The following is a 72089-nucleotide window of genomic DNA, read 5'->3' on the forward strand; positions in this document are numbered from 1 at the left end:
TAGGCCACGTTTAGGAGCTTAACTGTATGTGCAATGGGGATCCACGAAGATTCCTAAGCAGAGAGTGGCCTGGCCAGGCTACGCTTGGAAGAGCTCCTTAGGTAGCACCCAGCAAGTCCTGGGGCTTGGAGACTGGAGGCAGGCAGGGGGCCCCAGCACCAGTCTAAGGTGGAAATTACCAGGCCTGTAGAGAGAGCCGTTATTTGCTGAGTGTCCCGTCTGTGTCTGGGGAAAGTGCTTGGCACTCGCCGCCAATTCTCACAATAACCCTATGAAGGAGTTACCTTCTTTTTACCGATTGAAGAGACAGACTCAGAGAGGTTAGTTAGCTTGTCTAAGGTCACACAGCTCCTAAATGGCCAAGTTACGATTTCAATTTGAACTCCTGTCAAGGAGCCAGATGTTAAAACCTGTGCTTTTAACCACAGAAGAGGGAGCAGAATTAAGAGCTATTTTAGAAATAAATGGGTGGAATTTGGCAACCAATTAAAAGGGAGGAGGGTTGAGGTAGAAGCATGAGGTCTCTGCTTGATTGATGAGGCGTGGGCTAGAATACAGGAGGTGCAGGTTGGGGGAACCTAGCGCTTCCCAACTCGGGGCAGCAGCACAGCCTGGGGGCATTTGGAAATGTGCAGGGGTGAGAGTTGTCTTAGTGGTTCCAGTGACTGGGTGGAACCAAACATCCTTCCGGCCATGAGACTGTCCTACTCAGCAGAGAACGGTCTTATCCCAAATGCCAAAAGTGCCCTTCCAAGAAATACAAAAGACAATCTCAAAGCACATCTACCTCCCAGACCAGAGAGATGTGGAAATGAGAGACTGAACTTCAGAAAAGCAATGACACCAGAATGCATAAGATTGGACGACACTTAGGAGAACTCACAATGAGAGAATATTCTGGAAAACCTGCAAAGTCAGTGTCGAAGTGTGGTCTCTGGAGCACCCCAGCATCACCTGGAATCCGGTTAGATTTAAAAAACTGGGATCTACCTAGACTGGCACCCCCGGGGTGGGGGCACCAACTGGGGTATCCTTGGGGTGATGGTCGTGCAGCCAAGTGTGAGAACCGTGGTGGAAGGGCTGGGCAGAAGGTGGGGGAAGCAGAGGAAGAGCCGAGAAGGAATGAGAGTTCCTGGGGGAAGAAATGGTCAGCAGTGACAGATGCTATGGAGTCAAGCAGAGCAGCCACGACACGGGACTGAACAGGATGCTTTCCACGACTCTGCCAAGAATAGTTCAAGTGGATGGGCAGAAAGGGGCAGCAGCTTGGGTCTCAGCAGGCTGAGGACTGTTCGGAGTTAAAAATAAAGAATGGGGAGTAAAAGGAAGAGAAGGGATCAGTAGTGACTTGAGAGGGACACAGGGTCAAGGAAGAGTTTTTAAGGATGAAACAGAATTATATTTTTATGCCTCAAATATAAAGGGGAAAAATAAATAGGAAAGAAACGTATAGGAGTGCCAGAGTTCTGAGAAGCACTGAGAAGCAGGCACTAGACAGTAAGATCTGAGCGGTGCTGAATGAGGAGGGGCAGGAAAATACTGCTTAGAACAGGGCACACCCTTCCAGAAATGGGAAGAACGGAGGCATCAAAGTTAGAGACATTGAGGAAACAAGGTCATTTAGCACTTGGCATGGTGCCTGGTGCCCAGGAGGCCCCCAGGACTGACAAGGCCTATTGCTTCAAGTTCCATCCCAGTTTGCCCATTCAATAGCCCTGTGACCTTGGGCAAAGTAACAGACCTGTCCAAGTGTGTGTCTCCTGTCCATGAAAGAAGAGGCCAGATCTCACGTGGGGAACAAAGGGGCAGGAGTTAGGAAAAGACCTTGAAAAATGAGGAAACTTAGAGCAATTCCTGTGATGCACGAGAGGCCGTTGACCAGCGACCAGTAAAAAGAGCATGTATAAAACACAGTAGGAGGGTGCATGACCAGAAATGTAAGAGCATAGTGGTGTCAAACTACAAAGTGATGTCCCAGCTCTGACCAGAGGCAGCTTCTGTACGTGTCCAACAATAAACAGCTCCCCCACCCAGGAGCTGCTGTGATGGTTAATTTTAGTGTCAATCTGACAGGGCCAGGGGGTGCCCAGGGTTGGTCAAACACTATTCTGGCTGTTTCTGCATGAGATTAGCCTTTCAGTCGGTGCACTTGAATAAAGCAGATTGCTCTCCCTGGTGTGGGTGGGTCTCACCCAATCAGTTGAAGGCCTGAATGGAACAAAAGGCTGACCTGCCCCAAGTCAGACAGAATTCTCCTGCCTCATGGCCTTCCAACTAGGACAGCAGCTCTGGTTCTACAGCACTTCGGGCCTTTGGACTCAAACTGGGATGTGGACCCTATAGATTCTGTACTTTCCAGCTTCCATAATCCTGTGGACCAATGCATTATAATAAATCCCTTTTGTATATGCACAAACACAGTTGACCCTTGAACAACACAGATTTGGACTGTATGGCTCTACTTACACAGATTTTTTTTATAGTACAGTATTATAAATGTATTTTCCTTATAATTTTCTTAGTAACCTTTCCCCTAGCTTACTTTACTCTAAGGAATATAATATATAATCCACATAACATTAAAAAATGTGTTAATCAACTGTTTATATTATCAGCAGGCTTCTGATCAACAGTAGACTACTAACTTTTGGAGGAGTTGAAAGTTATATGCAGAGGGCATATAAGATATGCAGTTAAGCCTCCGACTCCTGGTTTTGGCTCAGGTCATGATCTCAGGGTTGAGAGATCGAGCCCTGCATCTGGCTCTGCACTCCCTGTGGAGTCTGTTTATCCCTCTCCCTCTGCTCCTCCCTGCCCTGCCCCCATCTGTCACTCGCAAATGAATTATTAAAAAAAAAAAAAAGTCATACACAGATTTCCAACTGTGCAGGGCAGGGGGTCGGTGGCTCCAACCCCCACATTTTTCAAAGATCACCTGTATGTCACATTGGTTCTGTTTCTCTGGAGATCCTGACGAATACACCGCCTAATGCATGATCTTATCATTCACTCCCTCGGCTTATGAAAGGACATGAAATGGCTGCATAGCGACATGAAGTTCCAGGCAACTCAGCTTTCTTTTCAACGGCAATCCTTGTAGGAGGAAGAAGCAGGGTCATGGGAAAGGGGTGTTCTGAACTGAAGAGTGAAGACAGAAGAAAGAATAAGCAGAGGAAGTACCAAGGTAGGACAGTCTACTCAACGTTGCTGTTGCCCTACAATTTTAATGTGGGGTTTTAATGAGTTTTTGGAAGCTGATTAAACCAGGATGATGCCGTGCACCGTAGCACAGCTGGAGAGTTCGCTTTCCCAGGCAGTAGGAACTGTAGCTGTGTGTCTGGGTGGCAAGATAAGAGCGTTCCAAATCATTTATTTTAGAAAAGAAATTCTCACTCAGGGGCAAGCAGCCAACTAAGTTCTGGAAAGCTCGGACTATGGAAAATTTGACACTTCCTTTCAGCGTAAGTACCTCCGACACAGGCCCCATTCCAGAACCAACACGCACACTTCCCAAGCGGTCCACTCCCAGTGCTCCCATCTCTCCAGAGATGCACCAGTTCCCCTGAAGAATGTGGGGGATCCGCTGTAGCCAAATGAATGCCTTGAATGACCGAAGAGGCAGAGGAAAGACAGAAGTTAGCGAGGTGGCAAATCACCTGAGAGATTTTCACTTCCCACGTTAAGTCAGTGGACGGAGATCACAGCCTCTGGTCTCTGAGTCTGAAGCCAACAAAAAAACAACTTTTCTGAGGCACCTGGGTGGCTCAGTCTGTTAAGCATCGGACTCTGGGTTTCTGCTGGGGTGGAGATCTGAGGGTCCTGAGACAGAGCCCCACATGGAACTCCGTGCTCAGCGTGAAGCCTCCCCCTGATAGTCTCTCCCTCACCATCCCCCTGCTCGCGCTCTCTCTAAAAGAAATGAATAAAATCTTAAAAAAAAAAAAAAAAGACAATGTTCCCCTCGAAGGAGTATGGAAGCAAGAAAATCAGGCACATTGGGAAAATCAGTTAGAATCCAGAGCAACCCTTCCATCCCCAAAAGCTCTGCGGTCATGTTGGCTCTCAGCGGAGGACGACTCTGCTACCTGTTACCAGGTGCCCAGTTAGCCAGTTATGTATCAAAGATGATTTAAAATGCCAACTTATTTTATAAACATGCAATGACCGTGATTCTGAAGACATCAGGGAAGTTGCAAAAAAAAAAAAAATCAGTAATAAGTTTATAAATTGTTAGGTCCTGGTATCTTCGCGGACATTCGCAGGAGAGTATTAAGTATGTTTACGAAACACTCTTAAGAGAGTGACAAAGGGCGCCTGGGTGGCTCAGTGGGTTAAAGCCTCTGCCTTTGGCTCAGGTCATGATCTCAAGGTCCTGGGATCGAGCAACATGTCAGGCTCCTTGCTCAGCCAGGAGCCTGCTTCTCCCTCTCTCAGCCTGCCTCTCTGCCTACTTGTGATCTCTCTCTCACTGTCAAATAAAATCTATCTTAAAAAAAAAAAAAAGAGTGACAAGGTGAAGAGCTTTTGGAGGCGGCGTCGGGCACCTCTCTGGTGTGGCGAACACCCCCACAGCCTCCCCCCCCCACCCAGGATGAACCAGCACCTGCTACGAACGTGCCAAACACAACGGGAGAAGCTGTGGTTACAAACACATGATTAACTCTGCTGCTGGCGTGATCCTTGAGAAACGTAGATTAGACCTTACAATGGGTTCCCTTGTAGAAGAACAAAGTCCCAGTTCTCCACCACACTTGTACGCCCCACTCCACCTGCATGCGTTGCCCTTTCGACACCCCCTCGCTTGGGAAGCTTCTGCCGCGATGACCGGCCATGTCGACTCTCTTAGCTAGTTCTCTCGTGGGGCCCTTTGCATCTGCTGTTTCTTCAGCCAGGGATGCTCTCCCCCTGTTCTGGCCGGCAGGCATCTCTCCCCCACCGTCTGCCACAGCTCTCCTGACCCCCTCCCCACCCAGGTCACTATACCTCCCACACTGAGAGGTGGACGGGTCCACTGGCACCAGCCACCAGCAGGTGAGCTCCCCTCCCTGCTCATTCCTGCTCCCGCTCCTGCTCCCGCAACTGGTACTGAGCAACAAGAGTGGGCCAGGGGAATGAGGACTGTACCCTCAGGAACTCACAGTGCCCGAACTTATCAGTAACTGGCTGTTGAAGGAAGGAATGAAGGAAGGAAGGATTCTTTTATCTAAGCAAGTCGTCGGGGACACGTACGCTAAACCAGGCCAGTGAATGGACCTTTTCCTCGGAGACGACTGGGAAGGCAGGCTGCGTGCTGACACGGTGACCGGTGACATCAGAGTTCCCTGAAACAGCTGTGTACCCGCCCTGGAAACAGAGGAGGGCTCTGGCGGCTGTGCAGCCTCGTCTCACTGGGATAAAGAGTGGAGCGAAGGAAAGCACAAAAGATAAACAGAGATTAACCGAAAAGGAGACCATAAAACCTCCCCATGAATAGTGAGACCACGGAAAGGAATAAAATCCTAAAACACCAAAGGGAATTCAAGTTAATTTTAAAAACTCCGTTGACATAAACATATGAGCCAAAAATTGAGAAAATTTGTTGAAAATCTGAGTTTGTGCTTCGTAGGCTTTTTGAAAAATAATACATAGATCATAATTTATTCTTAATTGTACAATTCAGTGACTTTTGGTATATCTACAGGGTTGTCCAATCATCACCATTATCTAATCCCAGAACATGTTTATTCCCCTAAAAAGAGACCCTGCATCCATTAGCAGCTGCTCTAAATTCCTTCCCTCTCTGCTCCCCACCAACCACTCATCTGTTTTGTGTATCTTTGGATTTGCCTAATCCTATCATCTCATGTAATGGGAATCAAACACTATGTAACCTTCTCTCTGGCTTCTTTCACTCAGCACAATGTCCTCAAGGTTCAGCCATGTTGTGGCATGGATCAGGACTTCATTCCTTTTCATGGCTGAGTAATATTCCCTTGTAGGGACATACCATCTTTTGTTTACCCATTTATTCATCATAGGTGGATGGCCACTTGGGTCTCCACTTTTCAGTTATTATAAATAATTCTGCTACACACTTTCATGCACAAGCTTTTGTGTGAATCTATGTTTTCAGTTCTTTTGGGGAAACACACACACACACACACACACACACACACACCCCTTGGAATCTGCCCATCATAGCTATTATCCTGGTGGGTTCTTAATGAAGGAACTTGCCTTCTAAATAGATATAGTTAAAGGGAAACTAATTTCAATTCACATAAGCTAGAGAAACCAAGAAACAAAAGAGAACCAAAAATCAAGTAGTATAAAAAATACTACTAACAAAAGTGGCCATTAGCATGTTGAACCCCCTCTTCGAGGCATGTATCTTGTCAAAAACTCTAAACACACCATGAGGTTGAACCCTCACCCCTCTCCTGTAAATGAAGAAATGGAGTCAGACCCAGGTTGGGAGGCTGCCTAGATCACAGTCAGACCCGGCCCAGCAGACAGGGCCTGCTCCAAGGGGCCAGAAGAGAAAGGCAGACCCTTAGAGCATTCATAACAATTACCCATGGTCTAAATTTCCCCATCAAAGAAACTGCAGACAAAATTAAAACCAAACATTGAACAATATCCTTTCAGAAAACACATAGAGAGGCTAAATTAAAAAGAAGGGAACAATCCAGTTTGGACAAAGGGACTTTCTTCTGCGGGTAAATGAGGAGGAGCTCTTCAGGCTTTGTGAGCAGTGACCTGACAGGCCTCTGGCAGCGGTGCGAGGTGATAGGAAGGTTAGTAAAGAGAGGACAAGGCCAGTTAGGAGGCTCTCCAAACAAGCTGGGAGAGAAAGGCCTGGGAAGGGGAGACAGGAGAGGCGCTCCAGAAGGCCTAAGTGCCTGGTCGCAATGAGACAATGTGGGAGAGACAATGACCACAGAGTAGAGGGAGAGCCCAGGGCTCGGGGTGGGCTGGCTTTTTGACCACAGCCCCACCTCCTTGGGCCAGCGGTCCCGCAGAGCGCTGCCACCGAGGCAAGATCCAGGCCAACACACCACCAATGAAAACAACCCGCAGACAGGTGCTATCCTTTCACATACAACTCTCCCCTTTCCAAGGTTCCCTGTAAATTGTCACTCTTCTTGCTAGAGAAGTTTCTAGCAAGAGCATCTAGCTTGAACCGCTTCACTAGTCTATGAACTTCTTAAATTCCTAAGGGAGTCAACAGAGACCAAACAGATGTCGTTCAAGAACGTGTGCTGAGCATCTCCTTAAAGTCTCCCTACAGAGCCTGGCAAGCGAATGCCGTGCACACAATGCTCAGTGAGCACTGACTGACGGGAGAGATTACATCCCCTTCAGAACCACACAGCTGTGTTTCCAATTCTGCTGATGCAATATTTCCCATCAGAAACAGCTTTTGGTCTTTCAATATTGCAACCAGTTTACCCTCATGCACACAAAGGCACAAAGTGTATGTAGTCGTCTCTTGTGACTGAAGTGAAAGCTGTCTGTGTAGCAATCTGAGCCCCATCAACAGTGACTCAGAAAGCAATCCCGTCCTCGTGTCTCAGGCTGGCAGGGAAATCAAATCTGGCAGTCAGGGTGAACAGAAGCCAGGCTGGCTCTTCCAGTTACAGGAACACAAAAAGCCAAAGGACATGGGGCATATTGGAAACTCAAAGGCAAGACAGCTCACGATTCAAACATGACCAGCTAGGCCTGTGCTGGCCGGTGCAGTAGCCACTGGCCACAGGTAGCTATTTGCATTAATTAAAGATTAAGAATGCACTTCCTCGATCACAGCAGCCACATTTCAAGTGGACTATGGCCCCATGAGACAGAAGCTACCACAGTGGGTGGCAAAGATACAGAATGTCTATCATCGTGGAAAATTGTTTTGGACAGTGCTGAACCAGGCCAACTGTATGGTTGTATTCGGGGTGGAGGGGCTTGTAAATAAAGTCTATTCTTCACTCGCTGATATTGCAGGTTGACTTTCTGGACAGCTATCCTCAGGGATGTTTTCAGACATCTGATTTCAGAGGTCAGTAATTACAGTACTTTTTCTCATTTCCCGCTTCTCACTGCGCCTTTTAACTGCTCAGCATCACACCCCCGGTAACTCAAACTATGCCTGATTCATAGTATGTGCTCAATTTGCTGAATAAATGAACACAGGTGCACAAAAATGGACAGACATATCGAGATAGCCTTACATTTTTCATTTTGTCTTTGGGGAAGATTGTCACTGGCTGGCACCAGTGTTTGTGTTCTAAACACTGCTTCTACACACACAGACACTCACACAGGCTGGATTAAGTTACAATGAATATAAGTTATCCAAAACTTTCTGAGAACTTTATATTAGTAACATTAATTTGTAACAAAATATCCCAAATCAGAGTACTATCTAGTGTTTGTGGGCTTCTCTAAATTGATTGTATGTTTCAGAACCAACCACGAGGGGGCGTGGGGAGGTTAAACTACCTGTTTGCTTCTAAATGGCACGAGGGCGCCCTCTTGTGGCGAAATGTAGTACCCGCGTAAACACAATTCCTTTTTAAAGAAACAAGTAAATTCAGGCTTCTATCAATTCATTAAAACCTGTACAGACCTGTAACTACTCTGAGAATCAGCTCAAATAGGCACCTTGTTAAATATAAAATCTGACAAGTTGTATTGGTGAAAAAGATAATTAAGAATGATCTGTCACAGAACTATCCAGAGAGGTCATCCACATACAACAACGAAAACCCCAAAATACATCAAAGCTGCTCTTTGGATCTGATATTCTGGAGAGATTCTGTTCATCCTCTGGCTTAAAAAAAGATGATTTGCGAGTTCAAATCTATACAGTTTTCCCCTTTTTGGTCTAATATCAACAATAATCTTTGCTGCACCAACTTTTTTCACTTTTGACTTAATACCCTTTTGTTTCTTCATGCAAACCATTCAAAAATCTGTTCTGGTTGTTCTTTTCCACTTTTATAAGCAAAATAAATCACACCCAAACTGGGTTTTCAAAAAAGTATAGGAATGTGATTTTGGTCACTTTAGTTTTTGCAAATTCCAATTTGATATTCTACGGCCTTGCAAGGGTAGAGGACATCAACGCTGATCAGTTTCTGCTGAGACAGAACTTTCTGGTTCTGCTAATAATGTAGAATGCTTCTTTTGGTGGCAGAGCTGGAGAAGCTGATTTATTCATAATGATCCTACTGAATGCTGTGTGAATGAGAAATCACTATTTGAACGAGACCTCAAGATGCTCCCAAATCCTAAGCCAATGACCCTGTATCTGGGGGTTCAGGGGAAGAGTCTTTCAAAGGCTGTCTCATTTAACTGGCTCATCACCAGCATCTGAGTCTCCTGGGTGTTAAAAATGTAGGTTATTCCTTCGATCTACACAGGACTTACAAACCACATCCCTGTGGAGCTGGGCAACGAATCTGCATTTTTATTAAATTCCCCAAGGAAGAACCACTGTAGACCTAATCAATTTCAATTTTAAACTGTCAGAAAATCTGTGTTTACTCACAAACTTCGTTTTAAATTTTCTTCTTGCATTATCTTAACCATTCCTGGTGTGAAGGATGTTGTCCTGCTTCTCCTGTTTCACTTTCTTCTCCAACTAAACCATTGCTATTGCTACTGCTCATCACTTCCACCGTTTTACCTTGTTCCCTTTTTCTCCCACAAGTCATGGGCCCAGATCCAAAACTAGTCTAAAGGTGAATCTGCTGGTAAATAATAGTCCTGGTGGGCAAAAAAACCCAGAATTACATTCATATAGTAATCTAAAGCTATCCAGGTTAGAAAAATAAAGACCCTAAATAAGTTTACATTTCTGAAATGGGTAAACTGCAGATTACAGACAACTAAAGTAAGGAAGTTTTCAATGCACTTCCTTTAGAACATAATACTGTTACAGACCTAGGATAAACCATCTTTCACTGATGTTAATAGAAAAAAAGAACCACTTTTTTTTTTCTAGAGAATAGCAAGGTTCTCATTATTAGCTATTCTATATTTGTATATGTGGTTTTTAACCTAATTAATAATGATAATGACACTCTGATTTTTTTTTTTTTTAAGATTATCTTAGAGAAAAAGAGAAAGAACAGGGGTGGGTGGCAGGAAAGGGCAGAGGGAGAGGGAGAGAATGTCTTAAGCAGACTTCATGCTGAGCTTGGAGCCCAATATGGGGCTTGATCTCATGACCTCAAGGATCATGACCTGAATGGAAACCAAGAGTCAGAGATTCATCTGACTGCACTACCCAAGCACCCTATTACTCTAAGGGAAAAAAAGGAAAGAAAGGAAGGAAGGAAGGAGGAAGGGAAAGAGGAACGAGGAGAGAGAGGGAAGAGGCAAGAAGAGACAAGAACTAAGAGGAGAGGGCAGAGGAGAGGAGAGAGAAGGCAGAGGAGAGGAAAGAGAGGAGGGGAATGATGGAAAGGAAAGGCAGAAGGAGCTGAGAATAAAAATAAATTAAAAAAATAAACATCTAGATCATTTATATTTTATTTCTAACATTTGGACTATTTAAATTTCAAGTGAAAGCAAAGAAAAGTTCATGTCTGCAGAGTATCTGTGATGCACAAAGTATTACTTGAAAGGTATTACTTGATATATGCTCGTTTGCAAAGCTACATGGGGGATGCCTGGGTGGTTCAGTGGGTTAAGCCTCTGCCTTCAGGTCAGGTCATGATCCCAGAGTCCTGGGATCGAGCCCCGAATCGGGCTCTCTGCTCAGCAGGGAGTCTGCTTCCTCCTCTCTCTCTGCCTGTCTCTCTGCCTCTCTGCCTACTTGTGATCTGTCAAATAAATTTTTTAAAAAAAGAAAAGCTACATGGGAGTCTTCCTCCCAGACCACACAGTGTCTGCCCAAGAGCAATTTCAGGAGGCAGGAAAATGCTCCAGGTTGAGGTTGAGGAACTCAGGCTCCTGAAATTAGTAGGCAACAGCTAGGCACATCATCACCCATCACCGACAAGAACGTCTGTGCTCCTACGTTCCCGCCAAATACCAGCACAATTTAATATCTCATGAACCACATCTAATGACTTTTCTTTTTCTACATCACAGTCTTTCTTGGACCAAGTTGAAGGAAAGTGTTTGGCTCACTCATACAGGACCCCATAGAGGGCAGGAGGCACGATATGGACAAAAGACCCCAGCAGTCAGAAACCTTGGGTTTGAAAGCTTACTTTAACCGAAAATCTGTGAGATCTAAGAAAAATTCATTGAAGTCATTTGCCCCTAAGCCTCCACTAGTAGAACAGGGACCACCAGTCCCCCCAGTACAAACATGGGGAAGGGATGAGGCAACAGGTTCTGAGAACACTGGCAGAATGGTCTCGAACAGACGCCCAATAAATGTCTAATGAATCTCAAAGTGACCTGAGCCCCATCCTAGAGGAGAACCAGCAGACTCTGAACAAAGCAAGAGGAGTCGGAAAAGTCCCTTTCCAGGAATGGCAGCTCCCATCAACAATTTATATAAAAAATCCAACATGAATTGAAGCTCAGAGATACTCCAACTGCTTTAACATTATGCTACATACACAAAGTCTACTCTACACACACATTACTTCCTTCTAACCTTCTAACTCCACAATGTCATGAATCTTGATGGTGAAAAGAAGCTGGAGGCACTCATCTAGGATCCTGAGTACATGCCTCAAGCACTCACCGGGCACCATTTCAAAGCACTACACATGCAGGGGGGGATCTCTTTCGCTCAGAGCAGCAGCCCTGTTGGGCGGGCATTCTAGTTACCCCATTCTATGAAGGAGGGCTGGAGCGTGGAGATCACAGGGCTCGTCAGCAGCAGAATTGGGCTTGGGCTCCACAAGAGCTGGACGGCTACATCTCAGCCACTCTGCGTCCCTGAGATACTACAGCGAAAGTCCCGACACACACTGAGATTTTAAACTTGAAGGAACCCTACCTACCCGCATTGGATCAATGTTACCATCCAGGTAAAACCCGGAAACTACCACGCAGCCCATCAGCTTGCTCGTCAATGCCAAAACACAGCCTCCAGCCCAGATTATGTCCACTGTCCGGAGACGAAGATGCAAAATATACTTGCAAAAAAAGACAGAAGACTAGAATTTTCTGACACCAAAACCAAAAATCTTCAGCTACGTCTTACCCGAAGGAAAACTGAAAATAAAATCTGCATCCTCAAAATGTCTTAAATTTAGAATTCTGACAGGGAACTTGGCAGTATGTGTCAAAACTTTAAATATGCATACCCTATGACCTATGAAGCCCGCTTCGAGGGTCCCTATACAGAAATACTAACATATTTCCATACTGAAGATACCTGCAGGAGGAGGTTTACTACAGCAGTGTTTGTCAAGAGCAAAAACAAAAAATAACGTGAATATCCAGCCAGTCAGCTATCTCATGGCGGAAATACACGACGGAAAACCATGCAGCCCGGGGGGGGGGGGGGGGGGGGGGGGGGGCCTCTAGACAGACTGCCATCTAGCGATTCTGGACATACTAGCAAGCAAAACAGCAAGTGATAGAATATATGCAGTCTGATCCTACATTTATTTAAAAATAAACTAGGTTTGCACGTGTGTGATATATACATAGAAAAAGGCCTGGAAGAATACATCAACTCCCTTGAGAAGAAATCGGGGGGGGGGGGGGCGGGTGCACAGGAAGGATCATCACTCATTTTTTACCTTCTAGAAGTCTGAATATATTTGAAGTTAATTTCTTTTGAAATAACAACATAAATTTGTGAAGTAAAAAGGATTTGGGAAGCTAATTTCTAGAAGGAACAGAATAGTTCAGAAATGCCCTTAAAACAGAAACTCCCTTCTCCCATCCACAGGCCTGGGAGTGCATAGGAAGGGGATCACGGTCACAAAACCTCCTGGAAAAGCTCCTTCAGTCGTCCAGTTCAGAGATCTTTATAGCAAACAATGCCTCCTTTCAGACGACGTCATAAATGACATATAGGTCCAAACGAAGGCTTGTCTAGTTAAAAAATCCTAGGAAGGAAACATGTAAAATCAGGACTTACACAGAACAAATGACTGAAGCCGCACGGTTTCACTACATTTTATTCGAAGTCGGCCCTACTTCCTAATTATTCAAGGGATCTCAAAATCTAGTGTCCAGATGTAAATATCCATCATGTATTGAAAAATAATCTTTACATTTGTGCTGTGACCCAAAACTGGCACACTGACATCCTACGCGAGGCAGACACGAACAGTCGGTCCCCAGTACAGAACAGAAGTCTGGAAGCGGCCCAACAAGTGCGCTCTGCTCTCCTTTATTACCGCTCAACCCAGACTGTTATCTTGCGAAGTTACACACGCCACAATACACCTTTGCACAGGTAATTTTATTCTCTCCTGTGGGTGTCAACAGTGCTCACAGATTGGAATTTGAAACATTCAGAAAGCACATACCTGAATATCGTCACATTTTGTTACATCATGATTCAGTAACTATTAAACAGTTATGTCTACTAAATACAGTGAACAAAATGGTACAAACATTTACCATTCCCTTGTAAACAAGGCTTTTGTGCACAACAGTAACAAATGGAATTAATGCATACCACAATATCAATGAAGAAAGACCTTCTCTTTAAATAAACTATTCTGTTTATAAATAAACTCTGATTTTTTTTTTTTAGTACACATTTACAGACCTGATCAATAAAAAGAAGTAAGACATTTAAAAAGAAAATATTGAGAGATGGACCACTATGAAGAACTCACTAGGAAAAGTGGTCAGGAGCAAGCAAAGGACAATAGGGAGTTAAAAGTACTGTCATACTGCAGCCTAGTTCTGTTAGATTACACCAACACAAGGACAGGATTGTCTGGGAAGGAGCTCATTTTTACTTGAATTCCAGCAAGTTGCAATCAATCTTGTAGTACACATAGGGGTAGTATTCCTGTTGACTCAGGTTTAAGCCTGGAATATCCATAGGAGCCTACAGAAAAACAGGGAAGTTATCTAGATGAGTACTCACAGAAATCAAAAAGAAGAAATTAAGTATTACCATTTACCTTCTTATTGAACACCTACGCTGGCGCTAGGTGTAGATGTTTATGCTAATTTAATCCAAGTTAGGCATTATTACTTCTATTTTGCCAGTGAGGGAACACAGTGGGTAGTAAAGCCAGATTTAAGCCCTCACGGACTCCAAACCCTGTATGTGTTTAACCATGACCCTTTTTTATGCGTAATGTATAAAACTACTTTTTAAATCTCAGGCGTGGGGTCTTCAGTCTACAGGGCACGTGGCTTCTTAAAATGTTGAGCAGAAGAAAACCAAGTACGATTTTAATGGTATCACTTACTATTTATGAATGTTTTAAGGATATACTGGTGGGAGGGGTGCCTGGGTGACTCAGTCGACTGGGTGTCTGCCTTTGGCTTGGTTGTGATCTTGGGGTCCTTACATTGAGTCCCGAGTTGGCTCCCTGATCAGTGGGAAGTCTCCTTTCCTCTGCCTGTCTCCTCCACTCATGCTCTCCTCCCCCCCAAATAAATAAAATCTTAAATGAAAAAAGAATATACTGATAGGAAATTGTGTATCAGATAGTGAACCTCATGTATTTTCTTGACAATTAAATGAAAATGCAGAAAGTAATTTACTGCATTTTCTTCTATCAAGAAAAACTGTTGTTTCATGGGTTCTAACTAATGCAAATGTAAGGTACCACCATCCTAAAAAGGAAAAAAATCAAGATTATTTGAAATAAAAACCCACTACAGTTTTAAACATCAGCAAGAGTTTGCTTATACTGTTTGAACACACACTTTGCTTACACCGACTATTTGAGATAAGATATAAACATACCAGTCTAGAAAAATGGTAGCGCCCTTTAAAATAACTCCTATACTGACTTTGCTACTTGTCCTAAATACAACTGAATTAACTATTTATTATCTTCTTCTCTGCAATTTATTAACTTTGGTAAACAAGTAGGATAGTATCACAGCTTGCTTCTTTACTTCTGCAGCTATAAACATCTGATCTATAGCAAGACAATGACCAGTGTAGAAGAAGCAAAAACACTGCTCTGTTACAAAACAGGGTAAACAATGTAACTTACCTGCTGTGTTTATCTAACAAATTAACTGAGGACCTCAATGTAATTAAAAAAAATAGATTAAATAAATAATATTTACTATCCCTTTTCCATTTATCTCCTTCCAATAATTTTTTCTGAAATTCATTCCGTTCCTACTCCTCCCAGGCACCTAAATTAGTGCTTACATCAATAATGGCCGCTGCACTGCTGTCTAGATGTTTGTACAGTTCGTGTAATACTTCTCTTAGTTTCTTCACTGTTTTCTTATTGGGCTGAAGGAGCATTGCTTGGAAGTTCACTGGCAAGCCATACCTTTTCAGGAAGCAAATGTTCAATATGTAACACAAGTAAACATATGAAGAGATTTTCTTTTCAAAGCAAATACTCTCATAGTCTTCTTTAATCAGTTAATAAAGAGAGGGTACCTCATTTTAAGGACAAGTTCAACTAACATACAAAGAAACTCTGATCTTCTCTGGTCCTCACTATCCTCTAGAAATCTTACCTTAAAATGAGAGCCCACTGCCTATTAGGATTTACTTTTAATTACTCTTCAATTTTTAATCTATGAATACCCTCGGCAATAATACGTACGCTTAGGAGACACCTTCATGATAAGGAAACAATACAATTACATCTTGAAAAGTCAATGAAATTTACAAATAGCAAGCACAGCTACAGATAAGTACTTTGAACTACTTTTAATATGAGCAAAATGTACAGAGGATCACAAGATGATTGAGATTTTTAAGTATCTCAAAATAATAAACTATTTTAGGTTAATATGAAACAGCGATTTCATATAAATCGTCAGTACACTGTGTACCAAACTACATGTAAAGTATGTGAAAGATCTTCTTTCAAACAAGTATTAGCTAAATACTTGAATCTACTTTTAACTTTACACCAGCAACGAACCAGGGAGTACAGCTGTATGGATCGCTTTTTCCAAACCTGGCATCAAGGACAAGACTAATATGAAGGTAGGATACTGACAATCTCTCTCTCATGGTTGTCCCTCTGGTTTCTCTGCTTCAATTTCCTATTACTGGACTGTAATGTTGTAACAAAGAGGCCTCATGTAAAGGGATCCATAAACCCTTCATTGCCAAGTTTCTTGATCAACTTTCTTTACCTTAAAACAGACTCAACAAAAACCCTCAATGCTTTCACATGAATCCACGCAATAAACGCCTCACTGAAATTTACTTTCAGCCACCGTACAAGTGGTCCCTATAAAAAGGAAAAAAAAAAAATCACCACAAATTTGGTCTTGAAAATGGCAATTAGAAATAAATCAATCAAATATTTTTAAAGGAGTGACTATCCAGTAAGAATTTATAGGAGAATTAAATCGCATAGTAATTTACTTTAAAAATGTTTCATTTCTCTCATTATCTTGGACACTTCATCTTAAATAAGATTAAAAGGTTAGCCACTATGCTAGAACCTCAGTAGACACCAAAATTCATGGAACCTATTTCACTACACAGAAAAAAGCATATATTTTAATGAAAGCAGTTTAAACTGATATACAATATAGATATGCCCTAGATTTGAAAACCAAAATATAAAAAACATAGTATGTAATGCATGTCAGACATTTAAAATAGAATTCAACTTATAAACAACTTCTCAGGAACAGGATAAACAGTAACGTATTAAGTCATTTAATACATATCTCTAGATCTTAATTTTTTTGATATAATATCAGGCGTGTTGATCTAGATCCCTTAAACCTCTTCACATTCTGAATTTTTAATGATTCTATTACGTAGGATAACTTCTCTATGAACCTAAAATATTCGGTATGATTTCTAGTACTAAATAAAAACACTCTTTTAAACAGATTTTAAAATAACTTAATACTGCCTTTCAGTACATAACAGATATATATGATCAGTTCAGCTGAATTACTTAGAGAACATCATTAGGTTCATTTGACGTACCAACCAATTAATTTAAGCAAAAAGCACAAGACAATGTGAAAATCTTTGGTTAAAGTATCTGTTCTTGGACCTTCTTAACAAGTTGGTTTTACTGGGCATTACTTGGTTAGGATTAGTTTTCTCCCAAAGGAGATGTTATGGTTTATAAGTACTTAGGGATAATTTTAAACGGGATTTGCTGTTCTCTTGCATTACAAGAGAAATAAATTTTCACTCATCACCCGTTTCATGCAAGCTTCTAGTCTTCACAGTAATCCAGAACTCAAAGATGACAAGGAAGCCCTTGTCACTTTTCCACCCCGCTTCCCAATTTTGCCTCAAACATACGAACTCTCCAGTGATTTAAAAAGAAATTGCTTCAGTATAATATTGCAGCATTAAAAAAATTTGCCTCAAGAAAATGAAAATTCTTCCTGAAAGAACTATTATTACTTAGTTAAAATAATACCTCACTACATTGCATTTAAAATTAATTCTTGATACAGATTTGAATGGAGTAATTAACTTTAAGGCATGGATTTTCAAGATCTAAGTTTGCTTAGAGAAAATTCATTTTGGTTAACAGGAAAAGTAACTAAAATCAAATGTCTTAAAGTAAAATCAGTTTTCTCTTTTAAATAAAAAGGAAAAAGCAATACTGTCTTTTCTTCTGCTTAACACTGATAATACTAAATATTAAGAACACATACAAACTGCTTTTTCTTGTCGGTAGAAAGCCTGTTCATTTCTTCTTTATCTGCTTTCATCTCCTCTTCATTATACTGGAAGTCACGAACGATGAATCTGAATTTGGAGTGGGGGAGAAACAAAATTGTCCACACTGTGTATATAGGAGATCCAACAAATTAAAAAACAAAAAATAATATAATCTTACTTGTTCTCCCTGGCTTTGTGTCTGAAGTCATCAACCGCCTTCCTGAACAAGGTGACATTACAGAGATAACTGTCTTGGTCCTCGGAGAGAACACTATGGGGAAAAAACCCAAAAAAGTCCATTTAAAGCTTTATACTGATTGCTCTCTTTCACCCGAGAGCAGAATTCACAAACAGGAGGAGGAGGAAGAACGGTAGGGTGTGGCAGCCCTTCCCAAACCACCTCCAGGCCAACCACCTGGACTGCCTTGGACACTGCGGGCGCCCCCTGTATACGATGTGTTACTTTACAATGCCTTAACAGCCCTATGCCATCTACCTCTTCCTAACCCAACGAAATCCAACATTTAATCAAGTAAAATGTCCAAACTCTAAAAACCATGCTTTCCCATCTATCAGTGCCAGGCCGGCTGAGGCAAAATCAGTAACTACTTTATTCCAGAGGCTCCCTGCTTCCTCGCTAATAAGCACCTTCTTCTCTTCTGGAAACCAAATTCTCTTTACCACTCTCCAGCCCAGCCCTGGCCAGCCCACGAAGGCATGGCTCACCCTCTCTGCACTGCCAACACCTCCTATCTCGGATCGTTCCTTCCCCGCTGCCCCCAATATCCTAACTCAAAAACAGACAAAGGCAATGGTCTAAATATCCTTTGACAAAACACTTTTCTGCACCTCAGGGCTTCCTCCTAGGCTCTAGAAGAATCCCAGCAAGGTGAGAACTTCTATCCAGTCATGGGTCTCATGGACATCACTGGAAAGACCTTCCCAGACATAACTGTAGGGAAATTTTAACTGTCATATAAATTCCTCTGGGGGAAAAGCCGTTTGGAAAGGCAAACCGTACTGTTCGTGCATACGAGGACTCTCGCTTGGCTCTCAAAGTTACCTACAGCTACTCATGCATAGAATCCCACAGGCAGGGCCGACAAAGCCATACACTGAACTGTTCAACAGTGATGAGGTTGGGGCAGAAGCATCGCTTAATTTTGTATGGAGGGGTCTCTTTTCCCTTCTATTTTCCAAATATTAGGGTTTTTGTTTGTTTAGTTTTTATTTACAATGTGGTACGTCTGAAATCCCCCAAAATAATATTTTACAAACCTGAGTGCTTGTGGAATTCAAAGGTACTTTACTAAATATGAGGGAGAAAAAAAAAAAAAGCAAGTTTAGTTTTTCCAAGAAGACTAAGAACTGCCTAGTTAGCAGTCAATTCAGGTAAATTCAGGAGGCAATGACAATACTTAATGGCAGAATGGCTGTAAAAACTGAGGCCACCTGGCTTGGTAATCTCTCCAGCAGCAGGACCGGCAGATGCCTCTGGGAGGACTGACCACTATCATCGCTGACTCAGAGAGAAACTCAGCTACTCTGGATCTGGAACATTAAAATTTCCTTTTCAAAGAGGTGCCCTCTTGGGGCACCTGTTTGGCTCAGTTAGGTGTCCAACTCCTGATTTTGGCTCAGGTCACAATCTCAGAATTGCCGAAAACAAGCCCCCTACTGGACTCTGAGCTGGGAGTGGAGCCTGCTTAAGAGTCTCTGGGTCCCTTCTCTCTTTTCCTCTGCCACTTCCCCTTTCCCTCTCTTTAAAAAAAAAAAAAAAAAAGGTGTCCTCTCTGGCTGACTCTGTCAATAAAGCTAGAGTGTGTGACTCTGGATCTTGAGTTCAAGCCGCACACTGGGTGTGGAGAGTATTTAAACATAAATTATTTTAAAAACTTAAGAATTAGGGCGCGTGGGTGGCTCAAGTTAGTTAAGCGTCTGCTTTCAGCTCATGTCATGACCCTGGGATCCTGGAATCGAGTCAGGCGTCAGGCTCCCTGCTCAGTAGGGAGTCTGCTTCTCCCTCTGCCTCTGCCTCTGCCTGCTGCTCCCCTGCTAGTGCTCTCTCTCACTCACTCTCAAATTAAAATCTTTAAAAAAAACACACACACACAACTTAAAATTTAATAAATAAATAAAAGGTGCTCTCTCAAAACTGTTACCCTGAGTTCTTGCTCCCGGTGCCTATCAAATCCAAGGCAAGGCAGCTACCAAGCAGACAGAACTCAGTAACAAATCTTTAATGATCTTCAGGTCTCCCAGGCTTACCTCTGTAAAATGCACACTGTGATCCAACAAATCCAAATCCAATCGGACAGGTGAGTGCAGATCCCTAGCAATACTCCGCCACTACCACAGTTATCTTCTAAATTCACACAGTACTTTGCCGTTTTAAAGACCATTTGAAAAGCATTTGATGTCTGACACAGCTCTGTGACAATGAGGAGCGTGTCTATCATGTAGAGACCTGGGTCACAGCAAAGTTGTTTGGCTTATTCAAAATCCTTATGGTGAAGAAGCCAAGATTAAAAATTCAGTCTTAGGACTAAATCCTGCTGTGCTACCTTATTAAGAAAAAATAAATGAAACCATTTGCTTTTCCTTCCTAGAAAAGATATTCCTTAAAACATTATAAAAAACAAACCATGAGTCCTTGGTATAATGGACTTTCAATCATTTAACATGTACTGAGCCTCTATAAATGGGACCGGCTCTTGTTACGTATTGGGAATAAAGCTAAGACAACTTGGTTCATGGACGTCAAAGCGTGGGTCTAATCCAGGAAACAGAAATAAGTAATACAATACAGAACTGCAAATGTTACAACAGAAGATATATGTGACATATTAGGGCAAAAAGGTAACTGATACCATCTCAGGAGAGATCAAAGAGTTTCACAAAAGCAGTGATGCCAACCGGAAGTGTGAAAGACAGGCAAAGGAGAAAACATGCCAGTAGTGTCCCACATGCAAATGCACACGGATGTGGAAGAACGCGGCGCATTTGTGGCTCTGGCAGAAATAGCCACAGCTGACCAGAGTACAGGGATGGGCGGATGCGCACGCTTGTGTGCCAGTAACAGACTGGGACACCACGAAAGTGAAAATGGCAGCAATGCAGGAGACTGATGAGAGGGAAGAGAAGAGCGGAGATAGAGGAGACCAGCTAATGGCAATTCCGACAGTCCAGGCAGGAGATGGAGAAGCAGCAGCTGTAGCTAGAGGCGGGTGGGGGGAGTTAAAGTCAGTTGAACCATAAGAGGTTGTTGGTATCTGACCATTTTTGACCTACAAAACATCAATTTTGTATGAGTCAACCAAATGCTACTGAAGGTAGAAATAACACAGCTGTTAGACTGGGTCGTGGGAGGGCAGGTGGGGAGGGAGAGGTACAAGTCCAAAATGACTGACTACCACGGTCTGGTTTGGTAACTAGGGACATGTTGCTGCCACACACTACAAGGGAAGGGGCGACCGAGGCTGAGATTCGGGGGGATAATGTCCTATTCATAGTTACCTGTGGCGCAGACATGTACAGTGCCCAGGAGGAACCCAGGTGTGGGGGTCTGAAACTATGGGGTTAGCCAGGCTCCGAATGGAGACTTCAGAGTCCCAAAGCTGCAGGCAGCGGCCAGAGCCCCGGGTGTGGCTGAAGAGGTGCTGACAGAAGAACAGGCTGTCCCACTAAGACAGAAGAGTCCACGTCTAGACTTGCCAATACTCGGCTACCATTCTCTCGAGCTCACTCGGGCAATTCAGGCATAGAAGCCCGCAGGCTGCATTACAGATTAATTCAGGGAGGGAATGTGCAGGAGGTCACAGGGGCAGAGACGATGGTGCAGGCAAGACAACAGCTAAAGTGACCACTCAAGAGTCCAGGCTCAGCGAGAGAGGAAGCATGGCTGGAGGAAATCAACAATGTCAGAGCAAAGGGATAGGGACTAGAGCTGTGGACAAGGTCAAAGAGCAGGTTCTGGAACAGTAGTAAAGATGGAAAGAGGTCTCAGGTCATGATCCCTGGGTCCTGGGACTGAGTCCCACATATCGGGCTCCTTGCTCAGCGGGAAGCCTGCTTCTCCCTCTGCCTGCTGTTTCCCCTGCTTGTGCTCTCTCTCTCGCTGACAAATAAATAAATCAAATCTTTTAAAAAAATAACAAATAAATAAACAATGACAACAAAAAACTCAAGTGGAGGTGATGAGGTGATGACTTGTGAGCTGCAGGGATTGGGGAGATGAGAAGCCAGAAGCTGGAGGCATTTCAAATCAAGCCAAAACCAGCATGACCTTAAGTGACATTATGAAATCAAGGCACAGAAACAAAATGAAAGCCAGAAGGAGAGGAAAGAATTAAGAGAGTGCCATCTTTTCATCTTGGACTGTGCTTGGAAGGGAGCTTAGTTTAACTTAACCCAGGCTGCACCAGTCCTACTAGGTTCAAATAAATGACCCAAAAATGAACCGCTTCCTTCAGTTCTGCTGTTTCACAGTAGGAGCACCATCCTCACGCAGGTATAACCATGCCTGAAGGAAACGGCCATATCTTCCAGACATTTCACGGCATTTTCAGTCACCCATGTAGGTAGCCATGCTTCTGGAGCTCAGCACTCTGCCCGCTGCTTCAGACTTCTTAGCTTGGTCCTAAAACTTAGAACTGCCATCTTCTCTGTCCCTTAATTACTCTTTCTATGTCACTGCCAAGGCATCTCTCCTGCCTTTCTTCATAAAAGTTATCTTTGCAATCCCTGCTCTGAAACACAGGGAAAACTTTCCTCTGCACAATGGCAAGTATGGGTTTTCCTAGGCTTTTGTAGCTGGGTTCCTCTAGCTCCCTCACCAGAAACCTCTGGGGAGTACCAATGCGTCTGTGGTACTGTTTCCAATAAATAACACAGAAAAGGCCAAAGTTAACTAGTGATCGGACCTGGTCAGACTACCTTCACAAGGAAAAGCAGACAGAAAGGAAAATGGTAATCCTGAGTACAGTAAAAAACACCTGTCTCTGAACAGTTTTTCCGACAAGAAGCAGAACTGCAGCCCAGCCTCCACTTCGTTGGCCATAGCTGCGCACAGCACTGACACAGCCCTGTGCTTCTCCATACAACAATGCTGGGAGTTCAAAAGTGTCCCATGATTTGAAGACTTAAGTAGAATATTTTACAAATAGCTGGATTCTAAGCATTTTTTAAGTGAAATTATCTCCTTCAGATTTGAAGACCGTATTTTTCAATCCATTATTCTACTTCACAATTCCACTTTCATCTTCACTGCTCCCAAGAGTAAGGACTCCAGGGCCAAAAAGCAACAAGTATTACTACTTACAAGTGACTTAAAAATGAAGCACTTTGAACAATTACTAGCATACAGAAGCAACTCAAAATTGTTAGTTATTATGATAAGCTAAAAATCCAGCATCAAGTCTTAGAAATACTTCCTGAACAGTGGACAAAATTCCAAATTAACCCACCCCAGCCTGTCTGGCCCACATGAGGGAACCAGCCTGTCACAGTGCTAGGGGAGCTGCTGCTGTGCTCCTGGACTAAATTTAAACCGCTAAACTTCCATGTCGGTGGTTCCAAGTGTCTTTCGAATGGAGACGCAAGCGAAACAGAGGTTCTCACAGACGGGTGGTCAGGGAGCACTTATTCTTCATTTAGAAGACAGGTGTTGTCTATACTGAACTTTTACTCGTTGGGATTTCTTTCCTTTAAGCTACTAGAGTAATGTTCCAGAGATGCAAATCTCTGAAGTAATATTTTTAAAGTCCTTCTTTCAGAGTAAATCTGAAACTTATCTACACACCACTCCCTTGGACCTTGGGTCTGGCATATGTACAAGCTGTGAGGACATTCTGTATACACTGGGTCCTTGGGTCTCCTCCCTCCCCGCCTCTCAGTTATAAAGTTAACCTCTATGGCGTTAATGTTCTGCAGAGTACAAAGGTGTAAGAAGTTGTCATCTGTCAAGATAAACAGCTTCAGTGGGAAACTAATATGAAGATTAAGGCTTTCCCTTAGTCTTCAGCTGGTGTGAACTGAAGGTGTTCCCCAAAATTGGGGGGGGGGCTCATGATGGGCAGAGGTTTGTGGTTTAGTTCTCAAAAAAAAAATCAGTATTTGTGAAACTACAATAATCATATTACCTTATATTCTGCATAACTTATCAAGTCTTAAAATAGTCTCATAATGTGTACTGGGAAGGTGCTATGTGCATTTTACAGACAAAGAAAAATGAGGCCCAGAGAAGATAAAAGACTTACCCCAAGTCACACAGCAAGTTGGTAGCAGAACCAGCAACAGAACTCAAATCCCTGGATCCAGCACTCTTTCCATTATACTAAGCTACCTCCCATATGACACAATGAAACTGGAAAAGAAAATATTGCATGGGCCTAACCTTACTAACACCACCTCTTTACTATCTGCTATACCTTTTTCTCCCCACATGTTGCCACCTCTTGAGGCACAGCCATACAGAAGAACCCTGGGGGGGCTGCATATACACTGTATTTAATATTTTCTCAAAGAACGTCTCACAGTACAAGACCCAACATTAAAAAACCTGACTTTTAGTCCTAACTTTGTCATTGGACACTGGCACAGCCAATGCAGTCAAATGCCTTGGGCAACTATTGAATCCTTCTGTATTTTTACTTCTTTATCCACAAGAATAACTGCCCCACCTCTTCACAGAATTGTAAATATCAAATTAGACAATGTATATCAAGCCATAAATTTAAACACTTAGTATAAGTTTTTTTTAATGCAAAATAAGATTAGGTAGAATCCACACTCCCTGGAAAGTGAGATCAACATGATACGCTAGCAGCCATTTTGGTATACTTCCTTTGCAAGAGAAATGAAGAATTATAGACACGGAGTAGATATACAATAAATATTGAACAAAGAATTTTCAGAAGGTGGCACAGCATGGCAGAAAAAGTACCACACCAGTGACCTGGGTTCTAATTCTAGCCCTGCCATTAATGAGATGTGTGACTCTGGGCAAACCCCTTCACTGCTGTGGCCTCAAACTTCTCCATCTATAAACATGAGACAGTACAGATCAGACTGTACAAGGTCCCTTCCAGAGGTCTGTAACTGTGATAACTAAAGTTAACTTTATAAGATGAAAAAGATGATCCTGAAACTGCAAATTTACAAAGAAAAGATAAAGCTATTTCCTAAACCAACATCCCAATTATAAAAAGGAATTTTAGGGCGCCTGGGTGGCTCAGTGGCTTAAAGCCTCTGCCTTCAGCTCAGGTCATGATCCCAGGGTCCTGGGATCGAGCCCCACATCGGGCTCTCTGCTCCGCAGGGAGCCTGCTTCCTCCTCTCTCTCTGCCTGCCTCTCTGCCTAGTTGTGATTTCTGTCAAATAAATAAAAAATATTAAAAAAAATAATAATAATAAAATAAAAAGGAATTCTAGGAAAGAAACAGTTTTTACAAAGACAACTACTTACTTGCTAGACCTTGGAACTACCATTTCAGCTAGTGTTTCATACTGCTTAATCCAGTCATTGTGGTTTAACCTGCAGAAAAGATACAGTAAGTAGTGGATAAGAAAAAACAATCTCTGCCACATCCAGAAAGAGAAAAAAATATGGGACAAACAGGAAATTCAACTAAGTATACCTCAAATCTATGTAACCAAAAACAAAAAAAACATTTTTTTGAGTTTTCTACTGAAAATGAATTTCAAATACAATGAGTGGTGAAGCAGGAAATACAGTTCACCACTCTTACATCCAGTAACTATTGCAAAAGAGGCACATCCTAGAACTAAGTTTGGAAAGGAAGTAAGCAAAGCACAGATTTTAAATGACTTTCAAACTTCAGAGTTAATGTGCATTACCTTATTAAAAATAAATTAATTTAAAGGCCACATTGAAATCTCTATCATGTCTATTCACTGGCTGGATTAAACTGTATTTACTAAAAGCACAGTGTACCAGGAAGGATTGAGTAAATTAAGTGACAGCAAACCATGCTGTACAGAACATTGTGCAACAACCCTCTGTAGAGACCAATGGTTTTGGGTGTGTGCAGAAAAACAGTTACATTTGCAATTTAATGAACTTCAGTATTTGTAGGTCACAGAGTGAATAATTCAACATGTAAGGTATCCTAGGTCCTATGTTTCAATTACAATGTACAGAAAACTAAAAATTTCTGATCTTAAACACAAACTTTCAATAAAGACTGCGGCAAATCTTTCACCCAAGCAATGTTATTTTCCTACACAATATAAAGACAAAGATATACAGAAGCTTATTATAAATAATCAGTGCTCTAGTATTCTGCAGTAAAGGAAGAAAAGCAGATGTCAGATAATATTGCAGACACAGTAAATTCAATGCAGGTGTTTTTTCCCAATATTCCCAGTTTCCTAACCAGATAAAAGATGCAGAGCAAAGCAAATGATGAATTTGTGCAATGATACTATGAAGAATCCCCAAATCTCTCACCTCAGTTCGGATCCTCCAAAGATTTCCTGACAGCAAGACTTTAGTCCAAGTCAGAAATGAAACCATTAACAGTGTTTCTCTCTCATACACACACGTGCAGTGTGCACAGAGTTCTAATCCTTCCTACGAGTGTCCAAAGGTTTCATTTTACCAAGATTAACTATGATCAAACACTAACACAGAAGACCTAATCTGAAGATTTCAAAGGGTTCTCTAACCTAGCAAACCATGCCCAGAGCCTATGCGTGTTTTCGTAAAGACAGTTTTCCGGAAATACAGCCACATCCATTCTGTAGGTACTGCATACGGCTGCTTTCAGCTACAACCACAGAGTTGACATGGCAGAGTTGAATAACTGTTAAGAGACCCTTGGGCTTGCAAAATGTAAAACACTAGCTATATGGCCCTTTAAAAAATAAATTTGCTAACCCCTGGCCTAATGCATCCTTTGCTTCTTAAAGGGTTTAATTCATCCTAACCAATCATGAAGATTTTTCAGAAAACAAATACAAAGAGCTTCCTACTTTGAAAAATCTAAAATCTGTATTTTTTTTTTAAATCCAATAATTTAGCATTATTTAATTTTTAAATAAGCCCACTCTACTAACCTGCTAAATTGGATTAGAATCGCAATTTGTAACTGATGTCTCCATTACCAGATTATGAACTCAATTCTACTACGTGTGCCATAGGAATACATGTTGGTTCACAGAATGAAAGACAATGCAATAATAGTCCCTTTACAACTGGGTTCTAGGGGACACTTCAAATTACAGTATCAGATACTAACATTTTTCTTATATTTTAACAAGTAAAAAACTTTTGTAATTAAAGGACATACTTGGGAACTACAACCAGTAACGTGACGAGATACTCTGAATCAAGAACGAAGTCATCCTTCTTCACAATTTCCGCTAAACTTCTAGTTAGCAAACTTCCTCTGAGGAATAAGAAAAAAATAATCAGGCTGATAATGCCTCCATAACACAAGTAAAGAAACAGCAGGCTAATTACATTCACATATATATACTATATATACATCTTGTGAAATGGATTCTTATTAATGTCTTTACTTTGTAAGAAGTCAAAGTTTAACTATTTCCCACCCCCACTATTAAAGAAATGTCAACATTTATCAAAATTTGCATCTAGTATCTCCCTTTGTGTTTGCTTTAATTATTATAACTCAGCTCTTCTCTTGATTACATATATAATACCTCGACTGGGCAAGTGTTATTCGTCATATGTCAATTAAAGTCTATTTCACGATAATTACAAAATTATATCATCTAAAGACAACCTCTGATTTTCCTCCCTCTCCCTGGGTATCATCTGATACTAGGCAATTTTGGTTAGTTGACCCAATAATCAACTCTTTCAAATCAGTCTTCATTTGGTCTCCCAGTACGTTTCATAATGAAAATGACTTGCCCTGTTTGTACCACTGATGGTATCCAACCAATTTTCCCTCTGGAATATGAACACGTAACTTGAATAGTTAAATGCTTAAAGCTACATTTGCAGTAGTCAAAGTACAATGAGATCATGAAAACATGTTCTAGTTTTTAAAACCTAACAGGTAAAAAAGCTAAACCTGCGGAACAGAAAAGCACATAAATTACACTGTAAAAGGATTCTTCGGTAGAATTCTTTTAAGCAGCAGGTAATTGTTATACAATTAAACTATGATTTAATTTAAAACAATTTCAGACAGTTTTTCAGTAAAAACTCAAATGCATAAAGGGATAAACTAAACAAGTACAATAAATCAGCCTCGCATCTGTTTTGACTAGCCTGAGTTAATAAACTTTTCTCCACAAGTAAACAAACACCACTTTGATTACAGAAACAACATAAACTGGAATTCACTAAACCCCATGCTCATTCAGTGCATGCTAAAGTGCTTCCCCAATTCTTAATATTAACATATACTTGATATGCTTACGCATTCTTCCGTTCCAAATTCTGAAGATTTCCTTTCAAGTTATTATATGCGGATGCTCTAGATTTCAGGTCATTGTCAATTTGAGTCACTCCCTTTAAAATTGAAAAAGAAAAATAGGCAAAATTTTTCTAAATCTGCCTATACTAACACAAAGCAGCCATATCTCAACATTTACTTTAAAAAACACCATCACTGGTTGCTGATGTAAGAACTATTATTTTAAAAGCACAACTTTAAAAGGTCATTTTAAAAAATAACCTACTTCATTTTTAATAACCCTGATAATTTCCATATGAATCTTTTCTACCAAAGATAAAGTTTTAGTCCACATACACTTTAATTACTGTTATGACATTACCTCTTAAAACACGTAAATGCAACCTAGGCCACTGGGTACAGAGATTATTGATCAAAAGGCTTTAACTTCACAAGGCTGAAGGATGAATTTCCCAAAAATAATAAACCACAGTCTTGTTGTTCACAACACCAGTATTCTTACACAAACTATTTCTGCAAATATGGGGCACCTGGGTGGCTCAGTGGGTTAAAGCCTCTGCCTTCGACTCAGGTCATGATCCCAGAGTTCTGGGATCAAGCCCCGCATCGGGCCCTCTGCTCCGCAGGGAGCCTGCTTCCTCCTCTCTCTCTGCCTGCCTCTCTGCCTAGTTGTAATTTCTCTCTGTCAAATAAATAAAATACTAAAAACAAAACAAAACTATTTCTGCAATTAAATTAAAATTGTGGATGAATAGATTTCTAAATGTTACAGAAGCTGATTTTTCAAAAAAAGAGGCCACCTCTAAAACTACTAACAATTTAGGAAGAAAGTACAAATTGCAGATTTAACATCTGAAGAACTAGTTTCAACTCAGCTCTACTATTATTAGCTGTGTGGCACCGGGGTAAGTCAATTCACCTCTGTGAGCCTCTTTCCTCATATATACTTGTATCAGATAATGATGATTAGATCCTTAATAAGGATCAAAAGAAAGTACGGCCCAGTTATACTAAGAGCACCATATTATATAATCAAACTACTCATTTTCATTAAATTACAATGGTGACTTCAGTTTTAAAATCCTTAATAGTCTACTCATTTATATATTTAACTATACAGCATACTGTTCAAATAGTCATTGGGAGCCAGGAAAAAAGTCTGTCCAAGTGATTCAAACCATAGTTTTCACCCAGATTATAACAATGTTGACAATTAAAAGGGCACTATTTGCCCTGTTTATAGTTTCAGGTAAGACTTTTACGTTTTCTCTCAAGTTCAAGGACTACAATATAAAAGGAACTCTTAACTTGGTGAGTTCATGGATGAGCTTCACAGATCTGTGCACGCCCTGAAACTGTACATAAAATCATGTGTATACGAATACATGCATTTTGGGGGGGTGGGTAGAGGACTGATATACTGAATGTCAAAAGGTGTCAGAGAACCCATAAAGTTTAATGTCTAATTCAGACTATACATAACCATGCTAAAGTAATCATTGTCATCTACCTGAATGACTACTAAATCTTTGATTCCAATTTCCTGTTCTATACAATCTCAATTACCCTTAAATTTGTATAAATAATAAACATAGAATTTTGAAGTTTACTTTCTTACTTAAACACTGTTGAATACAATATTTAAGTTAACCACTTGAATAAGTAACACCACAACTTGGATAATGTACACAGCAAAAGTGTTATATTTTAACATCTTTCTTTTTTGGTAAAGTTGTACTAAGGGTAGCTCCCATTTGCATCAATCATGTATCATTTAGCTGCTTTGTCAAAGCCTAAAGAGTATTTCCCAGCTAAATACTTACAACATAAATAAAGCCATTATAAATCAATGTGTCCTACCTGTGTCATTTTTTATTCTTACCTTGGCAATTATTTCAGAAATATTTTTCAGGGACTGCTTGATTGGATACTTAGCCATGTCCCACTGAAACCTTGTTATATAAGTAACCAAGTCAACTGAAATAAGGAAATAAATTAATTACTGAGAAGCAACAGACTGTTTATAGTTTCCAACACAGCAGTAACTTTTTAATGCTGAAATTTGCTTTGAGAAAATCAGTAAAGATGTCATCATTGTTGGAGAGTCCTGATTTTAAAAACGTGGAACTATATTAAGTAACATGGATTAATCAAAATTTTTACCTTGTAATCTGACTAGATCTCTTCTTACTCAAAATTCTGTATTTTTATATATACACGTGTATGTGTGCATTAATGCTCCTTCTAATCTGATGGCTTAAAAAACAGAAAATGCATATACCCATGATATGCCTCATATGTAGGAGAAAGAGACACAAAGATAAGAAACTACTGCAAACTGTCTCCTCAATAAGTAGAATTTGACAAAAGTATGTTCTTTCTTTGCCAACTTACTCCAAATGAAACTAAATCTTTTAAAACCAGGTGATAATTGTTTCTAGGTGTCTAAACTTCAACAATCTACAAAACACAAACCCTTCCACATTCAAAGGAAAAGAATAAAAAATGCATAGTCAAAGAGACACTCAACAACTATTCCCTGTTTTTGTAGCTAAGTCATTCGCTCACCTTATGTAAGTCAGTATCAAGTCCTGAAATATTAGCTTACCTCCATTGGCCAACAGATTCTCTTGAACTTTATCTTTACTATCCTCCAATACATCAGCCATGTACTGAGCCACTTTTTTAACCACCCTTGGGAGGGGAAAGAAAAAAAAATCAACAACCATTTTCTGGAAAAAGACCTAAATTCCATGCTATACAATGAACATACCTCATATACACATGAATCTGACTATGTATGTTCCCATTATACCTATCTGTATAATACAGAACAAATGAGTCATAACTTCTATAAATAAGGCTTTAAGGATAAAAGGGACAAAGATTTTGTTATATATGTGAAGATCAACTGAGTAACTAGAGTTTTAAAGGAACTACATGCAGTATGTTTATTAAGTCTAGAAAGAAAGTAATGACAAACTGGTGAGAAAAATACATTATATGACAAAAATGGGTCAATGAATCTGACTGCAAGGACCAACAACAAAGGACGGTGCCTGGGAGCTAGCATTCACCACTTAACGTGTTTTCACTTAGGACAAAAGAGATCTGACAGGCAACAGAATACAAGCAACAGTAATGATGAGTTGCTGTATTATTTATTCTTTAAATATTTATTGAGCATCTACTATGTGCAAGGAACAATGTTAATGTCCTGACTACTGAGGCACCTAGATATCACCTTGTCAATCCCTTCATTTTATGTAAGTAAAGATCCCAAGATATAAAGAGAACAAATGACTTAATCACAAAAAGTCACAAAGTCACAAAACCAGCTAATGGCAGAGCTGGGAGTAGAAACATGCTGTCTGGACTTTGGTGTTCTTTCTCCAGTTCCATGTCTGCCTCTAGCTCTGGTTGGGATACAAAAGTAAACAAGACAAAAAAACAAACAAACAAAAAAAACCCACACACAAAACCCCCCCACTAGTTTCATACTGCTTAAAATCAAAATGGAGAGATACCAAAAGACACAAATGACTAAACACAAAGCAATCTATGGTTAAGTGCCAGCTGAGAATACCAGATTACAGAGAGAGAAGCATAAAGGAAAAAGGGACCACTTCCAACTACTGTAATCAAGAAAAGCACAATGACTCATGAGCAGGGCAATGAAGGACAGGAATGGTTTTGAAAAGATGATCAGATGGGAAGAAAGTATATTTTTGCTGCAGGGCATCCTCTGAGTCAAGATCAGGAGGGGAAGAAAAGAAAAGGCATTCAGAGGATGACAAGAGATCCAGAACTGCCCAGAGTGCTGTGTTGAGAAGGGAAGTTAGGCTGGCAAGGTAGCAAGGAGCTAGACTGCAGAGAGCTAGCCTCTGATGTCAGACTTTAGAGAGAAGTGTAACATGGTCAAAACAAGGCTTTAATCTGAGGACCACAAGTTCAATGGCAGGGAGGGTAGACAAATTAAACTCCTGCAAAGGACGGGGCGCCTGGGTGGCTCAGTGGGTTAAGGCCTCTGCCTTCAGCTCACGTCATGATCCCAGGGTCCTGGGATCGAGCCCCGCATCGGACTCTCTGCTCTGGGGGAGCCTGCTTCCTCCTCTCTCTCTCTCTGCCTGCCTCTCTGCCTGGTTGTGATTTCTCTCTGTCAAATAAATAAAAAATAAAAAAATAAAATAAATAAAAAAAAAAAACCTCCTGCAAAGGAAAGGACGCCTCGTGGTTCAGTCAGTTGAGCATCCGACTCTTGGTTTCGGTTGAGGTCATGGTCTCATGGGTCCTGGGGACGAGTCCCGTGTCTGGCTCCATGCTCAGTGGGGAGTCTGCTTGAGATTCTCTCCCTCTGCCCCTCCCCTAACTCGCACACATGTGCCCTCACTCCCTCTCAAATAAATAAATAAATCTTTAGGGGAAAAAAAGAGAAAAGAAAAAGAAACTCCTGTAACATGAACCAATAAGGGCCAGAAAAAATCCTATGCTAAATGAACTCAAACCTAATAAAGTACAACTACAGAACAAATTATGTAAGCTGCTAAGTCTTCAACACATTTGACTTGGGATTTGTACATACACTTGGCTGTGTCTCCAAAATTCACTTATCCCTTTAGAGGAGACAAGCCCTTATTCCCATGTAACTTCACAAGCGTCTTTTAAACAGAACCATTTGCTATGAACATGCAGAAATGGTCATATGTTTACCACAGAAATAGCTCAGATGTAGAACTGCCTTGTGTCAAATTTATAAACTGACTGTGTAATTCAGAACGTCCCGATTTCCCTGTGCATCTCTACAAGAGTATCTATGTCAAAGTACACATGGTCTCCTTGAAAACTGCTGATGATTAGATTACTTGATAAGTAAAAACTGTAATTAACTCCACGTATCACAGTGTTCAGACTTAAAAAACTGGAACATTTAAGTCATTTAGCTACCATCTGTCAATTTTACCAAGGTCTAACAACTACAGGATTTTTAAATTCCTCATACATTTCAGAAAAACTGACAAAGACAAGATTGCATAACAGTGCAGAAAAGAAAAGCGGACAAACTGCATAGGTAACTTTTAATTCCACAACCAAATGAACTACATTTAACCTAAAAACTTTCCAGATTCCTTCCCTAAAAAATGTGAGCAAACCTTACACCCTATTCAGGACATTGCAATGGTGACTTAAAGACCTATATAGCGCCACTGAGGTGATTAATAAGGATCCAAATAATTATGTTCTCAGGGACCTCCCTTCCTCACTGTGATGAGGGGATGGGACTGTAGGGAAGCCCATCAGCTCAGAGATTACAACTACAAAGGGTTTCCTCAAACTTTTCTCAACTAAAAATGTCTCATCAAGAAACCAAGAATGTTCATACCATCAATTATTTTCACATTTGCCCTACAATGAATGCATGGACTCACTAACAGCAAAGTTACTTTTTCTTTCATCCTTTCACTCATTCTTCTTGTCAAGTCCCTTGTCTTATTTAAGGCTTTTAATATCTCCTGCTTAGTCCACTGTACATCTGTCTCCTAACTAGCTGTTTTGCCTCCAATATTAAAGACCATCAGTACATCTTTAGGTCTACTTACTTACTACACACTGCTATGTTCAAAGGTCTCTTTGCAACATCAGCCTCTATTACCCAGAGACATCGCATTATGGTGGTTCTCTCAGAAAAGCCTAATAGCAAACATAGGAAACCCTTCCAAGCAGACTCATGAATAAGTTCCCTTAGAGCACCAATCAAATATACATTTCTAAGACTCTCTAAAATTCCGTATCTTACAAAACTGCACTTATTTACTCAACCCCTAAGTATTTAAATGCTCCATATCCCAAGAGTCAAAGGGATTGCAGACAAAGGCCAATCAATCAAAATGCAAAAAGTGATCAAGGATCCCATTTCCACCTTCAGCTGAAATAAAGAGCAAGTAGGTATCAGGAGCGACTAAAACTGTAGTTTAGAAAAACTCTTTTACTATAACTGAATTTTAAAGACAAAAGTATCACTCTTGTCTTTAAAATAAATGGCGGGCGAACCATAAGAGACTATGGACTCTGAAAAACAACCTGAGGGTTTTGAAGGGTCAGGGGTCAGGGGTTGGGGGAACAGGTGGTGGGTAATAGGGAGGGCACGTTTTGCATGGAGCACTGGGTGTTGTGCAAAAACAATGAATACTGTTAAGCTGAAAAAATAAATATTAAAAAAAAAAGAACAAAGGATTAAAATTCAAAAAAAAAATAAAATAAAATAAATGGCGTAACATTTTATTGGGTCAAAGACTTAAAAATATTTGGATGCCAATACTCCCCAAACTGACCTACAGATTCAACACAATCCCCATCAAAATTCCAGCTGACTTCTTCCCAATAATTTGACATGATCCTAAAATTCATATGAAAACGAAAGGAGTAAGAACAGCTAAGACAACCTTGAAAAAGAAAAACAGAGAAGTCACACTTTCTGATTTCAATACTTAAAAACTGCAATAATAAAGACAATGTGGTGCTGACATAAAGACAGAAATAAGGGTTAGAAAGAAATGTGAAGTAAAACTGAGAGACCATCACATTTATGTTTAGTTGGTTTCCAGAAGGGGGCCAGGACAATTCAATGGAGAAAAAAGTCTTTTCAACAAATGATGCTAGGACAACTGGATATCCACATGCAAAAAAAAAAAAAACAAAAAAAAAACGAATTTGGGACTCCTACTTCACATCATATACCAAAATTAAAAAGCATGTAAGACCTGTGGCACCTGAGTGGCTCAGTCAGTTAAGTGTCCAACTGCTGATTTTGGCTCAGGTCATGATCTTAGGTTTGTGGGATGGAGTCCTACAGCGGGTTCCATGCTCAGCGCTATCTGCTTGAGATTCTCTCTCTTCCCCTGCTACTCCCCCTGCTCGCACGCACACACTCTCTCTCTAAATAAATAAAATCTTAAAGAACGTAAAAGTTAAAACTATAAAACTCATGGAAGAAAATAAAGCTGTAAAACTGTTACCCTGAATTAGGCAATGGTTTCTCAGACATGGTATCAAAAACACAAGCAACAAAAGACAGATACATTGCACATTAAAATTAAAAATTTTGGGGCGCCTGGGTGGCTCAGTGGATTAAGCCGCTGCCTTCGGCTCAGGTCATGATCTCAGGGTCCTGGGATCGAGCCCCGCATCGGGCTCTCTGCCCCGCAGGGAGCCTGCTTCCTCCTCTCTCTCTGCCTGCCTCTCTGCCTACTTGTGATCTCTCTCTCTCACTGTCAAATAAATAAAATAAAATCTTTAAAAAAAAAATTTTTATGATTCAGGGGCACCTTGCTGGCTCAGTCAGTGGAGCCCTGACTGTTGATCTTGGGATTGTGAGTTTGAGCCCTACGCTGGGTGTAGAGGGTACTTAAAAATAAAATCTTTCAAAAAAATTTTGGGGGACACCTGAGTGGCTCAGTGGGTTAAGCTGCTGCCTTCGGCTCAGGTCATGATCCTAGGTCATGGGATCGAGTCCCACATCGGGCTCCTTGCTTGGTGGGGAGACCGCTTCTCTCTCTGCCTCTGCCTGCCACTCTGCCTGCTTGTGCGCACTCTCTCTCTCTCTGACAAATAAAATCTTTTAAAAAAAAAAAAATTGGGAGAGGCACCTGGATGGCTCAATCGGTTAAGCATTCAACTCTTGATTTTGGCTCAGGTCATGATCTCGGGGTCTACGGAGCCCCATATCAGGCTCTGTGGTCAGCGGGGAGTCTGCTCGAGATTCTATCCCTCTCTTTTTGCCCATTTCCCTGTTCACATGTGTGCACTCTCTCTCTCCCTTTAAAATAAGTAAATAAATTTAAAAAAATAAAAAAATTTTACTTTGAAGGACACTATCAAGACAGTGAGACAACTCACAAAATGAAAGAAAATATATGCAATTCATATCTGATAAGTGATTTGTCTCTAGAATATATAAAGAATTCTTATAATTAAATGATAATAAGACAATTTAAAAATGGGCAAAGGATCCAATAGACATTTCTCAAAAGAAGAAACACAAATGGCCAGTGCAAATGCATGGAAAGATGCTCCACACATCACTAATCATTGGGGAAATGCAAACTGAAAATGCAGTGAAATACTACATCATATCCACTAGAATGGCTATAATAAAAAAGATGACTGGTAAAAAGTTTGTCAATAATGTGGAGCAATTAGAACCTCTATACATTGTTAGTGGGACCATAAAACGGTGCAGCCACTTAGGAAAAATTCGGCAGTTCCTCAAAAAGTTAAAAATAGAGCTACCATATGACCCAGTAACCCCACGCCTAGGCACATACCCAAGAAAAATGAAAACATAGCAATTACACAAAAATTTGTACACAAGGGGTGCCTGGGTGGCTCAGTGGGTTAAAGCCTCTGCCTTCGGCTCGGTCATGGTCCCAGGGTCCTGGGATCAGGCCCCGCATCGGGCTCTCTGCTCAGCAGGGAGCCTGCTTCCTCCTCTCTCTGTGCCTGCCTCTCTGCCTACTTGTGATCTCCGTCAAATAAATAAATAAAATCTTAAAAAAAAAAATTTGTACACAAATATTCATACCAGCATTAATCTTATTAGCCAAAAAATGGAAATAAACAAGCTAAATATCTACCAACTGATAAATGGATTAATAAAATACGGTATGTCTGTACAACGGAATATTCTTTGGTAGTAAAAAGAATTATCAATACATGCTACAACACAGGTAAACCTTGAAACACTGTGCCAAAGAAAAGCCAGTCATAAGAGGCCACATATTATATGATTCCATGTATATGAAATGTCCAGAATAAGCAAATCTTACACATATGTCAGAAAATAAAATAACGGGCAGGGAATAAGGGGACAAGAAAAAAGAGGTTTGTGATGGTGGCAGTGGGAGAGTGATGAAAATGTACTGTAACTGACGGTGGCAATGGCTGCACAACTCTATGACTTTAACTAAAAATCACTGTACACCGTACATGTGAATTGCACGGCATGTAAGTTATATCTCAATATAAATATTAAAGAGACAGTCACCATCTTCATACTTCAAACAGGTGTATTTTATTGTATATAAATTGTATCTTCATAGGGGTGCCTGGTTGGCTCAGTTAGTTAAGCATCTGCCTTTAGTTCAGCTCATGATCCCAGGGTCCTGGGATCAAGACCCACATTGGGCCATTGGGCTCCTTGCTCAGCAAGGGAGCCTGGTTCTCCCTCTCCCTCTGCCCCGCTACTATGTGCACGCCCTCTCTCTTTCTCTCAAATAAATAAGATCTTTAAAAATGAAAAATTTTTAAAAATTTAAAAAAGAATCTCCGTTTTTTTAAAAAAAAAACTACACCTTCATAAAGACGATTTACAAAGAAAAAGAGGTCCTGGGGCGCCTGGGTGGCTCAGTGGTTTAAGCCTCTGCCTTCGGCTCAGGTCATGATCTCGGGGTCCTGGGATCGAGCCCCGCATCGGGCTCTCTGCTCAGCAGGGAGTCTGCTTCCCCCCCCCCCCCGCCTGCCTCTCTGCCTGCTTGTGATCTCTGTCTGTCAAATAAATAAATAAAAATAAAAATATTTAAAAAAAAATATAAAAAAAAAAGAGGTCCTTATTTTCTAAAACCATTCCAATAAGAAGAGTATTACATGTGATAATAAACCCAATGTCCAGGTAACCTGATAACAGTGACCCTCATGTAACAGTGACCCTCATTTGGCTCCAGTCCATGCATACAAGTACATTACCCTTCTACAAAGGCATCCAGTTTAGCCAGTTCATCTGACAAACCAACCAAGACATCCAATGTGCCAACCTAGAAGGGAAATACACCGTTTTACTACCCAGGTTTCATTCCCCCCTTTTGTTTTACAAGGTTATACAACATCTTGATTAAAGACCACAAATCTTAAGTTTTCCATATTTTAATTTCATCATGTGCAAGTGCGGTTAAAACATGTTTGTCAGACGTTTCAAAGCTATTTATACGTAAAAGATAATCCTCTAATTCATGGGTACAACACTATTTAAGATGTGCAGATTCCATAATGGGAGGCCTATGCCTCTGCCTGTACTGCCCAGTGACAAGTGGCCCACCTGAGCTCATGGTTACAACAGCAGCACTTAAACAGGGGTCCATGACTATCAGTCCCAAAGGAACTTATAACTTCCCAAGTATTAAGAACCAGCAGTTTTAACTATTTCTTAAATGAATGAGATGTATAACGACCTGCTAAGTTAACCAGCAAAATAAAAATATGATTTTTTCCATTCTGTAAAATTATGAGGCCCTGAGAGCCTGCTTCCCTTTGAGGCTGTTAGGTTATAGACCTTCAAGAAATGTTAAATAAATTAACTATATGAAATAACTAGGTGAGATTTGCCAAGTATGATTAAAGAGGTGCAATGGTAAAACCATTACTGAATATTATATGAATTTAATTAACAAAACATTGGGTTCACTGTGAAATTTAATATATATTACTAAGACTTTTCACTTCTGAAGATCATATTTGTAAATGTAACATATCAAATATTTTCATAAGACTTCGCATTACAATTTAAATTACAATTTAGAAAAGCACAAAAGTCTTAAAAAATGCCCTCTCATTTTGATAGTTTACTTCTAAAATCTCAATCCCCTCATTATTTAAAAACTGACGATCAAAGAGACAAGTTTTCAATTATGCCAACAGCTAGAAATGAGCTTTGTTTTGAAGGAACCCAGATATCTCATTTCTTTTCAAAGGTAAGCAGAGACCTCTTTGTGATGAACTCATACGCTATTCTGTACCATGCAGTTTTACCTTTAAGTCAGGAATGTTAAACTTTGAAGCAAGAGCAAGATTGTTGTTCTTTGTAGTTGCCGCGTGCAGTTTCTCCCAAGTTTGCTGACATGTTTTCTCTCCAGGCGCAGATATAAGCCAGAACTCAGTCATATTTGTTACCAAGTATTTTTTCCAAAACCAAGAGTGACTCTGAAAGGTAAACAAAACAAAAAATACCTTCAATACCATTTGTTTCTAAAGTATTTCAGAGTCACAGGATAAGATAAATATTAACCTGTTTCAAAATTAATCCAACACTGGCAGATGATCCCAAGCAAAGCCAAATTTACTTACCTTGAAGTAAATCCACATATATGGTAGAAGGGGATTTATTTATGATATTAGAAAAAAAAATGACAGACTTTACACATGAAGTATCTAATTTTTTTAAAATTACAGAACATCTAAAATGGGAATTACTCAAAGAAGTGAAACTGAAAATGCCAGCTACCAACAGTTTCATTATACTAAAGAAGTAGAAGAGTCACAAATTTACAGGTTTATCTTAAACTTTTAAGATGTAAAACCAAAATAGGAAATTTAAAAACATGCCTAACTTTTACCTTTGAGAAGGAACTGAATCACTGCATTTGAACAGTACCCACTAAATAAATTTGTCACATCTGGCTTAGCAACTCCTACAAAGTTAGCCAAATTGGTTGTTAGATTTAATCCATATTCAACCTAAATGAACTCTTCAAATCCCTGGCATATACTTAGTTGCCATCAAACATTTATAAATTTGCAAAAAAATCTTGCCAATTGCCTTACACATAAAAAATATGATGGGGGTGGGGTGGGGTGGGGTGATACACCACCACTGGATCTGAGTGAGAGGATGTGGATCCCCTTCCAAAGATTCCATTAAGACACAACGAACCCTCGGGTGCCTGGGTGGCTTAGTCCGTTAAGCTTTCGCCTTCAGCTCAGGTCATGATCTCAGGGTCCTTGGATCAAGTCCCACACTGGGCTTCCTGCTCAGCAGAGAAGTGACCTCTCCCTCAACCTGCTGCTCCCCCTGCTTGTGCTCTCTGTCAAATAAATTAATTAATTAAATCTTAAAAAAAAAAAAATAAAGACACAACCACCCTCTTCTATAACTTCCCTCCCTTCCTCACTCCCTCACACAGAAAAATAAAAGTCTAGAGTCAAATCTATTAAGAATCTAAGTAGGTAAAGTACCAAACTTCTAAAAATGAAAATGTTACCATATCATTATTTCCACTTTAATATGTCTTCATTAGAACCACCATAAACTTTCCTACTACCAGTTATGGTTGACGCTCTCCTGAATAGAAAATAACTACCTTACAACATTGTCCTGATAACAAAATCATATGATTTTGATTATGATTATATGATTTACATATAAAATGTAAAGTATTAGAGCTAATCATAATAGACTTTTATCAATTTCATAATTTCACTCAGCCTATTTTTAGATTTATAACTGAAGTAATCCCATGCAATTATTATACAACTGAAAGTGCATTCTATATATTTATCTTTTTCCAACTTCCGTATCTATTATATACCAGGTACTATTGTAAATGTTTTTTTTTTTTTTTAAGATTTTATGTATTTATCTGAGAAAGAGACAGTGAGAGAGAGTAAGAGCGAGGAGAAGGTGAGAGGAAGAAGCAGACTCCCCATGGAGTTGGGAGCCCGATGCGGGACTCGATCCCAGGACTCTGGGATCATCACCTGAGCTGAAGGCAGTCACTTAACTGACTGAGCCACCCAGGCACCCTATTGTAAATGTTTTATACATTATTATCTCAATCTTCCCAACACCTCTGAGTTATGTATCATCCTCCCCACTTCAGATAAGAAATTCAGACAGGCTAAACTGGTATAAATATAGATGGTGGTATTACTATCTCAGAAATTTTACTCTAAAATGATTACTCAACATTAATGATAAAGATGCATTTAAGAGCTACACCTTATCAAATGATCAACAAAATAAACACAAGACTTATTGTGATGGCAAGCCCTGACAAAGCATTTGGTCTGGCCAGATAACAGTACAGATTATCTGGCCATCCATGGAAGGAAGCCACTCAGACCACCAACTTCTAAAGAAGCCATCCAGAGGTAAGCTTTGACTTGAAAACAAAACCATCACTAGAATACCTGAGAAATGGTATAAATACCATTCTACCCATATTCTTTTCGAACTTAATTTTTTCATTCAACCTGTTTTTTGGGATTATTCATGGTGATCCATATATTGTAGTTCATTCATTTTAAGAGCTATAAGGTATTTTATGAATAACCTAAAATTTATTATACATTTTCTTCTGGAAGGATAGTACATTTTACTTTTTTGGCTATTATAAACAATTTGCAGTGAACAACCTTGTACATGTCTGTTTTTGTGAAAGAGTTTCTCCAGAACAGAGAGAAGTAAAACAGCTGAATTGAGTATGATAATATGGTAGACCGTCTTCAAATATGGAGGTGACAAGTCTTTCCATGCTTCAATACAATGTGACTGCCACTCCTCCCATCAAAAGGTGGATTCTATTTCTCCTCACCTACAATCTGGGCTGGTCTTGTGACCTGCTCTGACCAACAAAACTCAAGGAAGCTACACTATGTGAGCTCAGGGCCCAGGCCTCAAGAGGTCTTGCAACTTCCACTTCTGTTTCTTGGAAGGTCCCCAGATCACCATGGAAGGAAGCATGTAGTCTAGTCTATGGGAAAATAAGAGGACACATGGCAGAGAACCAGCAACACTAGGGCTGACAACCAGCATACGCTGTGAAACAGCTGAGTTTCTTGAGACTTCCAGCAGAGTCAATGTTCCAGCTGAATGCAGCCCTATCAAGCCCAAATGAAACAATCAGAAAAGCACTGAGAAAACCCAAAGAATCAGGGGAAATAAGAAATCACTGTTTTAAGCCACTAAAGTTTGGGGTGGTTTGTTACATATCATGAGATAATGCACAAAACCATCATCAACTTTGCTGGGTACTGTCAAACCATTCTCCGAAGCAGTTACCAACTGAAGTTCCCACACAACAGTATACACTGTTCATAAATAGATATTTACAGGAAAATAAAGAAACTTATACAGGAGAAAGGTACGTCAGCTATGTATTTAAGATTTCTTTAAAAAAATGTCTGAGGCAAATATGGCAAAGTGTTAATACCTGTTAAAAATCTGAGTAGTGGGGACAAGGATGTCTGCTGATGTGAAATAGTTGAGCTTTTCTAAATACTTGAAATATTTCAAAATTAAGCATTTTAACTGTTATAAGAACATAATTACCTTATGATAAAATAAAACAATACCTAGTAAATTCATAAAAATTAAATTTTATTAAACTTTCAAATGGAATATCCAGAAGAATAAAGTAGTTTTATTACTATGCTAATCCTCTGACCACAATTTTCTGTTTTAATACTAGTAGATGCTTTCTAACCTGTTTATGTTATGACCAAGCATAATAATATACTGAGCAGAAACCTTTTTGATGTTCTGGAATTTTTTTAAAGATTTTATTTATTTGACAGAGAGAGACACGGCGAGAGAGGGAACACAAGCAGGGGTAGTGAGAGAGGGAGAAGCAGGCTTCCCGCAGAGCAGGGAGCCCGATGCGGGGCTCGATCCCAGGACTCTGGGACCATGACCTGAGCCGAAGGCAGACGCTTCCAACTGAGCCACCCAGGCGCCCCTGATGTTCTGGAATTTTTAAAAAATATTTTAGGGTCGACATAGTCAGCAACTCTAATCACGTAAGGTTGTAAGGTAAGAGCTTGGGCTACACCTATATTAACTACAGGATCCATTTCAGTTAAGTTGCTTTTTAAATTAAATTCCTTATGACGAGGCGCCTGGGTGGCTCAGTGGGTTAAAGCCTCTGCCTTCGGCTCAGGTCATGGTCCCAAGGTCCTGGGATCAAGCCCCGCATCAGGCTCTCTGCTCTGCAGGGAGCCTGCTTCCTCCTCTCTCTCTCTCTCTCTGCCTGCCTCTCTGCCTACTTGTGATCTCTGTCTGTCAAATAAATAAATAAAATCTTAAAAAAAAAAAATTCCTGATGAAATGTTGTGGGTCAATCTCCTGCTTTCCTAAGCTGCTCCAAACCTTGCTATCTTTTCACTTATCTTTGGCCACTTCAGCATTGGCTTTTCCCTATCCCCTCCATCTAATATTGTTACATTTATCAAAACTAGCTTTTTTAGCCCAAACACCAATTACAGGACTACCTTGAATTTTAAAATTCTTGCTTGATTAGAAAATCCAATAACATCTTTCAGCCTCTTTTAATAATTCAGATCTTCTACATAACAGTAGTTTTTGGAAATTTGGGGTTTTATTGTAATTATTTATACAAATGATTCAGTTAAATTATATCTGATGACATTTTATACGTCCTCCCCCCTCGAAATAGCAGGTGATTAAATTCTTCCTGAGATTTTAAAATTATCCAAACTGCAGCTTCTTCAAAGACTGTAATAATATCAGCTATTACAGTAGATGTCACTATCATACCATTTAGAGTTCTAGAAAATCTCTTTCATCCAATAGGTTTCCAAAGTATTTCAAGAAATAAAAAAAGAACCCCATCTCTAATTTATAAATACCTACCCTGCCCTATTTCACTGAGCTTTTATCAGGATCAAATGAAATAATATCATGATAATTCTAAGCAAAAGTAGAGTCCAGTATTGTCTAGGAAAGGGGTATCTGAGTTTGAGTCCCACATTAGGTGCTGAGATTACTAAAGAAAAAAAAAAAAAACACGTTAAAAAATGTCTAGGGAACTTACAGAAAGTATTCTAATTCCATTTTTTAAAAATTTTATTTATTTGACACAGAGAGAGAGAGATCACAAGTAGGCAGAGAGGCAGGCAGAGAGACAGAGGGAGAAGCAGACTCCCTGCTGAGCAGAGAGTCTGATGTGGGCCTCAAACCCAGGACCCTGAGATCATGACCTGAGTCAAAGGCACAGGCTTAACCCACTGAGCCACCCAGACGCCCTCTAATTCCATTCAACTAGAGCCCTCTCCAGGGTCTTTTTGGCGATGGGGAGGAAGAGGCATCCTCTGTTTGGTACTCTGTTAGACACATCTCCTATACTATCTCATTTAATTCTCAAGACAGCCCTGAGGTAGGCAGTAATACTTGGAGAGGTTCCTTCCTAATTTACCAAGGTTACACAAGCAGCAAATGGGGTTCAAATCTCACTGTGTTTGACTGTAAAGGCTATGTTCTTTCTATTGTGTCATGCTAGGAGAAAATGTTCTGCACTCAGACCCACCTGAGCTCTCCTATTTGGAGAGATCCACTTGTAACCTTAAACCCCTTCATCCTGTTTCCTTCCAGGCTCCCAGCAACCTGTAGGCCCAAGGAATTCTGCTAGGTAAAGGAAGCTGATTTGAGCTTCCTTTCCCTTTTCATTTCAGCAAGATCATCACAATTTCAAAAACAGCAACACCCAACATCCCAAACTATCCTAGCTGCTGGAACAAACAATGATATCTCCAAACAGAAAAGGAAAGTAAAATAAAATAAAATATTCAAAAGACCTAGAGATAGAATTTAAATTAAATTTAAAAAGAGACCTGGATTTCAGAAAGAAAAAGTCACAAACTCTGAAGTCCGAAATAGTTACAATCTTAACTTTATCCAATCCCCTTAGTTTCTTCATCTGTGGAATACTACAAATCTCTTCACAGAGCTGCTGGAAGGAGTCAACAAAATGATGAATGTAAGAAATGCCCATGAAAACAGCATCAGTAAGTCTCTTGCAAAATCCTCTTTTCTCTGTTTCTGAACAATGTCCACTGTTATCCTGTGGACACAAGTCACATAAAAAATTTCTCCTTGGGAGCCTGAATGGTTCAGTGGGTTAAGCCTCTGCCTTCAGCTCAGGTCACCATCTTAGGGTCCTGGGATCAAGCCCAGCCCCGCATCGGGCTCTCTGCTCGGCAGGGAGCCTGCTTCTCCCTCTCTCTCTGTCTGCCTCTTTGCTTACTTGTGATCTCTCTCTATATATCAAATAAATAAATAAAATCTTAAAAAAAAATTTCTCCTTGAAGGGCACCTGGCTGGTTCACTTGGTAGAGATGTGACACTACATCTTGGGGTCACTGAGTTCAAGCCCCATGCAGAGTGTAGAGGTTACTTAATTAAAAAAAAAAAAAAAAAACTCGAAATTTAAGAAACTTTAGGCTCAGTTCCAAATAAAATTTATCTCTGCAGACAAATATACGTACATGCTTTTTAGATCAGCAAATGAAATCCATATTGCTAAACACCTTTCCCCTTTTATTTCAGCTGCATGGAAACAGTCAAAACTGGCTGTCCACTGGTTATCTTCTCATCACAACCTAGACACTTCCACCTCCTCTGTATGCTTCAAATGACTTCTGTTTTTATTCCTAATAATTTCCCTTTATGTCACTGTATATACTGGAAGTCAGGCATATATACAAATTGTATGTTAAACAAAAGAGAAAATTAAAAGGCACTCCAATCAAATGTTGAGCTCCTCAAGACTAAGATCTAGGTCTAAGTCCTTCTGCTATATGCGGGTATAAATGTATGTATACAGGGTGCCTGGGTGACTCTTGATTTCAACTCAGGTCATGATCTCAGTGTCGTGGGATCAAGTCCTGCAATGGGCTCCACACTCAGCTGGGAGTCCACTTTTCTTTCTCTGCCCCAAATTCTGCTTGCATGTTCTCTCTCGAAAATAATTTGTTCTAATCTTAGAAAAAAAGTTTTCTAAATGTGTGTATACTTTTGCTCTTGAAGATGTTATCTATACTCAAGGGAATTCCAGGCTAGATGCTAAACATTCTCCCAAATTTTTATCTCCAGTCCAGGCCCTCCACTGCCTCAAGAGCTATACCCAACAAGCCTCCTCAACTAAGTACAAGATGTCTCCACTTGGATGTCTCAAAAGCACTTAAAACCCAACATTTCTAGTCAAAACTCATAATCTCTTCCCCAAAACCATGTCCTGCAACAATAGACAATTAGAATTATCAAATGTCATCAAGGTAACAGCCAATACCTATTGGCCACTTCCTATTTACTAGCACTAGTCAAAACCCTCCATACATATGAACTTATTTCAAACAAGCTTATCAGACAAGTAGTAGTTAAAAATGAAAAAACAAAGGCACAGAAAGTACCTCATACATTAGGAGATATATCATATAATATGTATCATGATTTGCTAAGATGGTATCATATCATTAAATGCTAAGAATGAAATGTATTTTATGTTTTCACAGCACCTTCTTTTCAGTATTTCCCTGAGGGACACTTTTTATTAATGTCTTTCTTCCAAATAAATTGCCCCTTCAGGTAGGTGGTAGTTTTTGCTCACAACTCAGTATCCTCCGTACCTAGCACAGATGTCAGTATGTAGAACCTCAAAAAGTATCTGGCAGATATTCTCTTTTTTTAAAGATTTTATTTCTCTGAGAGAGAAAGTACGCACACATGCACTCATGAGTGGGGGGAGGGGCAGAGAGAGAGGGACAAGCAGACACCCCGAAAAGCAGGAAGCCCTACACAGGGCTGGATCCCTACACGGGCCCTGAGACCATGACCTGAGTCAAAGTCAGATGCTCAAACGACTGAGCCATGTAGGAGCCCCTGAATATTCTTGAATGAATAAATCACTATGCGGATTAAATGAGATAATACAGTTAAAGTACCTGGTTTATTACTGGTTAACTCCCTTCACTTCTCTGGTATTTTTAAAAATCAACTTTCTTGAAATATACTTCATATACAATAAAATGCACTCATTATAAAGGTACTGTTTAATGAGCTGACAAACGTACACACTTGTGTAGCCACCACCACAACCAAGATTAAACACATTTCTGTGATCCCAAAGCCTTTCCTCGCACCCAGTCCCAGTCAATTCCTACTGCACTGCCAGGCTGGACAGATGGTGATCTGCTGTCACACTATAGTTCTGACTGTCTAGAAATCATTGTAAATAGAAAATACAGTATATATTCTTTGCATCTGACTCCTTTTGCTCACAAATCTTTGACGTTAATCCATGTTATATGATGAGAAGTATACCGTTTCATTGCTTATACCTCATTACATGAATGCACTACAGTTTGCTTATTTATTTGTCTGGTGATGGACACTTAAGACTGTTTCTGGTTTGGGGCCTTTGACAATAGAGGTGCTATGAACATTGCACTACAAAGCTTCCTGTGAAAATGGATTTTCACTTCTCTTGGATAAACATCAAGAAATGGAATTCCTGAGTTGAATAATTAGCATATATTTAACTTCATAAGAAGCTGCCAAACTGTTTTCCAAAGTAGATACGTTAACAAAGTATGCAAGTTCCAGCTGTTGTACGGGCTCACCAATACTTACTGCTGTGAAGCTCAATTCTGCTAATTTACCAATTTCTTCTTTTATAATATATGCTGTGGTGTAAGAAAAATTTGCCTACTCTACAGCTTGAACTACACTTGAGTTTCTTGAATCTATGTTTAGTTTTCATCAAATTTGAAAAAATTTCATCCATTATCATTTCCAGGTTTTTTTTCAGCTTCCTTTTCCCTTCTTTTGAGACAAAATTCACATGTTAAACTACCCAATACTGTCGCACAGGTCAAAAAGCTTCTATCCCTTTTTTTCAGTTGCTTTTCTAGGCTTCAGTTTGGGTACTTCTGGCTCCCTCTTCTAGATTGCTGAATTCTTTTTTACAGTATTCTGCTATTCATCTCACAAAGTGAATTTTTCACTTTAGATGTATTTTTCAGCTTTTTAAGTTCCATTTTTTCTTTTAAAGTAGGCTTCAAAGCAGGGCTTGACTGTAGTAATACTGTGAGCACAACAATGAAAATGTATTTCTTTGGTAATAAGGGACCAACTGTTCACTTTTATTAAAAAAAAAAAATAACAGAGCTTGAATAAATACCCCACATATTCATACATGTGTCATTAATTTAGAAATATATGGCATGGCTACATGACAGATAAAATACAAATTCATTTTAAAGAATTAAAAAGACATAATTTGCCACTATTAATGCTAGTTCTATAATACATTATAATACATCTATAATACAAATGATTTTTGTTCCGTGGCACTGAGAAACATTTATCAACCCACTTCTTCACATGCTTTCTATGGCAGGTTATAAACTTAAAATGTGAAAAGCAGTATGAAATATGAAATCAGGTACAGAACAAAACAAAATCTGCATGAACTCTTGCTATGCGCAAGAAATGCAAATTCTTATTTAATTTTTGAAGGACAGAATACAGAGGATTTTCAATACCCTACATAAACATAGCAGGTGGCTTTGTGACCACAGTGTATAGAGTTCTGATTCATTCCCAAAACATCCCCTTGAAAACTTTTTGCGGCTCTAAAAATATTGGTAATAGAAGGCTTAACAACTCACATAAAAGCAACTCCTAGTTTGCTTCTTTCTTGAAAGTAAGACTCAAATCTGCCTGTCCTCACTGTCATCACCACTAGTGTATTTGTCTTAGTTTTTCTGCCTTATCTTCACAATCTTCCTGACCTCTATCAACCTTGACCTCAGGCCTGCCTGCCTTTAGTTCTCTTCCTCCCTGTCTCTGCTCAGACAGTCCATTTTGCACAAAACTTCTCTTCTTGTCTAAGCCAACTCAAACTTCCCTTAACAAAAAGATTTTTCCCAACTAAGACTAACGATGCACTAAATCCACTATTATCATCCCAAACCAGTATGTTTCCCTCAGTATGTTCCCCCCAACCCATTTAAACCCACGTAATTAACCACATTAAATAAAGCAGACACCCATTTTGGTGTTTTGTCTCATATCTCTTGTTGAGTGTAACTGTTTTCAGGGCTATATCATTTATGTCACCAAATGTTGTGGGTGCTTAAGTTTTCAGAACTGTGATAAGATCTAAGAAGCAAAACAAATGAAATGCACTCCCTCTCTTGAAGGAACTTACAATCATGTACACACAGGTCTATATGAGCAGATAGGTCTGTGTGTGCCATTAGAGGTAGGAGGAAAACTTAATGCAAGTGACAAGACAAAAATCAAGGCAGGATACATTGGAAGGGTGCCTGAGTGGCTCAGCCTATTAAGTATCTAACTCTTGATTTCAGCTCAGTATCTAACTCTTGATTTCAGCTCAGTATCTAACTCTTGATTTCAGCTTGTACACCAAAGTCTTCTATTTTATTAAGTGGGATAGTCTGGTACTCAGAAGGTCCTTCATCAGGGGGTTTGTAGCCCTTTGGGTATGTCCTAAAGGCTCCAAGATTCACTTTCCCTGCAGATATTGTTCTTGTTGGGTCAATTACTACTGCTACAAATGCATGTAGCATTTAGATCTTGCATGTAGATCAAGCCCCGAGTCAGGCTCCGAGTCAGGCTCCAAGCTCAGGGCAAAGCCTGATTCTCTCCCTCTCCCCCTACCCGCCCCGCTGCTTATGCCTGCATGTGCGTACACCCGCACTCTTTCTCTAATAATAAATAAAATCTTAAAAAAAGAAAAATACATTGGAGCAAAAGAAAAACACAAAAGAAAAAGAAAAAGGAAAACCTGGAAAACCTGGGTACAAAGCTCTGAGATCGTTTATTTACTGTGTCAACCCACTACTGGGAATTTGAAGGCTGTAGATTATTTTCCTACCATAACTCATCTGAATATAAAAAAACAGTAAAGCAGTAACTATCACAACAACATAAAAGGTTAGGATAACAAGGTCAAAGAGAGACCTGCTGTCATGTCTTCTTGAAGGTGTGACCCTGACCCAACATAGGGGCAACCACAGAAAACAGTACAGCACCCCAGTAAGTGTTCCAATACTTAACTGATTTCAATGCTTTCAACAAACCAATAGTCTCTGAAATGCAACCACTTTCCACAGTAAATAAAATTTCTCAACAACTTAAGACTGAAGGTGGTTTACATGCAAAACCAACTCCTTTTCAGTCCTTGAAAATACCAAGTTTACTAAGTGGCCTATTATTTACAACAAGTGCAAGAAGAAACACCTCAGATGTCAGTGAAATACCACACAGCCTTCCAACTGTGACACATCAACCTTTAAGAGAATTCATCAGTGCAAAAGATTTACCACAACCCATTCATTTTTAAAAAGGTGCCACATCCTACCCCAGAAACTGTTAACACCATAAAAATAAAAAGTAAGAACAACTGTTTCCTCTTTGAATGTTGAAATTCTACCCTTCAAAACAGAAGCATCTTAATTGAGATTGTGGGAAGGGCTTACTGGTAATAAAACTTGTTTAAAAGTTTCCAATAACTAAAAGGGGAATTTTACCTTTCAAGTAGTTTCATGATTCATACAGAACAAAACTTAGAAACTGCCAGAACATATACCTTCTTCAAATAAATCTTAATCTCTGACTTTTTGTTTTCAACTGCAATATTTTAAATTGCTCTATAATCCCATTACAGATCACCTGAATTTCATGCCAAAAATACATTTAAAGATGGAAGACAATTTTATCTTTTACAGACATATTTTATAAACTACCCTCTTTTTTGGTATGAGCAAATACCATGATCATGAGCAAGGGAGTGCATGAGCAGGGGAGCACTGGGGGGGGGGGGGGGGAGGGGCAGGCAGAGGAGTAGATTCTCAAGCAGACTCCCAGCTGAAAGCAGAACCCAAAGCAGGACTCAATCCCAAGACCTACCAGATCACGACCTGAGCTGAAATCAAGAGTTGGAAGCTTAACTGACTGAGCCACCCAGGCGCCCCTAAACTACCGTGTTTTTATTTCACAGTTGGCTAAAAATAAATTTGTAAAAGCCAAGCCTTAACTTTTACATAAATATCTCTTATAAAAACTGAAATGTTGAGGGTGGGGTGGTGGATTGTGTTCGGGCATATGTTAGGGAAAATTTCTTGCAATTTCTGGTAAAGCTAGGTGAATTGGTAGATGTGGCAGGAGGGCACTGTATACCTATTACTGAAAGTAATCATCAGGACCTTCTGAGCTCCCAGAGACTTCCTCTCTGCCACAGGCAACTCAGCAATGACCCAAGGAAGGAACAATTCCTTCCATGTGAGGGGAATCCCTGAATCTACACTCATGGCTCCCAAAGTGTTACTTCCCTTTCCTTTGGGGCTGGTATTTTGTAACACTGATTGGACCACAATACCACATTCCACCAGAAGGTGCTTTTATCTCTAATACAATGTAGCCTGAAACTCACCAAGTTACAGACTTTCAACTTAGTTGTTCCCAATTCCTCACTCCAGTAAGCTTGAGATTCTGTTTATTGATGGCGACAACCACTTACTGAATATGTACTATGTGATAAGCGCATCAATATGCTATGCAATTCTGCATTTAACTTCTCCAAAGATGTTATTATCACCCCCAGCTGTAGACGGAAGAACAGTTAATGAAATCATCTGTCCAAGATCACATGACTACAGACTATACACATTTTACAGCTAGTTTATTAAAACACTACTCTGAACTTCTATACCCTCAACATCTAACAGAGTATCTGTCACTTAGCAAGCACTCAAATTTCTGTCCGGCAAATAAATGGTAGCACCACATGCAAGTGTTTCATAACCAAATGGTACGTCTCTCCTCCAGGAGAAATGTATGGGAACATTTTAGGTTGTCCCAACATGGAGGCTACTAACTGCATTTAGTGGATGGGGACCAAACAATAGACTGTCCTGTCCAAAATGCCAGTAACACCCGTATAGAAACATTAAGCTCTAGCCTGGTTCATAAAGAAAACCTTCATGGTAAAGTTAATCCACCTGTTAATCAGCTTAATTTACAAATAACTTCCTATTCACTGATAGCTTGCTTCCAACATCTTTACACCAGCTTCTTTTTATAAAACACCATTTTTTGCACTTACCAGGCATTTTATTTTCAAATATACGCATACCCCATTTTAGACAAAGAGCTAATGCTCTTTTACCCACTGATGTAACCAAAGCACTTCTCTTCCACGGCTCACCTGGCTCCTTTTGGAACTCAGTAAATGCACAGCAGATTTACACTGTGATATAGCATTATAAGTAGACTACCACTAGAAAATAATTGTGCTTCATTATCAAGAACATAGTTTGAAATTTCCTGTTCCAAGGCTCACTCGTGTCAATAAGAAATTTTAGAATGCCATGGGTCCTGACCCGAGCTATCTTTCGAAGGGCACTATATTAATAGTTTCTATTTCTACTATGTCTTAAAAGTTTTGTTGAAATGGGAATCTAACATGAATTCGTTTACATCTGAAATAGCATATAATTCCACATCCAAAGGGTGAAAAAGATTTACTTCTGCAGACAGATCAAAATATGCACAAGAACAAAATTTAACTAGGAGATACTAAGTCAAAACTGTAGCTACCCCTAAACAGACTCAAGTTCAATAAGAAGATGCTTTGGAACTGGTGGACTACAAGGAGATCCCTCTGCAAAGGTTTATTTTGGCATTACAGTTTTGCTCTTTGGCCAATGGAATTATTTCACAAGTTATGGAAATAATCACAGAATAATATTTTTGAAGCCCTAAATTTCCTTTTTGGTTGTAAAAGCCAATGTCAATGAGGTTCCCTAAAACTGATATGCCAAAAATTAAAAACAAGCATCTCCTGCCCAGTTCTAAAAGCAGAATTACACGATCTACCTACCTCTCAGCATTTGCTTCTGTCAATCCCAAGTCCTGTTTCTTTAGATTTTTATCTAGTCCCTGCAAGATACACCAAAAGAGAAAAAGATCTGGGAGTTCGGAGACACAACCCCAAGGCTCAGTCTTCAGCACCACTCAAGACTTGCTTGTTGCCAAAGAACCGTGATTGACAACCTGAGCACCGTGAGCTCCACTCTGCTGCTCTTTATCTCCTCCAGCGCAACTATAAATTGACTAGCTTGACCCAAGCTTACAGAAAAGCAGTTTTGAAAGCACTGACCACCAATGCCAAATCCCTTGAAGGTGTCCTACGAGAAAAAGTTCACCAAAAGTGCTAACGTGCTGAATCAGGAAATTCATCCTCTCTCGATATGGCTGTGGTTAAGTATTATGTAGGTAATCAGCAGGAAAAGTACAGCAGCAGTCAGCACCCTGTGAAAGTTCTGCCAGACGGAGACAAATCTGTTTCTAGTTCCAAGGGTCTGGATAGGTTCCTATCTATAAAATGAAATGCATTTCCATCTACTCTCTCTCAAAGACCTGTCAGGACAAAATAAACATGAAAGGTAACCAAGCCCACCCTGTTACTACTATTCAATAAAAGGTATTCTGGAGGAGTAACATTACCACAGAGTGAGTCTGGAAGGCCAAAACAGATTTTTGCAAAGGAACCTTCAGTCAACTCCCAAATGATCCAGCCTCCCCTGTCCTCAGGACTGCTTAGGGGGTAGTTACAACTACCTTCAGCGAAGGATCGAAATAGAATCTAATCATTCTTTCCCTTCCCCAACTCCTTAGCTCCTCTAAAAGTGAATATGGTTAAACCTTCTCCTTAATTCCTTGGTGGAAAGAGAAAGTATCCCACCTTCAAATCCTTCCGTGGCTCTCCATTTCCTACAGGAGGAAATTACTAAATTGCCTTACCATCTCTTGGAATTACAACAATGTCCTCCTGAAGTGGTTTCCCCTCATTCAGTTTTGCACCCTCCACATTCTCACTAAATGTTATTTTTAAAAGCCACGTCTAACTCACTCTACTGCCTATCATCTTCACTGGCTTCCCTCTGCTTTTAGGATAAAAAGCCCTGCTGGGCCTGATCCCAGCCTTCCCCAACCTGCCTCTCTCACACATTTCTCTCCGGATTCGACCCTGCTAGTCCTCCTACTTTTCAAAAGCTTTATTCCTCTTCACATCTCAGGGCACTGACATATGCTGTTCCTTCTGTTTTGAATGTTTTTTACTCACACTTTCACACCCTTTTTAGTCTCTTTTCAGATGTCAGTTTGAAAGTCAGATGCTCCAAAAAGCCTCCTTTGAACTTCCTCTAAAGGCCATGTCCTTTACAAACTCTTTCACACCACTGTTATTCCTCCCAAACACATTTCACACTTGCATAATAATTAAGACCCATCTTCTCCACTTGACTGGAAACTCTATGAGAGTGTTTTCTAAACCTTCTAAACCTTCCTACCGGCATAGTACTTGGTATATAGCTCAATACATATCAGTTGAATGAATGAGTAAATATCAAAGTCTTCATTATCTGACTCCACTTTCTCACTTCTCTGAAATTCAAAATCACCACAAACCTGGACTCCCCTAGAAGCACTCTTTCTTTTCATCTTCAGGCATTCAAATCCTGCCTAGATGGCTTTCCCTGCCTCGAAAGTTCTCATTTCTCTCCACCTGTTCAAATCCCACTGGCTTGCAGAGATCCAACCCCAGTTACCTTTCCTCCAGGATATTTCCTGATAGTGTCAGTTCATACCTCTGTCCCTGCTCCACAATTCCAAAGCACTTAGCAATTTTTTTGATAATTACATATAGCCTCATTGTACTTCACTGTGTCGTGTGTGTGACTTATCTCTCCAACATTGGTTCTAACTCCTAAGGCTGGACTGTTTACAACCCCGTTCCTGCACTCCCAGAGTAGTGCTAAGTACTGAGTTCTCGCTGAAACATTTGATTTTTCCCTATCACACCAGAATTTTCCTCTGAAAAGAGTATCCGCTTCTCTTTACCCATTTCTCAGGTGATTTCCCCCCTCAAGTTCCTTTCCAGGGGTTTCTTGCCTATCTTTCCCCCATCTAATAAAAAACAGTTTGACTTCTCTGGATCCTTGTTCCTTCCCCCGCCTACAAAGACCCTGCATCCTCTGGGAGAGTCCCCTGCCTGTAGTGAAGGGTTCCTAGGCCCTTTAAACTGCCATCTCCCTACTCACAAGCGCGTATGCCCAGTGAAGACTCTCAAGCTCGCTGTGACCTCACACACACCACCCCAGATCCTCATCTGAGCCACTCTGTCGCATTTCATCCCTCTAAATCAAGGGGCGTGGATTCGCTCCCCTCACCCTTTCCAAGGAGAAGTGTCCCAGACCCGCAGTGTTTCTCCTTCCTGTCTCGGCTATTCAGTACCCCCTAGGGCCATTTCTTTTTCCCTTCTTCCTCCTCCTCCGAAACAGAACCCACGCCCAAGGTTTCAACGAACCAACGCCGAGAAACCAGACACAACGATGCAGCCAGTTCCAACGCCACAGCCTCGGCTCGGCCCCTGCGCCCACCCCCATCCCTCCCAGACGGCGACCGAGGCGCAAGGTTCGGCCTGGCCATCCGGGGTAACCATCGCTCACTGACCCAGGAAGGTGTCAAACGACGAAGTGGCTGCACTAACAGGTACGGAGGCGGTCAGCCTTGCAGACGTTAACGGCTCAGCGCTCCATCCCTGCCGGACCTAAGCTCCGGCCTCACGGCTTTCTCGACCCCAGCGCCTACGGAGCGAGTCACGTGCCACCCGGAGCAGTCAGCTGACCGCGGCGCGCGCTGCTTCGCCTACGCGCGCGCCACTGCGCAGCCGCAGCTGCCGTGGCAGCGGCGACCTCCGCGGAGGGGCGGGGCCGGGTGTTCTCTCGGGAGCCCAGGAGACCCGGGAAAGCTGGCGGCCCTGGTTCCGGGGTGGGTGGGCTTTGTCGCCTCTGCTAGTGTCCTGACGCCGTATGGTCCGCCTCCTGTGAACGTCATGGCCACCATCCCTAACGTTATCCCACTTTTTCAGGTTTCTGTGGGTCAGACTTTGTCTCCAGCCCCCTACACAGGCTGCTCCACTCGGGGTTTTCTCCAGGCAGTCCTGTTTTCTGAGTAATAACCTTCACGGTTTACTTTAGCTGATTCACATTTTCCTTCCAGTCCATTCCAGTTAATTCCGTAAATGTTCGTGGAACATACAGTAGTGCACTAGGCATTCTGCTAAATTTTTTTAGGATTTATCTACCAGAGCGAATCGTTCCTTGCCGAGAGAGGGCACGTTATCTAGTTCAGGAGTATGTGTGGCGTGTGATAAACATCATAATAGTTGAAACCATATTACATAATGAGAAACCAAAAAAGGTTTCAGAACAAAGGTATGGACGGGGAAAAAGCATGTTCTTTGGGAGAAAGAGGTAGCAAGCCGCCCTTCTGAACCCTGCATATTTCATTGGCTTGGGAAAATAAGGGGGTATTATTCTAATTTAGAACATAGTTCTAGAAACGGTAGAGAACTTTGGAATTTTCTAATTTAGTCCTTTTAGATTTACAGATGAGGAAAGTGAAGAACCAGAGGTCACAGAGCTGTTTAGCACAAAAGCATAAACATGCCTCGTTTTAAATCCTCGTTCTACTACTATCTGTGTGACCTTAGGCCTCTAAAGTTCAGCTTCTTCCCCTGTGAAATGGTGGCAATGATTACCACCTTTTAGAGGTATTGTGAGGATTGAAGGAAGTATGCATTTAGCACCGTGGCTGGCACACAGAAAACACCCAGTAAATGATCACCAGCATTACTGTACATTATGGGATCCAGGTTTTCTGAGCTATTCCATACCTTTCCTGCTCCTGCGTCCCTGTAGAAATTCACCCCCAAATTTCTTAAAACCTCAGCATTAAATTGGACAGAAAGTAACAGCAAACCAAGCTATCCACAACCTGATTTTTTTTTTTTTTAACCAATTCTGGGTGAAGTTCAGGCAATTCTGACAACCAGTTCTATAACACAGCTTTGGAAACTTGTCAGGAATTCCAAAAGCTTTATCTATGATCACAAAAATGGGCCTAAAGACAATATTTTGTTGGTACTGTACTGTCCAATCATACTTTCGTCCATGATAGAAGTGTTATTCTGTGCTATGGATATGGTAATATCCTTACGTGGCTACTGAACCCTTGAAATGTGGTTAGTGTGACCAAAACTGAATTTTAAATTTTATATCACTTTAATGACATTTAATTACACACAGAAGGTTAGTAGTAACTGCTTCGGATAGTGCAATTTTAGGGTCTGCATTTGAAATCTTTTGGGGTTTTTTTGTTTGTTTGTGGCCCTGAAGCAGAATTTGCATCTCAGTTTTTTAAATTTTAAATTCAAGTGCATCCACTTCTGACCTCCTGACACTTTCCAACGTTTTAAAGACCATGCTATCTATACTTGAGAGACAGTGTAATGTAGTCAGCTGTAAATATTACTAGATCTAGCATATCTCATTCCAAAGTTAGCAAGCATATTTAATATAAGCAGGGTATGATTACTTTCTAATAGCTTCTAATAGTAAGAGAATATGTTTTACAGAAAGAGAAGCAGCTCACTTTTCTATACTGCACGTAGGAGCATGCGAAGTTTGTCAGTGTGTATAGCAGACATGCCATACTTTTCACTCCATTTCCAACTATCTATATACTCCCCACTAGGAAGTACCTTTTAAGCTTAAAGTCACCCAAAAACTGCATAGAGAATATCTATTTTTCCTCACAGTTTCTTCAAGGGAAAAAGATAAGTGCTTTTATTAAACAAAGTGGGGAAAGTATTTGAAACTAATAGCACAATAGAAATCAAAATCACTTCACCCTCCTATAATACGCAAAATATCTTGGCAGTTAGTACTGGTATTCCCCTGGAAAAGGAGATGTTCTTGCTTAGGAAAACACCTTGATAAACTAGCAAACTGGAAGATAAACTGAGCTTGGGTCAATGGAGACAAACCAAGGCATAACTAAACTGGTTTCCGGATTGGAAAGAAACAGAACTGGGGTGAAGAGGTGGGAGGAAAGCACAGGGAAGTGAAGGGAAGAGAGAAGAGAAAGGAAGCAACATGGTAAAGGCTTCCAAAAACAGGATTGCTGAGAACTCCATTTGAGATTGCTGGCATGTAAATCTTTTGCCATCTGCCCAAATTTTTTTTAAAAAGTCTAAGTTCAAATGCTTCATATAAGCTTTTATTTTGTCGAAATTTCTGCCATCAAGTTCCATTACATAAAGAACTCAGACAAATGAATAAGAACAATCAGTAAGATCCCAACACACAAACGAAGAAAGACACAAACAATTAGGAAAAGAAGAAACCACTGGCTAAAACATATAGGAAAATATTCACCCTTACTAGTGTTCAAAAAAATATATAAGACAAGGGTGCCTGGGTGCAGTTGGTTGAGCGCCCGATTCCTAGTTTCAGCTCAGGTCATGATGTCCATGTCCTGAGATTGAGCCCAACGTGGAGCTCTGCACTCAGCATGTAGTCTACTTAGAGTTTCTTTCTCCCTCTCCTTCTGCCCTTCCCCTCTATGTGCGCATGTGGACGCATGCTTTCTCTCTCAATAAATAAGTCTTTAATCTATATAAATAAGACAGTATAAGTATCTACAAAAGTAATATATATAAATGAGAACCTTTCTTAGCAAAGATAGAAATATAGTCATAATAGCCAATGCTGCTGAAAACGCAGAAAGATAGACTCGTACTGCTAGCGGAAATGTAAACTGGTACAACTTTTACAATCAGTAATTTGACCTATGAAAGTGAAGGTTTAAAAATGTTCATTTATTTGCTCTACATTAGATTGGAAGTAATTCACAAGATAGTAAAATATTTATGCAAAATATGTTCATTATATCATAAAGTCTGTTTTTATCAACAACACCACCAATTAAAGACTTAGTCAAGGATCTAAGTCCCCTATGAAGGTGAAGTGTTGAACATGGTTTGAGGTTTACATCTTGAATGTTTGGAGTTTAATATTCATAATTGATTAATAGAAGACACTAGACCAGTGGTTCTCAATAAGAGGATATTTGGCCATATCTGGAGACATTTTTGCTTGTCACAACCTGTGAGGAAAGGGATGTTACAGGTATTTAGTAAGTAGAAACTAGGAATGTTGCTAAACATCCTACAGTGCACAGGACAAGCCCCACAGCAAAGAATTATCTGATCCAAAATGTCAATAGTGCTAAGGAGTGAGAACACTAGTGCTAGACCCATGATATTCTCAGATTCCAAAGGCTTTTTTTAAAAAATATTGATTGATTGATTGACTGATGTTAGAGAGAGAAAGATAGAGGGCATAGGGGAAGGGGCAAAGAGAGAGGGAGAGCAGATTCTGTGCTGAGTGAGGAGGCTCGCACCATGCTCAATCCCATGACCCTGAGATCACAACATGAGCCAAAACCAACACTTAACCGATGGCACCACACAAGCACCCCCCAAAGTTTTTTTTAACTTTTATTTTTTTAAGTAATCTCTATGCCCAATGGAGGGCTCAAACACATGACCCTGAGATTGAGAGTCACATATTCTACTGACTAAGCCAGCCAGGCATCCCATGAGATTCCCAAATTCTTGATTACCAACATGATACATAATACTCTTGGTTTTCTGTCTATAAAATTGCGACTCTAATATCTACCTCTACTGTTGTTGTAAGAATCTGGGGTGCCTGGGTGGCTCAGTGGGTTAAGGTCTCTGCCTTCGGTTAGGGTCATGATCTCAGGTTCTCGGGCTCTCTGCTCAGTGGGGAGCCTGTTTCCCCCCCTCCTCTCTGCCTGCCTCTCTGTGTACTTGTGATCTCTGTCTGTCAAATAAATAAAATCTTTTTTAAAAAAAGAATCAAATGGAATCATGTAATAAATTATAGTCACATTGCCACTTTGGGTTATCAACCAGGCTCACTCACCAGCTTAACAAATTGGTTCCCATATGCCAGCCTCATAGTGAATTCTGGGCTTGTCACAGTGACAAATTTCTATATACCATGCCCTGTGCTTGAGAAGAATAGAAACAGAAAGGTTTTTTTAAATCAATAAATGCCAACTATTTAATGAATAATGGCTTTCAAAAATAGATTTACATTTATTCCTATTATAACAATTAGTAGATATTAATTATTTCATAATTAGAAAGTATAGATAAGCAAAAAGAAGAAAATGAACATCACCCATCATTCCACAAGGCAGGGAAATCAATTTGGCACATCCTTCAAGAATATTTCGATTCAGGTGCGTGCACATATGCAACCTTTGGCGTAGATTCAGAATAGCAAGTGGGGAGTGTCTGTGTCTGATCATCCCCAGAGCAAGAGTCTAGGACATCCATTCTCCTGGTGCCTCAGCTGGGCTGTCAGCGGAAGGATGTCTGACATTGTCTCCATTCCTTCCCTGCTGTTAACCAGGATCACCTGTAATACTTCCTCATTCATAAAGTTTTTTCTGAGCCCCATAATCATACATATAACAACAGCAATTAGAGCTGGACTTCTAAAGTGCTTGGTTTTGTGCCCAGCACTGTTCTGTGTGCTTTGCTTAGATTAATTCATTTAAACCTCAAAACAACCCTTTGATGCAAATATTATTATTAACCCCTTTTTACATATGAGGAAACTGAGGCATGAGGTGATAATGTAATTTTACTAATTAGTAAGGAGCAGATCTGTGTTCTGAACCCAAGCTGTCTGGCTTATGAGTCCATGCTCTTAACCTCTGCAACATAAAGCTTCTTGCATTGTCTCTTAGATGTATTTCTTTTACACTCTGAATTCTCATGTCATTCTTATGGCATTTAGCTAATTTCACTTGCATTACAATTTATCAGGTTTACCAAGACCACCTTTTACTCAGTCTTGAATGTGCAGTGTACACAGTAAGCATCCAATAGATGATTAAATAGATTCTACAATTAAAGGAAAGTTTGGATTTTCAAACATTTAATAACAGAAGGGCAGGGAAGAGGTCACTGAGTAATTAAATCTGTCAGTTCCTTTCTTCTGTTCCCTGCGTTATTGGTCCCTGAACTAATAGAAATTATCATTTTTGTCATTATCTCCTTGAAAATGTTATGAAACCTTCTTGGGAGCAGCAAATTATATTCATAGTAGTTGAAAGATAAAATATGTTTTTTTTAAAAAAGAAGTTCTGCCCTTTCACCTATATTTCAAGATTTTGTTCACTTTATTATTAATTTCTAATTTGCTCATTTTGGCTTTAAATAACAGATAAGGAAAGTTTCGAACAACTACTGTTCTGTACTAAGAAGTGGCTGGCTACAGACTAAATCTGTTCAATTTTCATCTTACTTACACCAATAGCCTAAAAGTAATAGCACAAAAAGTTAGCATTCAGTAGTTACAAGGAACCAATCTGTCAAAGAAAAGAAGGAAAAAACATGCAAAATACAACTGATAATAATTATAAACATGTTTTCTTTAGTCGCCCACTTATTGTTACATCTAATTCCTCAATTTACCAACATACATCTTTCAAAACAGTTAATAACACAATTGATTTACTAAAGGGAAAATGTATTTAAAAACAAATAATGAACACTCATTTTAAGTACCCTCTCAATACTTTCATCTCAGCCCTTACTATTTTATTAAATGTATTGATCTACATGACTCCTGTAGGCAAACATTTCTTGATGGATCTCTCACATTGTTGCACGCCCTGTTAGTAGAGGCACTAAATGCCTTTTTTTTAAAAAGACTTTATTATTTATTTGACAGACAGAGATCACAAGTAGGCAGAGAGGCAGGCAAAGAGAGAGGAAGGGAAGCAGGTTCCCCGCTGAGCAGAGAGCCCGATGTGGGGCTTGATGCCAGGACACTGGGATCATGACCTGAGCCGTAGGCAGAGGCTTTAACTCACTGAGCCACCCAGGCGCCCCACTAAATGGCTTTTCCCATACTGTCTTTGCAAGGATATTTGTATAGCACACAGCATTGGAACATAAAGGTAATGTCTCCCTCTGAAGTACTGGACAGCCATGCTCACTGTACAGTAAGAAAGATCTGGGTTCCCTGCCCATTAAAGGGTAACTCTCCCGTAATGAAATCAACTGTGTGTCCCCACATCCATCCAGGCCCATCCACGTCCCCGCCATGGGGATTGGGGGAAATGATGCAAATATGCTGATGCTTCTGTCATGTTCTATGCTGTGAGTAAAAGTCCTCTGTCTCTGACCCAGGGGTTTTGTGTCTGCGGCTAGCATCCATGAAACTCTGACAGGTAGCCTGCTACCTTGTAGAGTTAAATCTCGGACACTCCCCAGTTCTTGATAGGGTTTGTGACAGGAAATAATACATCAGAGACACAGTTTTCTGGAAGGGGAAGGATAAGGATCTCATGGACTGATTAATGGAATTTGCAATATGGCCATGAAAATAGATAATAAGCTAAATTGTACGGTTCCCAGGAATCAGTTGTAGGCTAAATTGTATGTCTGCTGAGCAGTAAATGATCGTCTGCTTTATAGACTGTTACCGAGGAGGACTTGAGGAGAGGTTGCTAGCCATGCAGTCTCAAAAACTCCAGATAGGGCTATGGTTGCTACGCTGCTAGCTCTTCTCCAGGCAGAGGCCCTTCCTCACCATTCTGGCACTCAGCCTGAGGTCCTTTTATAATAAAAGGCTAGTTTATTATAAAAGGACTAGCCTTTTATAATGGCTAGTCCTCTTACTTGTTCTGGGCGAGCAGAAGGTCACCCCCACCACCACCAATCAAAGAACAGTTACAGAGATCATAAGGATAATGACCGCTAGGTTGAGCACACCACTCACCAAGTCTCCCTAGAGTGGGGGCATAATAAATCACTATAAGTTTATAAAAATGTCTCATCCTTCTTGTGTGGTTCTTGCAGATGAAAGGTCTGCGTGAGAGAGGGAAAAACTGGGGAAAAGTCGAAGGGGTAGCCGCTGGAATAGGACACACTGGTTTTGTGATGCAGGAAGGAGAAAAACCCAGCTCCTGATCAGGTAATACCCCAGACCTTAGCAGGTGTGGAGGAGGAAGGGCCTTGAGGATCTTTGTCCTTTAGATCATCCCTGGAGCCTTCTTTAGGCAGGAGAACACTTTATTGTGATTCTCCTAAATTGTTATAAGCACTTTCAATTTAATCCACTGCCTTCTCCTGAAAGATGGCTCTGAAAACAGTCTGAGGTTTGATCAGCATTTCCCTTAATCTTTTTTTTTTTTTAAGATTTTATTTATTTATTTGACAGAGAGAGATCACAAGTAGGCAGAGAGGCAGGCAGAGAGAGAGGAGGAAGCAGGCTCCCTGTGGAGCAGAGAGCCCGATGCGGGGCTCGATCCCAGGACCCTGAGATCATGACCTGAACCGAAGGCAGCGGCTTAATCCACTGAGCCACCCAGGCGCCCCAAGCATTTCCCTTAATCTTACCAGCATGTTTATCTGAAATAGCAAGGAATGGTCCCAGCTCCACACAAACCTCCTGTCAACAGCTCCAGATGTCTTCCCCAGCCCCATTCCTATAGTCATTGCTCAGGCATTCCACAGGGTGGATAAATGCCACCTGCCTGGTGACATGGACAGACAATTTTAGTCTGACTTCCCTCAAGCAGCTCCTTCTTAAACAGGACTAAACACAATTATTCAAAGTGATCTGAGAATTCTAAGAATTAACAACTGGTGGGCGGCCATGTTAGAAGTACTATTGAGTTATGCCCACTGAATAAAGTAGGTTTAACTTGGTGGGGGGGGGCACCCACGATTGTGAACAACACTTTCTTTCCAGGGCTACCATGTACACCCCCAGGACTGCTTTGCTTTCCTGGCTTCCGGGCATTATCTTGACTTATTTCCAGAAACACAGTGATTTGCACCTTAGGAATCATCATGAGGCAATCAAGGGTTTAAGGAAACACGACTAGTAGTAGCCCTCAAATGCCTGTGAACCCAAAATGAAGTTCAAAATCAAGACTTTGATTACATGGAAGAGCTTCCCAAAGGCATAACGGGCTCGTTTTTTATGCATAGTTGGTGTTCAGTTACTGCTACAATGAAAGGCATCCAGTTAGAAAAAGTACAAAATTTGTCCCTGGGTTTAACTGAAGCGACCAGTGACACCAGCTTGGCCCTGGAAAGCAATCAGCTCAGCCTCAACTAACTGGCCAGGGATATTATTGATGGTAGAATTGCTTTAAACTTTTCCTCATGGACTAAGGTAGGGTCTATACAGATGTTAATACACCCTATTGTACCTACAATAATGTCTTGGGCCGAGGGAAAAGACCAGGCGAGAAACTTGGGAGAGTCCCTGGACTTCTCTTAAATTAGACCCTGGTGTTTATGTGGTCTATTCAATGGGTTGATTCTAAGATCCTGGGGTAATGGCTGAGGCCATTGCTGTAGGATGGCTGCCTCCTCTTGCTGGGATTGCTTTTCATAGTGGCTCTAATAAGATGCTATATGAGACATATTGAACATATTTGGCCCCAGCCCCTGTCAGTTAGGTTAATCAGAGTGGTCAAGGGAATGGCAGACATATTTATGAAAAAACACACAAGAAATCAAGACGGTGTAGAAAGGAGTGGTAAATATCACTGGGAGATAATGCTTCATGGATTTCTTGCATTTCTACCGTAGTTCTGGATTCTCCTTTTTTTTTTTTTGTCCCTCCATTTTCAGGTCCAGTTGATTCAGCAGGTAAGTTGTCACACACTTTTTAACAGGTTCTGACCTCCACGGCAACCATCCCGCTTGGACTCTCTTATTAAGGATGTTTGTGTAACAAACGTATTGGAAGATAGAGATGTCATCTCCCTCTAGAGCAAAGTTCTGGTAAGCATTTTTTTTTCAAAATTAAAACCTTTACTATTTCAAAAGACACTATCAAGAAAAAAAAATACAGGGGCCCCTGGGTGACTTAGTGGGTTAAGGCTCTGCTTTCAGCTCAGGTCATGATCTCAGGGTCATGGGATCGAGCCCCGAGTTGGGCTCTCTGCTCGACAGGGAGCCTGCTTCCCCCTCTCTCTCTGCCTGCCTCTCTGCCTACTTGTGATCTGTCGTTCTCTCTCTGTCAAATAAATAAATAAAATCTTAAAAAAAATAAATAAAATCTTAAAATCAAATAAATAAATAAAAAAAATCTTAAAAAAAATTAAAAAATAAAATAAATAAATAAAATCTTAAAAAAATCACACAAAATACAAACTATAGAAGGAGGGAAGATATTTAAAGCATTTTAAAAATATTTTATGTATTTATTAATTTGAGAGAGAAAGAGCACATGAGAGCAAGGGGAGGGACAGAGGAGGAGGAAGAGGAAGAGGGAGAGAGAATCTCAAGCAGACCCCATGCTGAGTGCAGAGCCCCACACAGGGCTTGATCTGACCCTGAGATCATGACCTGAACTGAAACCAAGAGTTGGGCACTTAACCAACTGAGCCACCCAGAAGCCCCTTGGTAAGCAACTTTAAAAATAAATACTTGGGGTACCTGGGTAACTCAGTTGTTAAGCATCTTCTTTTGGCTCAGGTCATGATCCTGGGGTCCTGGAGCAGAGCCCTGCATTAGGCTCCCCGCTCAGTGGGAAGCCTGCTTCTCCCTCTCCCACTCTCCCTGCTTGTATTCCCTTTCCTGCTGTGTCTCTCTCTCTCCCTCTCCCTCCCTCTCTCTCTCTGTCAAATAAATTAATAAAAAAAAAGTTTAAAAAATCCAAATATTTATTTTAGAATAGTTTCAGATTTATAGAAACATTGTGAAGATAGCAGAGTTTCCGGGAACACTCATTTTGCACTGTTATCATTCTATATTAGTATGATACATGTGTCTAAGTAAGCTTTTATGCCATCCAGTATGAAAGATTTGGGTATCCTAAACTCAGTGTCCTCTTCTGTGATGAACCCACCGTGTGTCCAGACACCCACCTGGGTTTGCCCACATCACCCCTGAAGTTCAGCAACAGGACTCTGGTCCTGAACTTTACAGCAGCAAAAGGCACCCATGATGTGGGACTTGGATTCCAAAGTAGGGATCCTCAAACAGAGTGAGGATGGACTTTGAAAAGGACAATAAATAGCACTTTGTGGAGGAGGGAAACAGTATGTTGAACACAAATTAACATCTGACAAAATATTCTTGGTAACTGATTGGAGAACATGAGAGTTTTGTGATTACCAAGAGTGAGCATGGGCTAGATAAGGGGAAGGGCGACTGTAAGCACGACCTCAGACAGACTGTGTGCAAGGCAGGGACTCAGTGCCGCAGGGAAGGCAGTCCTAGCTCTGCCACTTGCTACTGTGTCTGAATCTCAGTTTTCTCATTTATAACCCCTGCAAGAGCATCCAAATACAGCGATTGCTGTGTAAAAGCACATAAGATGATCTTTGAGGGTTAAAAAAATAATCCAATAAAATTAAATCCAACTTATATGACACTACCAGATCTACTATATGATATAATTTTTTAAAAAGATTTTATTCATTTATTTGACAGAGATCACAAGTAGTCAGAACGGCAGGCAGAGAGAGAGGGGGAGCAGGCTCTCCGCTGAGCAGAGAGCCCGACGTGGGGCTTGATCCCAGGACCCTGGAATCATGACCTGAGCTGAAGGCAGAGGCTTTAACCCATTGAGCCACCCAGGCACCCCAGCATATCATTTTTTTTTCCTGGCTGCGTTGTTTACTAACTGTATGATCCTGGACAAATTTTAAATTCCCAACCTGTTACATGATATGAATATTAGCACCTCATAAGTTTGAAAGTTTGAGATAATGGAAGTGAGAGTGCTTTGAAATCATACTTGCTGTATAATTTGCATTATAGTTATGATTATTATATCCATTCTCTAACCAGGCTTTACACACACACACATACACACACCAGAAAAGGGAATGAGTACAATGCAGAACTAAAAGGTTGAATTAAGAAAAGGAGGTAAATACTAACCAGATATAAATGAAAATGACATCAGCAACATGAAAGCAAGCAGGAGTGAACCTGCTGGTTGCAAGGTTTTCTTCCGATAAATGTAAATTTTTGCATTCCAGACAAAAGAATAGTCTCTTCCTCCACCTGTAAGTTTCTGGGTCTGATAAATTTTAAAGAAATTGTTGGGGGGTGGGGTGAGTAGGGTTTGGTTGACTGGTGTTGGGAAATGATAAATATGAGCAAATATCTTCAATCCATTATTAAAAAGCAGCCTGATAATTATATGTGATTGTATTCTAAAATAAAATAAATACCTCCAAATTTGGAATTTGGAAACACTGTTTAATTCACCTTTTCCTCAGCAGCCAATAAGTTTGGGCCCAGAAGGGAGGAGTTGCACAATAAGTCCCCTTCATACCTAAGAACTGTAAAATACTATTTTGTAACTTTTTGCAACCACTTTACAAATATCAGAAAGTCAATCACTAGCTGTTTAATTTGATGATTCATTAAATGCTTTTTAAAGAAATTATGCCTACCTACCCCAACCACACCCATCCAGCTACCCTCCCTATCACCCACAGAAGTTATACTAGAAACCCTTAGGCTTCTTGTTAAAAAGACATGTTAGTGGAGCCATGAAAAAAAACTGACTTTGAATTCTGGGGGATTGGAGCTTGGTTGTCTGCATTTTATTTAATATTTTAAGATGTTATTGATTTATTTTGAGAGAGTGAGTGAGCATGAGCATGGGGAGAGTTAGAGGCAGAGTTAGAGAGAGAATCTCAAGCAGACTCCACGCCAGACACAGAGACCCTGAGATCATGACCTGAGATGAAGCCAAGATTCAGATACTTCACTGACTGAGCCACCCAGGTGCCCTTTGGGTATGTGTATTTTAATAGAACTTCACAAAATTTGTTAAATCTTTGCACTAGAACAAGTCAAATGATAGATGTGAATCTCTGTGCATGGTTTTATTATTCATTTAGCATTTAGAGTGTAGTGTTTGTGCACCCAACAAATATTCATAAGTGCCTATTCTGTGTCAAAACTGTACTAAAAAATCTGCTGTCATTTTTTGGCGTGTCTACCACCAACTACATTAAAAGGCCCTTTCAGGGAACCGTCCTACACTGTTAGTGGGAATGCAAGCTGGTGCAACCACTCTGGAAAACAGCATGGAGTTTCCTCAAAAAGTTGAAAATAGAGCTACCCTATGACCCAGCAATTGCACTACTGGGTATTTACCCTAAAGATACAAATGTAGGGATCTGAAGGGGCACATGCACCCGAATGTTTATAGCAGCAATGTCCACAATAACCAAACTATGGAAAGAACCTAGATGTCCATCAGCAGATGAATGGATAAAGAAGATATGGTATATATATAATGGGATACTATGCAGCCATCAAAAGAAATGAAATCTTGCCATTCGTGATGACATGGATGGAACTAGAAGGTATTATGCTTAGCGAAATAAGTCAGTCAGAGAAAGACACCTATCATATGATCTCCCTGATATGAGGAAGTGGAGATGCAACGTGGGGGGTTTGGGGGTAGAAAAAGAATAAATGAAACAAGATGGGATCAGGAGGGAGACAAACCAAAAGAGACCCTTAATCTCACAAAACAAACTGAGGGTTGCCGGGGGGAGGGGGGTAGGGAGAGGGTGGTGGGGTTATGGACACTGGGGAGGTATGTGCTACGGTGAGTGCCGTGAAGTGTGTAAACCTGGCGATTCACAGACCCGTACCCCTGGGGCTAATAATACATTAAATGTTAATTTAAAAAAAATAAAGTCCCTTTCAGATAGGGACCCTAAGCAAACATTTCTTTGTAATCCTAGAGACTGATAATGTAACCTCCATTTAAGAGTTGCCCACTCAGGGTCTGTTCACTCCTCCTTCCTTTCTAACAGAATCCCAGTTTTGTCCAGGGACCCATCCGTAGAGCCAAGTATTTCAGAGGAAATTGTCAGGAATAGATCTGATTCCTCTGAAGGTGATGCCATTACCCCTACCAAGATTGTGTCAAGTATTTGCATATGACCTATTTCTGGCCAATGAGGCATGGGGGGAAGTCTGCTGGGATGCTTTGGCAAGTTTCCTGCCTCCTCCAAGGGTGGTACAGGAAAAGGTGGTCTCCTTCCTCCAAATAGCTATGATTCTGTGATATCTGGAACTGTAGCAACCATCTTGCTACTTCTCTAAAGAAGAAGTTTCCACTGGGGACAGCAGAGAGGAGAAATGGGAAATACTTGGGTCCTTAATTACTTTGTTGAGCCTCTAATCGACCAAAGGCAACGTCTACTCTACCTCAGCACTTGGGATTCATTGTCAACACCAGTTTGAGTCTGCGTTTCTGTATTTGCAGCCACTGCCTCTGGATGGTTCAAGATGATGTTGACAATGACTAGAAAAATACAACGATAGACTTGCCATATTCACAGATGGTGCTACTGACCACAAGTGAGGTTTATTTGTGGGCTGGGGATGAAAACATCCATGTGGGACCTACAGTCTTTACTCCACAGAGCTATCCTCTCTCCCCTAAGCTCCTATAACCTCCACATGTGCCTTTCAGATGCAGGAAGGTCAGGAGAAGGTGAGTGGCTCTAGTGGCCACCACTGTCCTCTTTGGCCACCAACACTCCCAGCTGAATCTGTCTCCTCGCTTGGCTTACCTGACACTTGTTGACTATATCACTTTTCTTCCTTACATATCAAAACTGTTCTCCCTCTCCTTCAATGGCTCCCTTCCTCTGGAAGGGAAAGATGAATCTTTCCAGAGATGCCTGGGTGGCTCAGTCAGTTAGGCAGCTGCCTTCAGCTCAGGTCGTGATCTCAGGGTTGTGAGACTGAGCCCTGCATCAGGGTCTCTGCTTGGCGGGGAGCCTGCTTCCCCCTCTGCCTCTCCCTGCTGCTCGTGCCTGTTCATGCACCTGCTCTCTCTCACTCTCTCTCAAATAAATAAATAAAATCTTTAAAAAGAAAAGAAAGATGAGTCTTTCTAAAGAATGGACTCGGGGCACCTGGGTGGCTCATTGGGCTAAGCCTCTGCCTTTGGCTCAGGTCATGATCTCAGGGTCCTGGGATTGAGCCCCTCATGGGGCTCTCTGCTCAGCAGGGAACCTGCTTCCCATTCTCTGCCTGCTTCGCTACCTGCTTGTGATCTCTGTCAAATAAATAAATAAAATCTTTTAAAAAAATAAAGAATGGACTCTCCATTCTCCATTTCTCCCATCTTACTAGAGTTTGTAGCTGCTTAGCAGACAATTTCTCCTGGATATTGCACTCTAATCAAAATCAGTGTGTTCAGGGGCGCCTGGGTGGCTCAGTTGGTTAAGCGGCTGCCTTCAGCTCAGGTCATAATCCCAGAGTCCTGGGATCGAGTCCCACATCGGGCTCCCTGCTCCTTGGAGAGTCTGCTTCTCACTCTGCCTTTCTCCCCTCTCATGTTCTCTCTCTCAAATAAATAAATAAAATCTTAAAAAAAAAAAAATCAGTGTGTTCAAAGTCAGACTTACCAATTTATATCTGAACACCATCTCCTTTATCTGGAAATGATACTGTAGCTCTTTCAAGCTTAAGATCTTGATTACGAGTCTCTTTGATCTCTCCATCTTCCCCACAATCTTCACCTGGCTCCAAGTCCTAACAAGCCCTCTTGCATAATTTCTCTTACACACACCCCTTCCTTCTGTTCTTACAGCCACTACCCTGGTTCAGGCTCTGACTTTATCACTTCAGACCTGGAATACTGCAGTATCTCTAAAATGTATTCCTCTCTGCGCCTTCCCCCTGCCTGGCCCCCAGTCCTTCCCATATACTCCAAAACAGCTTCCCAAATCAGAAACCTTCAGTGAGTTCCCACTGCCTTTAAATTCATGTCCAAACTCCCAGGCCTAGGAAGGTTTCAAAAGGAGACTTAAGTTATCTTTCCAGGCATGGCTCCAAACATGCCTCTCTCCAAACTCTTCAATCCAGACAAGCAAATGTACTCCTCATTTTCCATGTACTCCTTGTACGTGGAAAATGTACGTATATTTTCCTTCCTTCTGCCTGGGGTGTACACTAGACTCCCCTTTGCCTCCTCCCTGTCTCCCGCTAGCAAAACTGGACCTAAATTTACCAAGGCCCAAGTAAGAGTCTGGAAGTGTTCTGGTTACCTCATATGGAAGTTATTCATGAAAGTAATAGTGATGATTTAAAACAGTAAGTACTCTTCAGGGGCGCCTGGGTGGCTCAGTCGTTAAGCGTCTGCCTTCAGCTCAGGTCTTGATTCCCGGGGTCCTGGGATCAAGCCCCCACCCCCCCCTGCTCAGCAGGAGGCCTGCTTCTCCCTCTCCTATTTCCCCCTGCTTGTGTTCCCTCTCTTGCTGTGTCTCTCTCTGTCAAATGGATAAATAAAATCTTTAAAAAAAATAAAAATGAATAAAACAGTAAGTACTCTTCAATGAATGCTTACTCTGTGCAGCCACTTATAAAATGTGGATGGTAAAACCTACCTCGTGGAGTTCCTATGAGGAGTCCACAAGCAGATGTACATAGGAGGCTAACCCAGACCCTGGTATATGTGGAAAGTGCCCAGTACAAATCAGCTGATTGTCACTAATTACACCATTGAAATGTCGCAATGAGGCTTTGCTTCCGGTCAAAATGCCATGTCTTGTCTGCTCCAAACAGAATGAATGTGGGGGGAGTGCCTAAGATTACCGTTGGGCTTGGGAAAGGAGAGACCCAGTTCTGGTTCCTCATCGTGTCCGCAGCACAACTTTCTGAATCTTAGGCAAATAATTGTGTCGTTGTTCCAAATCACATATAATGTCCGGTGATATGCTTGTTCTTTATGTTTTGTGTGTGTGTGTGTGTGAGAGAGAGAGAGAGAGAGAGAGATAGCTCTTCACTTCCTTGTTCTAGGCACCAAAATGCAGAAGTCAGATAGCATTAGGGGAAAAGTTCTTTCCAAGATGATTAGAGGAATAAAATCATGCGGGAAACTAAAGAGAAAGCTCTTTTTTGGTGGGCAAGAGCTCCTCATAAATTTTTATCCCTTTTAAAATAAACGACAAAGTTTTCCCCTCGTGCTGTGTTTACTCTTGCTGTTTCTCAAACCACAACACAACTTAAGAGACCCGTTACTACATAGGAATGTTAACTACGTGGTTTGCATGCGAAGTCTGGGACAATCCTTACTCACATTCCAACTCTAGGAAAGAAATTAGCAATTTAAATCTCACTCGGAAACATACTGTGAATTTACTCCTCAGAACTTCCCCCCAAATCCCAAACTGCATTCAGTCACACCAAGGTTAGGACATTATGATTTACATCATAAGGATTTGATAATAAGTAAATATTTCACCCTTTATAAAACTGAGATAGGAAGCATAGTTAGAATTTAGAGCTACTTAAAAAGATTCGTTTCGTCCAAGGAAAGCCCCTATCGACCTGGTGCTTTGAAAAATTTGGCACCATACATTCATGAATGACACGGATTCAAAATTCCTGGAGGGGGAAGGTCCATTT

The 72089-nt window shown here is 40.7% G+C and overlaps 1 protein-coding gene across 2 annotated transcripts; it reads right to left on the reverse strand.

Annotated features, from left to right (window-relative positions):
* Positions 1 to 13047: 13047 nt before the first annotated feature.
* ATP6V1C1 (ATPase H+ transporting V1 subunit C1) lies at positions 13048 to 55393 on the reverse strand. Of its 2 annotated transcripts, XM_046015806.1 has the most exons (14): positions 55226 to 55393; positions 52593 to 52651; positions 38923 to 39093; positions 37864 to 37931; positions 30734 to 30819; positions 30008 to 30102; positions 28129 to 28220; positions 27025 to 27123; positions 25179 to 25247; positions 17892 to 17984; positions 17707 to 17800; positions 16204 to 16301; positions 15254 to 15380; positions 13048 to 13960 (listed from the first exon to the last, which is right to left on the reverse strand). In XM_046015806.1, exons 3-14 carry the CDS (start codon positions 39052 to 39054, stop codon positions 13865 to 13867), a joined length of 1149 nt encoding a protein of 382 aa, XP_045871762.1. In that variant the 5' UTR covers positions 39055 to 39093; positions 52593 to 52651; positions 55226 to 55393; the 3' UTR covers positions 13048 to 13864. The 2 variants fall into 2 exon arrangements, with proteins under 2 accessions (XP_045871762.1, XP_045871755.1); XM_046015799.1 differs by lacking the exon at positions 52593 to 52651.
* Positions 55394 to 72089: the final 16696 nt, after the last annotated feature.

Source organism: Meles meles, chromosome 1 (assembly GCF_922984935.1).
Source record: "Meles meles chromosome 1, mMelMel3.1 paternal haplotype, whole genome shotgun sequence".
NCBI lineage: Eukaryota > Metazoa > Chordata > Mammalia > Carnivora > Mustelidae > Meles > Meles meles.

Bases quoted from the DNA above. Each gene is read 5' to 3' on its own strand.
- ATP6V1C1 (XM_046015799.1), bottom strand. From the start codon at position 39,054: ATGACTGAGTTCTGGCTTATATCTGCGCCTGGAGAGAAAACATGTCAG. The intron at 30,820-37,863 runs GTAATGTACTTG...TCCCCTCCCAAG, and splicing joins CTGGATGCCTTTGTAGAAGG to GGTGGTTAAAAAAGTGGCTC. The intron at 28,221-30,007 runs GTAAGAATAAAA...TCAATTTTAAAG, and splicing joins TTTCTGAAATAATTGCCAAG to GGAGTGACTCAAATTGACAA.